This window comes from Oxyura jamaicensis, chromosome 1 (assembly GCF_011077185.1).
Source record: "Oxyura jamaicensis isolate SHBP4307 breed ruddy duck chromosome 1, BPBGC_Ojam_1.0, whole genome shotgun sequence".
NCBI lineage: Eukaryota > Metazoa > Chordata > Aves > Anseriformes > Anatidae > Oxyura > Oxyura jamaicensis.
The window spans coordinates 1,224,618-1,293,820 of NC_048893.1; the positions used below are offsets into that span (position 1 = coordinate 1,224,618).

General features: G+C 50.9%; 3 protein-coding genes across 5 annotated transcripts in view; 1 reads left to right on the forward strand and 2 right to left on the reverse strand.

Annotated features, from left to right (window-relative positions):
• Positions 1-1,048: 1,048 nt before the first annotated feature.
• NET1 (neuroepithelial cell transforming 1) lies at positions 1,049-48,418 on the reverse strand. 3 transcript variants are annotated; one of them, XM_035309989.1, is made up of 12 exons: positions 48,294-48,418; positions 22,735-22,801; positions 19,065-19,124; positions 7,320-7,427; positions 6,372-6,539; positions 5,525-5,587; positions 4,963-5,059; positions 4,764-4,840; positions 4,003-4,260; positions 3,578-3,748; positions 2,515-2,701; positions 1,049-2,149 (listed from the first exon to the last, which is right to left on the reverse strand). In XM_035309989.1, exons 1-12 carry the CDS (start codon positions 48,416-48,418, stop codon positions 1,749-1,751), a joined length of 1,782 nt encoding a protein of 593 aa, XP_035165880.1. In that variant the 3' UTR covers positions 1,049-1,748. The 3 variants fall into 3 exon arrangements, with proteins under 3 accessions (XP_035165880.1, XP_035165887.1, XP_035165898.1); XM_035309996.1 differs by lacking the exon at positions 48,294-48,418 and adding an exon at positions 27,237-27,322 and having other exon boundaries at positions 1,749-2,149; XM_035310007.1 differs by lacking the exons at positions 19,065-19,124; positions 22,735-22,801; positions 48,294-48,418 and adding an exon at positions 11,342-11,486 and having other exon boundaries at positions 1,749-2,149.
• Positions 48,419-58,545: 10,127 nt separating this feature from the next.
• On the forward strand, positions 58,546-64,918 carry LOC118156185 (tubulin alpha-3 chain-like). The gene is made up of 4 exons (XM_035310032.1): positions 58,546-58,649; positions 61,209-61,452; positions 62,572-62,720; positions 63,480-64,918. Exons 1-4 carry the CDS (start codon positions 58,647-58,649, stop codon positions 64,461-64,463), a joined length of 1,380 nt encoding a protein of 459 aa, XP_035165923.1. The 5' UTR covers positions 58,546-58,646; the 3' UTR covers positions 64,464-64,918.
• A 3,263-nt stretch (positions 64,919-68,181) lies between these two features.
• Positions 68,182-69,203, reverse strand: part of LOC118156199 (tubulin alpha-3 chain) — a 2,316-nt gene continuing 1,294 nt past the window's right edge. The window contains exon 3 of the mRNA XM_035310058.1: positions 68,182-69,150. Within this exon, the coding sequence (XP_035165949.1) occupies positions 68,182-69,150 (969 nt within the window). The remainder of the gene's footprint in view (positions 69,151-69,203) is intronic.

The following is a 69,203-nucleotide window of genomic DNA, read 5'->3' on the forward strand; positions in this document are numbered from 1 at the left end:
GGGTGACTCAGGGAGCTGTGCCCTTGCCCAGCGCCCGCCTGTCGCGCCGGGAGGGCAGCCGGTGCCTGCCATAAAACCCCTGGCTCGCGTCCTGCCCGGCCTCGGCGGCAAAAAGAGGAACTGTGAGCGAGAAGAGGATTTTGACAAAGCCACAAGCTTCCTCACGGGGGCTCCGGGGCACAGCCAGGTGCCCGGGCTTTATCCGCTTCCCCGTATCGCAGCCCGCCAACCCCGCCTGCGTTTAGGGTGCCCTGCCCAGGAAACAACTCACACAAGACAAGCAGAAGGCTGTCACAAATTTAATTGTACTTGGCAATCGAAACTGTACAAGACATTTACAGAGAACCACACGGCTTCGCGTCTATGTACACCTTCCTCCCACCTCCCGCGCCACTGCCCCGAGGGACAGGGACCCCGGGTGGCGCGGGATCGCTGTCCTCGCCCCGCCACCCTCGGCCGCGGTGCGGGAACGACCCTTTGGCTTCGCTCAGCGCCGGTACCGCTTCGTTTCCCACAACGCTTCGCAGCACAGGTTCCCAGCTGGCTTCTCACACGAATTCTTTGGCCTGCTAGAAGGCGGCAGTGTCGCCGTTACGAGTATATACAGTTCTCTCTCTTCCCTCCTCAACTCCTCCGCCACAGACGTTTCCTCTTCTCTACCTTTCTACCACATGCAATATCCTCTTGGCTGCTTCCAGCCCGGCCTCCCCCCCACGGAAGGCATTTCATTTTCAACAAACAGTAACTACAAAAGCTACTTTCACTCCCTTGCTATTCCCTTCTACAGCTGCTGCTCTTCTTCCCTCCCCAAACCCTTTGCAACGTGCCTACAAAACCTTCCTACACCCCGTACGACGCCGTTCTCTTTCAGGAGTCCAGAGCTCGGCGCCGCGCGCACGCGGGCGCCTCCGAACGAGAAGGATCGAGTACTCGAAAGGAAATGCCAAGTCTGAAAGACTGAAGGTGACGAAAATACAAAATGTAAAAAAAAAAAAAACGAACAACCAACCAACCAAACGAGAAAGAAAACCAAAAAAAAACCCCAAACAACCAAAAACGGCTAATAAAAAAAAAAAAAGAATTAAATATGCGGCAGGTTACTTGAGTGAAAATGAGGAATGTACAAGGAACACACCGGGATGAAAGATTCCAGCGGGTCAATTGAGGACCTGTTGAACCTGGGGTCTGATTTTTTCTCTTGTTTTTTTTTTTTAAAAAAAGGATGGGAAGTCACATGGGTGATGATAACCAGACACTGCAGGACATGGGCTATTTGAGACAAAAAGAAAATGGGACTTGAGCTTTCGAGCCCGTTTTAAAAGGGCTCCTGCAGCGCGGATCCGAACTGTTCGGCTGCCGCGGGACGCCACCAGGCTCGTGGTGACGGCACCACCGCCTGCTGTAGGGTTTACCATTTCCCAGCCTCAATCACCACGTGGCAATCTTTCAGAAACCGAGGTGTGCTCTTCAAAAAAAAAAACAAAACAAATCTGCCGGAAGCAGTCGAAACCACGAGGGCTTCTGAATCCCAGCCTACGAGCGTAAGGACAGGGTCAGAGTGGTTGCTTTAGGAAAAACAGACTCCAGTTCAACAGTGTTAACTGCATACCAGTAGCTGCCTTACAACATAAAAAAAAAAAGACACTTCTGTTCAGAAGAGCAAATCCAATCACGCTGACAGGACAAGAGAAATGTACACGTTATTTATAAATAAACAGTCTTCCGCCGTGGTGTCACCGGGCTCCTCTTTACACTAGCGTTTCTTTCCGCTTGCTGCTCAGCTGCTTCTCCCTCGTTTTCCTGTGCCCCGCGAGCGTTCGGTGCGTTTTCACGCCCTTGGCTTCCTCCGAGTCCAGGACGGAGCCGCACTCGGCCGCGCTCTCGTCCAGCTCCATCTCCGTTACGCCGGACACGGCGGACTGCCTCCTCTGGGCTTTGACGTTGGGCACGGAGGGGTTGTTCTCCTCCGACTCTTCGCTGAGCTCCGGCAGCTCCGGCAGCTCCGCGGCGGCTGCAGTCCGCTGGAAGGGGGCGATGGCGGTTCGGATGCAGTTGACCCACTGCTGCTTGTGGAAGATGTCGTTGGCCTGCAGCGTGTGGGACTGGCCCGGGGAAGGGTCTTGGAAACGAACTCGGAAGATATTTTTAGCTGAAGGTAAACATAGGAAAAAGCAGATCAGTTCCTAGCTCAGTATTTAGAGATTCCAGCACGAGGCAAGCGGCCCTGCCTGACCTGCTCTGCTTCGGGGAAAGCGTTCAAAATCCCACAAACATTCTGCCCCAAAAAGCCCAGCCCGGTCGCACTGAAATAGATGTTTTCTAATTTTAGCTCCGACTGCAAGGCGCCGTATGAAAGTTTATGGGCACCAGCTATAACACTGCAAGGCCCAGCAGCGAGCCTCAAGGTGGACGCAGACGTGTCACATGCCTGCTGCGCGCTGGGATCATCCCGATGGGGATCTCCTGCTCCCCTCACCAAGTGATCCCCAGGCAGGTGACGGGGTCGGGCCGTACCTTTATCCGAATTGCCAAAAGCTCCTCGGAAGGATCCTCCCATTTTCACGTCGCCGTCCTGCAGGTCTTCGAGGAGCAGCTCCTGGACGGGGATCGGCTGCCGGTACACTTGGTAGGACTGACGCTCGTTGCGAGTCACTGGCCGGGTTAAAACCAGGATGTCTTGGAAGAGGAAGACGTAGAGTTTCTGAAAGGGAAAAGATATCCGAGTATGAGCAAGGTGTTGTGCTCCATGCAAAGCAGTTCCACGCCCTCTGGAATTCAAGGCCATGTTGGCTCACGTCTCACGCCCACAACAATTGCTGGTTACGGTAACTTAGGACCCCGACGGCGGTGGCATATACAACACTTCCATCATCAGCTTTATTATTTTGTGACCCTTAAGAATTGATTTCTGATTTGCAGAAGGCAAGGAGAGGATAATTAGAAGCGGGTTGTTTTCTGACTACGCAAAATGCTCCGTGTGTCCTGCAGCGTAATGACTGAATTAAACAAAAAAAAACTCAAAACAACCAAAAAATAAAATAAAGAACACAAAGATCTGGTGTTTTTAAGCTGAGGTTACTACTGTAAGCCAGGACAAAAGGCAGCAAAGCCTGGAGTACGGCAGGGTCTTTCAGTGCTGCTGCAGCAGGAGATAAACTCCTGGCAGTTCACCTCGAAGCCAAACAGGCTCTTGCAGGAACTCTTTTGTTTGGAAGAGCTGCGCGCCAGCCCTCACAATGGGGAATGTCAGAGCACCTGAAAGTAAACAGGCAGCAGGAAATCCCTTTTGATGGAGTGCTAGGGCACAGAGCACACTTTCTAAGGTAATTTTGTGCTAATTATTTTTCAGCTCCTGGAGGCCAATTGTAAAACTGTCAGCAGGAAACTTTCCCTTACAGCCTGCAATCAGCCTGCCATCAGGTCCTTTTTCCTCTGCTTTTTGAAACGTAGGCAATTGTCTAGGCTGACCCTAAGGATGGAAGGGCTCCTGGTCCTGCTATGACAAGGAGTTTCAAACTGCCTTTAAGGGAAGGTTTTCAAACCTGAGAATTAATTACCATGACCACGAGGGACTTACATGCCCGTTTTTATTCTTCAGCTCCCCGTGGCACAGCAGAGCTTTGCTTCCTTCGATTCTCGGGTCCTTCTGCTTCTCATCCAGGTACTCCAGCTTGTCGATGTAGTACTGGCACTCCGACTCCCCCTTCTTCAAGTTGATGTCAGAGAGGACTCCTTGGATTATAGATATCTAAAAAAAATAAAGCATTTACAAACGATTAAATAGGGACCTCTGCTCGCACATCTCGTAGTTCTTTAAATCCTCCCCATGATGGAGTCCATGTGGACCGACTGCCATTTGCTTTCACGAGGGGTTACAGTCACAGATTTATGTCCTCTGCGAAAGCCACCCCACAAAACCACTGAGGGTTTAAGAAAGCTTTCTGGAGCTCCAGAATGACACGGTTCTGTCAGAACAGTGCTCGTGAAATCACTGTGACTTACGGCTTCTTCCAGGATCTGGATATCAGGATGGTCTTTGGGAGTGTGCCTCAGGATCTCTTTCAGGAGCAGCGGGTATTTGACCAGCCGACTTCGAGGAATGTCCAAAAAGCTCCAAAGGTCCAGCTTGCGGCTGAAAGGAGACTCGAGGCAGCGCTGAAGGAAGTCCTGCACTCTCCGGTCCTGCTTCTTCTGATCCAGAAGTGCTTTGGCTGCCAGCTGATTGCTACAGTAACCTTTGTAGGCATGGAGTCTTGGTAACTGCAGGAGGAGAAGAATAATGTTGAGGAGTCAAATTCCATGCAGGAAGACCAAATCACATTAACATGTCAAGCTCGGGGAGTTCTACTTCCCTCACTGAGATATCTGGGCCCAATAAAAAAGCTAAGAGATTATCCTCTATGTGTAGCTAGTGTTTTGTGAGGAGAACAAGGGCGTCCTACATTCAGTGCCTTTGAAGTTCGGATGTTTGAGATTAACAGCAACAGCACTACTGAGATCACATCAGTTGCTAACAGTCCGGACAATGTAGCCATTTCCAACATAAATCAGTAAGTAATTGCAGTCGCACTAGCGTAAGTCTCCCAGATGAAATTGTGGCCCATTACAGCTGACAGAGTCCCATTGTTTCAAGGGCAGTCAGGATTTCCGCTTCAATCTTTCACTCAGGGCCACAAAAGCCCGCAGCTTTTCAGCTTCTAGCTTTAAATGTTCTTGAAGCTCATAATCATTTTCAGCCTGCTGTCCGCGAGTTATGTACTCACCCATTTCACGAGAATGGGCCCAATCTGCTCCACTGTTCCATCTGGTTTTGTTGCTTCTCCTAAACTTGCCAACAAGTCTGGAATTGAAACGCAGAATTAGAAACTGCCACAACGCCCCAGTAAATTATTCTCACGTGAGAAAGCACCGAGTGCAACTTCTACTCAACGTATTATGCGAACGTGATCCGGTTGTTCTTACCTTCATGCAGAGGAATGTAAGAATCCAGGTCCCCAAATATGTGGGTGAGTTCCTCCTCGGACATGATGGAGAGTTTCAGCATAGGATCGTGATAAGCCTGTCAAAGAAAGTCAGTATTAAAATGCATTCGGATCTCCCACAGCTAAAAGCTGACAGTATAAACCTGGGGGATGTATCAAATGCAGGACAGATTTGAAGGGAAGCCGATAGAAACAGTAACATCGATTTGGGAGGATGGTACAACATCGCATCAACAACTCCATGAAGGCATCAAGGCCGAAAAAGGAGAAGGGCTTTCCTGTCTGAACTCTTCTCCTGTGGGAGAGGAATTCCCCAACTAGCTGCGCAGGACTGCAAAGCGGAATCGTTTTAGGGCAGAGTTTGTTGCACCCAAAGCAGCACCGGTAGCAGTGCAGCACTGCCCGCTTCATCTTTCCAGGAGAGTTTCCAAAAGGTGGATTCTGGGCCTGACAAAGCCGATGTGTAATGTTTGCAGGGGGTAAGTAAACTTAATTATCTGCAGTGCGATTACCGACTGCCGGAAAAAAAAAAAGCCACTCACCTTTCTGGCAAGCTTCAGGTCTTCAATGAGGTCCTGCTCTCCTCTGGACATTTCATAGATTGCCTGTGAGGAGGGAGATAAAAGCATTGAGTCGTTTTTAATCCCTGTTTTCCTCTGACAGAGCCTTTCAGCTCACATAATGTACATCCTGTCTCTTCGGCCTGAAAAAGAGCCTGGTTTTGCCATCTGACTCGCTTTCTGCCACCTGGGCACGACAACCCCGAGTAAATCTGCTGGCTTTCCCAGCTTGGAGAAAGCTCCGTTACTTACAACTGTGTGAAAGCTCTGACGCTCACTCACAAGCCAAATTAAATATTAGCACCTTTTAAATCACTGCTTTTACACAGGCAAGCACGAAAAAAACAAAACCCAGAGAACCGCAGAGGTCAAATCCCAGGCGTCTTTAGTCAGCTTCTGTGTTGTCATGAGAAGATTTGTCTAAGAAGTGCAGGGAAAAGGCAAGCCAAGGCCTCGCTGTTTGGCTTTCCACCAATTGTCGAGAGCTCGAAGAGAAAGACAGCTGGCTTTTACAAGGAACCCGACTTTGGGTCTGCTGCAAAGCAACCAGCGTGGCTGCGTCTCAAATTTCAGAAGTGCTGAGCACCCCCGTGGAAAGTTTGGCATCTCTGAAGGGTCGAACTGGGGAGACGAGCTCCCTAGTGACTCGAGAGAGAGCAGCCTACCTTTTCCCATGCCTGGCACCGAAATAAATCTCGTGGTTTCGAAATGAAGGTGCACAAGGAAGGCACAACCACCCACAGATGCTCACTACTCCTTTTTCCCACCGAGGAAATGGACCAAGAAACAGCTGCCTCTGCCAGTCCTGTTGTTTAACAGACTTTCTTACCTCCTGGCGCTTGATTTCTTTGGTGCTCAGGGATTCTTTCATGTTGACGTCTAGCATCTCAGACCAGAGGACGCTGTTTCTTCTTTTGGGAGGGGTGGGAGCAGCGGATCTGCTACATGACTTCTGGGCACAGCCAGGGGATTTGCTGTCGCTGCGAAGGGCGAAGGACTACAGGGATTAAAGAAAAAAAAAAAAGGAAAAAAAAGAGAGTTAAAAGAGCCTCCAGTTCAGAAGTGCAGAAGTATTACCCACACCCCTCCCAGCCCTTCATCCTCCTCTGCTGCACAGGGCAGGAAAACACACCCAGACACTTTTCCTCAGATAAAGGAACACTTGAATCAAGCTGCTGAGAAGGGCCCAAGGGCCCTGAGACTGGCGATCTTTTCCATGTGCCTCTCTGCACCGGGGCAGCAGCAACGCATGGGAGGGGAACAGGGAGATAAAGCTTGGGTCTATTTCCAAGGTATGAGGAAGTAAATAAACGAGGATCATTACTGCTTATAATGGGGTTAGTCAGACGCCAGTCGAACTTTGCTCTCGTGATCTGCGGTGGTATTGCAAGAGGCAGAGCAGCGATCGCACCTGGCCACACGCGGTTCCTTAGGCAACACGTCCCTGACATCATCGCTGATCAGCAAGGTCAGCTCGCTTCTAGCGAGACACGAGCTCCAACACACATATCTCAAGCGCTGCAACGGTTTACCAACACCATTCTCCTTATCTCAAGTTTATTTTTGCTTCCCTCCCTAAGCCCTCAACAACCTCGAGAGCCGCCTCTGAACTCCTGAACCCTTCTTCACCCCCAAGCAAGCTTTCTGGCCTTGCGTGAATCCTACAGCAGCTTTTCAAAAGCTGCCTGGAAATCCCAGTGCCTGTTCCCCCCCCCCCCCCCCTACAGCCAGTACCGTCCCACACGTCCCCAGAGGACTAAAAACCTCTGCTTTTTACCTGTATTGTCTGCCCAAAGCGCCGAACTGCACCATTTCTTACAGGAGAGATCAAGTTCGCCAAGGACGTGACCCGTGCTAAAGGCCGAACCCGTTTATTGCTTGGCTCCTGTAAATAAAGCAGAGAACAAATTGTACTGGCTGGGACTCCAACTTCGTTTCTCAAAAGCTGTCCAGGCAGGTTTAAAAAGCATGAACACCCTTCAGGAATGGGAAACACTGCAGAGAAAGCGTTTTGAAGTAGCCATTCATCTCGAATGGAAAGCAGGGGCTGTAAATATTTGCCTGAACTTTAGGGCTACAAATAAAACTGCTAAAACGCTGCCCAGCGTAGCAGAGGCAAGATAACCCCCACGTCAGAATTCAGAACTGGGCTCAAACAGAGACCGTTAGGGCTGGAACAGAAATAGACCGAAGCACTCTGCTGCTCTACAGGGCAGGCGACTCATCCAAAGGTGGAGCTGCGATCTGCTTCTCCCTTTTATCGTGTTTTCCTTTGTCGAAAGAACGCGTTTTTCCATTTTAATTTGATTTTGGAGAGAAAAGTAGCAGTCGGAGCCTCAGCAGCTCTTCTGACAAATGGCAAATGACCACATGCTGAACATTCCTGCGAGGGCTACGCACACTCGAAGCAGATGAAGTTTAAAACCTTCGGTTTTACCAAGCTTCCTCCCCCTCCTGCTCCGCTCCCCCCCCCCCGGCAACTCATCGTAATTTTTCTTCTGCGTGTTTAGATGTGAAAGGCAGAGCTTCTGCTTTTCTACGCCACTAATCCACGCCGGCAGCCCAGAGCATTTTCAAGGCTGCCTTGACCCAAAGGCTGCCAAAAACGAGGAGGTGTCCCAAGGAAACCTACCGCTGCTCGAGCCCTGGTCGGTTTTTAACATCATGCTGACAACCCTACGGGTTTTGGGTCAGGATATCGGGCCCAGGGCACCTTCCTGGTGCTCCTAAGCATCTGGTAGACAGCGGTGTGACTCATCAGCACAAGGAAGTTGCTTCGTTAGGATAAGTTGATGGAAGCTTTCATCTTTTTTGGTCTCTATCTCCCTAGAAACTTCCCCAAAATTTCATTACAGGCGTTTTTTGGTTAATTACAATTAAGTTTCTCCGCTGGTGTAGTATCAAAGGCTAAAAGGTGAAGGCTTGTTGAGGCCAAACTCTTCAGCATCTCCATTTCCAGCCTGCAGCACTGATGTGACAGAAGTTGAAAAGGGGAACAGGAACCCGCCGAGAGAGCCGGGTTCCAGTTAGGACTGAGGAAGCCGGAGAGCTGCGTACGCAGGATCTGTTCCAGCAACTCGACCCGAGGAGCCTGAGAGTGGCGTTAGGCAGCAGAGGACTGAGCTCACGCGGAATTAAGCCCTCAAAGTCACAGGGAGAAGCATGAAACGCGACGATTTATGGCTGGTGCAGAGCACAAAGACCTCTCGGCAGCGCACAAAGGGTGCTTGAGGCTGCGCTCGAAACGTTTGGGGAATCTCAGGACTATGGAGGCGCTGCGGGGAAGGGGAAAGTTCCGAGAGGGCACCCTTGAGCGTGGCCCCCCGGCCCTCGGTGGGTTTAGGCACAGCACGGAGGACGCTGCAGGCACTTGTCCCCTCTGCCAGCCTCGAGCCGTCGCTCGCGGGGGATGTTGGTTGGGAAAGGCTCATCCAGCGGGCTGGATACGCAGGCAGTGCTCAGGGAACGAGGAAACTTTAATTACTTGCAGACGTTTCTGGCCGGAGCGCAAGGATAGGTAACTCAGTTCTGTGAAGCCACGTATCCGTGTACCGGGAGGAAGGGACGCGAGCCAAGAGCTTAAGAAGCTACAGGAATGTGAGCAGAAAACATCCAGGCGTGAGCCACGCACAGCTCGGGCAAGGCCAGGGATATAAATAGCACGGAAAGGGAAAACACGACGCCGAGAATTAACAGTAAGGAACCTCGGTGCTTTAGGATGCTCGTCCGGCATTTCGCAGCCTGCCGTTGAAGGGTCAGCTCGGCAGCCTGGCCAGAAATGAGATACAGGGACACGGCGTCTACGGCAAGGGACACGTGTGGATGCCTTCCCTGCACGTCTGCGACACATGCACGAGGTCTCGTGGCAGGCATTCCTGCCTCTGCTCGGGCCGGGCGGCACAAAGGGGCTCCTTGTCCCTGCGGGATCGGAAATCGGCACCTTTTGGAAGAGCAGCTGGTAGGCACCAAGGCTGGGAGCAAAAAGCTCTGCTCTCGTGGAGCTCTGCAGAGGGAGGGATTTCGCAGATCGCCAAGACCCGAGCGTTTTCCGTCCATGCCCTGCGCCTCCTCGGGGTGTTTGGCCAACAGAAAGACCTCCTCCGCTTATGGTCAAACTCAGCCACGCTGTAAGCTGAGCCTCGGCGCAGTTCACGCTAGGGATAACTTTGGCTCAGTCTTTTTTTTTTAGTCCTGTACTCGCAGACAATGATGGGACTGTCTCCACGCTGTATTCCTTACAGGAGCCTGGATTAGAACGCAGTCTGCAACGTTTCCGTGACCAGTTAGCAGCGGTGTAAGCGTTCCAGCGCCCCCCAATTAAAACCCCGGGGAGTTCACTCTCCTTCTTCCCTTCACATATTTTTCTCCCCCCCGGGGGACTCTTTATTATAAATGAATATAAATATGTGGGGAACATCCACAAAAGAGGTAAATCTTTGTCTCAGTGCCTCGGCTAGAAGGAGAGGCTACCACGCTTCAGGGGCTTCTCCTTTAAGCACAGGTAATTCACGTTGCGGAGGCATTGCGTCTCGGAAGAAAACCACCCTACTTTTGAGCAAAGCAGTTTTTTCCCCTAGCAGCACGCACGCACGCAACCTTTCCCCCGCGCTGGGTAATAATTAGTGGGTTTTACAGGGCTCATTTAGCAGAGGACAATGCTCGCCGTGCCAGCCCCGTCCCAGCGCGTTACGAATTCGGTGACAAATCGACAAACCGCGCGCAGCCGAACTTGGGTTAATTAAAGCAGGTATGCAGGAGGAGGTTTTAAGTCCCCAACTCGAATATTCCTTGCCAGAGATCATCGCCGCCTGACTGTCTTTAAGATCCACGTGAAAGCTGGGCAAAGCTCGCCTCTGTCCTGGACACCTTTGCCTGCGATCGATGCGAATCCCCCAGCTCCAGCTTGGCACCTCGGGGCGAGATCCCCGCCCTCCGCCTTTCCCAAACTCAGGGGGCTGCTCGCCACGATGGGAGCATTCGGCCCCAAAATCTGGGGGCTCCTGACACCAAACGAGTACCCGGCACCGCCAGGAAGATTGCTCAGGGGGCATCGCTCGAGCCCTGACCCGCAGCTTCACACCCGATGCCCAGCACACCGGTTATACCGTACCAAACACATCGATTTTAAGAATTAGAGGCGGTTTATTCATATTTGTAAGACCTGCCTTAGTTTACTTCTCTCCCAGCACCTGTTTTCCCCTTTGCAGGAGAAGCTTGCCCAAAAGGGACCGTTCTAAAGGCGAGGCTTTAAGGTGGGGGTTATGTGTGCAGTGTGCTGGCCCCAGAGCTGCCTGGAGTTCCCTTCCCCTTGTCCCTGAGCGGGGCAATAACGCCCTGCCCAGTACCACTGATCCTTGCCTGACTGCTGAACTTTGCCTCCCGTCCCTGCAGGAGACGTGCGATAGCCTCCCCGAACTCAATTACCCTCTCTGCACAACAACATGGTATCAAACCAACTCTCTAGATATATAAAAAAAAAGCCACCAACACTTCAGCTTTGGCTCGAGGTCCTAATAAGGCAAAATCCTGGCAGCGGGAGGAGACGGCGCATGGAGAGAGCCCCCCGGAGCAGCCCCGCTTCGCCCCCCCCCCCCAATCCTCCTGCGGGAGCCTTTACCAAAAAGTTAAATTTCTTTTTTAATTTAAATCACAGCCTGCACCTCAAGGCGGGTCCGGACAGCACCTAACTCCTCGCCGTCCCCAAACCCACCTCTTTTACCCCCCAAATCCCCCCCCCCAGACCCCAAAACCCAGCTCCCCAGCCCCTCTTTTCCCCCTCGTTCCTCATCTGCGGCTCACCTCCTGCTCCCTGAAGGCCTGGTTCTGGGCGTCGATCACCCGGATCGTCCTCTTGACGGGCAGCAGCCCCCCGAGCTCGCCGGGCGCCACCATCGCCCCGCGCCCCCCGCCGCCCCCCGCCGCTCTGCGCCTGCCGCCGCGCCGCTCCCCGACCTCACCGCCGGGGGCGTGGCCACGGCCACGGCCACGCCCCCATTCCGTAGCCCCGCCCACTCCCCCTCAGGAGCTCGCCCCTCCCACCCCCCCTCAGGAGCTCGCCCCTCCCACCTCGATCCCTCTCCCTGCCTTTTTTCTCCTAAAATCCTTAAAAAACGCCCCAAAACGGGAGCTGGGGAGGCTTTGCTTTAAAGGGGGGCAGTCTGTGAGGGGCGAGGGGAGTGTTCCTCGCGTTTTGTGACAGAAAGTGGTTTGGAAAACACACATTTTTTTTCCCCCATTTTATTTTTTTTACTGTTTGGGTTAAAAAGAGGCAAATTAAAATGCGTGTTTTGGTTTGGGGCTATTTCCCCTCTTTTTCTCTGCTGGCACTTGTGATTCTGAGGCCCAGCCGCCCCACAGGCCTGGTGGTGGGACGCACTTCTCCTCACGGTCTCTCTGGTTGCCGCCACAGGCGCGCGAGGCGCTTGCCGCCACCAACTGTGGTATTTTTTTAACCAGCCTCGGCCCTCCCTGTTCAAAAACCCCAATTCTTGTCCAGACCTGCGCTTTTAAGTCTGTTCTCGGCTTCCAAAGCTGTGCTGGCAGGGGCAGAGCCGCTCCCCTTCTCCTCCCAGGGGTGCCTGCCCCAGCAAGCCCGGCCGTGGACGCAGCGGGGCTTGTAGGGTTTGTTTGTTTGTTCAGTCCTATTATTCCTGGCACCAACACAAACCTCTGAAGTAAAAAGGTCTCCTGTGCTGGTGGAAACACCCCCGAGTTTGTTTGGTGGCAGAAGGGTGGCTGCAGGGCTGCCTGGCCGTGCTCTCCCACCTTCTTCGTGGAAGAAGGCTTGCGCCCCGTCAGCCCCAGTCGTGCCGTCCTCTCCCCCGGCCCGTTTTGGTTTGATTTTGGCCCTGTTTGTGTCTTTTGGGTGGAAAGCTTGGAAATCCAGGTATTTGAACCTCGGTTGGGGGTCAGGGTTTACAACATTCTCAGAAACTTGAGGTCCTTCAGGTGGGGGGAGCCTGGTCAGCCAAGTCACCTTCCTTCCCGCTAGTCAACTGGTTTTAAGACAACAACTGACCAACGGGACCGTGGCTCTGGAAAACCCATCCCTGAGTTTGATCGGGGGGTTGTGGACATCTAAGTGCCTGTTTCTCCTCTAACGTAAGGAGAAAGGTTTGATAAATGTGCCCTAAAGGGCCATGAGTTGGAAAAGGGGAACAATTCTCGACCCTGACATCTCCCTGTCCTGAGATGGGGATGCGCAGAGCCAACTAAAAATAGGACGTGAACAATTGGGACCCGGGAGGGAAGGCGTGAAGAGCCACACGCACACACAAGGGAGGCTCTTGAACGAGCCTTGTTAGGACCAGAACGTGATGTCCTGTGTCTCGGAGCACTTCGTGCCATCCAAAGTGTTTTCTGTGACGTAGGAGTTAAATAATTGTCCCTCTCCTTGCAGAGCCCTCGGGGAAGGGACGATTCACCGCGGGGAGATCCCTGTTTGTGCCGTGACACCTGCTGAGGCTGCCTAATTCGCCGTGATGCAAGCCTGCTGAAGTCATGGAGAGGGAACTGAAGGTTCCAGCCTGACACACCGGGGCTCCCCGCCTGCTCCTCCAGCACGTGCGATGGGTACGTGTCCTGCGCAGCCGATGGGTAGATCAAGCACTGTTTCGAGGTAAAATCCACCTGCGCGGTGGAGATGCGCACGTGCGGGTAGTTGATGACCCACACGCAGCGCCGAGCACACGAAGGGAATAAATCTGGAGAAGCCTGAAGATGGCAAGGGTGGGAGGTGGGCAAACACCACGCTGGTGGGCAAACCATCCGGAAGGAGGTGTAGTACTTGGGAATCCTCTGATGAAAGCCAAAACGAATGGAAAAAGAAAGGAAACTTGTTCCTCATGCAGCAGAAGCCACCGTGCCCGACTTCTGGAGTTGTACCCTACACACTCCACGCCACAATCCCAGCTTCCCTCTACCTGCCAGCATCTCCCTCTGCGTTCCCAGTGCCCCCTCACCCCTCTGCCCTGGCCCTGGCTGCCTTTGTGCCATCCCCAACCCCTCTGGGCCGCTGGGCAGGGTCCGGCCCACACCAGGGCTCCGAAGCTCCGAGAATGCCGCCCGGCCGGTCTCTGCACGGAGAGATGGTAACAGACCAGTTCTTCCTGCTCTCCTGCCAGTGGTATTAATAGCATTCCTCCCCTACACTCAGACGTGGATTTTCACTTCTAGGAGTGAAATACCTCGGTGACTCCAATCCTCCTGGCGCGTTAGGGAGCCAGGAGGAGTTCGAGTGACAGTCACCCAGCACTCATTGTTCGATGCTTGCTTTTAGTTTGGGTTTTTATTTCCATGGAGAAGGGTGGACTGGTGTTACACCGAGCTGCTTGCCTGACGTCCTGGGCAGCTTCGTACCTGCGTCATTCTTTGCTCCTGTGTGTTATTCCGGGTAGGACTGCTGCTAAACAGAAGTGCTCTCAGGGGGACTGACATGTCATTTTGTTATTTCAGCCCCAAAGCATCATCAAATACATTCTAGATGAACAAACGAGGAATTCCTAAGAAAACATGCATCTGAATTCCGGTCTGCAATTCCAGACCGCGCTAAGTTTTCGCAGTTAAAAATACTCAGTTGCTTAAACAACACGTGGCATCTGGGAAGTGCCAGGGGTTGCCAAGCATGGCGTGCAGACCACTCGGGGCAGCAGGAATGTCACCCCCGCAGCCGAACGTGTCCTCTAGCACCCGTGTCCTGGGCAGCCAGCGTTCACAACCTGCTATCCTGTCTCTTCTCTTGGCAACACTCAAGCAAATCACATGTGAGAATAGCGGGCAGACACAGTTAATATAAAATCCTTGCAGGCCTGGAATGTGATTTTCAGCCTAGGTTCAGTGGAAGAGTCCTTCCAGCACCCTCCATGTCCTCACATTTTTAGGTTACGCAGCCCCAGCCGTCAGCCAGGGCACTTGGGGTTGCTTTAGTTTATATCTGACCCTGCAAGAAGGATGTTTGCTGCTGCAGAGAGGAGCCAGAGACAAAAGATCTCGCTTCTGCCACTGGCTGCGAAGGAAAAGACCCGAGCTGGTGCACCACGGCAGCCTGGAGGCAGGGGGGTATTCCTCAGCGGGCACTTTTCCCAGCTTTCACAGGTCCCGGATGCCTCCAACGTGACTGACATCTGGATTCAATTTCTTCAAAGAAAAAACCTGCGACATTTTAATCCCTTTGGCGGCTTGAAGTCTCGGGGAAAACGAAAAGCATCCATCACATCCATAGCGTATTCCTTTTCATTGTTGTGCTTGTGCGTTTTGAAACCCTGCTCACTAGGAACTGAAATCCGACAGAAAACCAACTTTCCAGCTATTCCTAATGCGTTCTATCTAGCGTAACATGCTCAAGGTCTGGAATGAGGAGGATCTCCCGTCCATTTTCATGCAGTCAGCCCCCCGCTGCTGTACACAACGTTGTTTACCGTCCGTGAGCTGTGTTTAACATTCCACTCCCAGATATTTATATTCGGAGCCAAATTCAGAGCAGTCTTCTGGAAAATGAACAAAAGTGGGCTATGACCCATCAAGAGACTATTGGGTCATCTGAAAAGTTTATGAGCCGGTCTGGAATCCAGCATTTATTTTGGATGGCGGGAGGTCGCTATAATTAGCTGCCATTCAACTCCATCATACGGTTACAAGTGGAAAAAACGACAACCCGCACTGCCGATGAACGTTGACTGAAACAGAACCTCCAACGTTTTGCAGAGCTCAGGAGGAAGAGTCACCGCAACCATCCCCGAGCTGAAAGCTTGGGCGCTCGGGCCAGGAAAGAGATTTCCGTCTTATGAATACGAACGCAGCACCAGAAAGCACGGACCGTCCGAGCTCGTGGTATTATTACACACAACGTCTGCCCTAAAAACAGAGAAACGGCACGAGGGGCTCCAGTTGACTTCAGCCCCCAACCTGCTCGCGTGCCAACTGTTGTTTTTCGGTTGCGCGGTGCAGCCAATGCCAGCGCTTCTCGTTTTGATCAAAGCCTGTTTCCAAAGACAAATTTGTAACTTATGCACGGGCACGTCCTCGCATGAATCAGAGCCGCCAATAAAACTGCCATAAAAGTCCTCTGGAGTGGTTATATCTTCGGGAGGGGGAAGGGAAGAGGGCGGGACTGTTTTGGTTGTTTCTTTAGAGCTGGTGGATATCTATTCTAAAAGCAGACGTTACGGCGGCAGTTTCTCGCATTATTTAGTCGTGTTCTTTACGCTGTGTTATCCCTGCCTCTCGCCAAGCTGCTTCTGTGGACTCTGACCACGGAAAGACATTTGCTGATGTTGGTTTTGAGTGATCTGGACCAGCAAGAATGCAGACACACGGGGATTCTCTCTCCCCCTTCCTCTTTTCTTCCAAGTCATTTTCTGCTGTAAAAATATTCGGGTTTTATCTGCTTTCCCTGGAAAGCTTGTCGCTCTCAGCGTTAGCGTCACAGTCTCTCTCTGCTGCCAACACGAGCACAACTCCAGGGCTTGTTTGGGCTGGACTCCCCTCGCAGCCAGGCTGAGTAATATTCACAGAGCTGGTCCCTGAAGGTGAGTAAGGCTTGGAGAGGACACAGCAGGGAGGTTCATAAAAGGGTCTTCACTAAGACTTCACTTCCTCTGTGGAATCCCTCTGCCTAAAGCCTTACACAGACAACCCATGACCAGCAGAAAACATCATCCAGACAAGACGTGATTCTCACATATTACTCAGCTTGGCTTCATTTTGCCTCTGGTAAAATACGCTATCGCATCCGTGTATTCCCTGTCATGTTCTGAGAAGTATTCATCCAGTTGCTAGCAAACAGCAAGATGCACACGCCTTCAAAACACACAGGGCTGCTTCCTCCCCTGAATCATTTCACACCTTACGTAACCGTGGGTAACGTGCAATCAGTCTGTACGCGATCAATTAACAAAAAGTCGCTCCTAAACCCACCTGAAATGCAAAAGTAACTCTCGGTATTGAAGCATCGAGATCTGCTTAGCAAATTCCTGTCTTCAAGTTCTTGTTTGTGTTCTTGCACAGCAATTCACTTTCCGTTCTTTCTCACCCGGCCAATTATCAGTAGCCCACGTTGTAGCGTGGCTCCAGAAATCATGTGGGGAGAAAATACCTCGTTTTCCCCCAAAAGGAGGGGGGCAATGTTTTGGCACATGAGAAGGGGCGGCTCCGTGCTGAAGGAAGTGGATGCTGTAACTGCGGTCTCAGGTTGTAACTTCCCACACGTATCTTGACAATGTTTGGAGGGTTTTTAGGCTGCATGTCAAGGAAGAAGCTTGACAGGCCTAAGAGATCTGGTTTGTTTTTGAGCAGGACTCTGGCGGGCAAGGAGGAGGTTAACAAACCAAAACAAACAAGCACGGCCTGGGCACTGCGGGCCGTCGGGGCTGGCGCGATCTCCCCTGCCATTTTGCATACCGTCCTCCCGGCATGCGGAACGATGAGCTAGGATATGCAAGGTTTAAACATCGGGAAAGGCCTGCTCGGCCTTTTCAGAAAGACAGGTACATGCCCAAATGAAATGGAACTCTCCCCTAGCTTTATTTTAAAAACATACATTGGGCAGGACACCGGGTTTGGATACCACGGTGCCTGCTCCCTACACAGGTCTTCACAGGATCACCGTCTACACGGTGGCTTTGTCAGCACAAGTATGTCTGATAGGAGCGTGAACGCGGCGTGCTGGCAAAACTCCCCTGTTACTACAAGCGTGGCGACAAAGCAGCAGCTCGGCAGCTCGGCTATATTTGCTGCGGGAGATAGCGGAGCTGAAATAAGAGCTACGTGGTGGAGTTTGACACTTAATACTGACAAACTCTGAAAACCAGTTCCCCTCTGTAAGACGGGGATAAACAATGTATGACCTAACCTACACATAACGGTCTTAAATTATCTCGGAATTCCCTTGAGACCTTGTTTTGCTGATGAAACAGATACATCCATGTCTAATGGGGCTAAATTTTAGCTCGTTGATTCACCCTCATCCAATCTAGACAGAGCAAAATATAATCTCTGCAGCCTAAGTGCGTGATGAGACTCTGAAGTGTTGGTGACATGTTATGAAAATGTGACTATAAATAGTTGATTGCATTGTTTTTATTTTTTATTTTTTAATAACCTTGAGGGTTGTTATCAAAAAGCCTGCAAATTACAACCCAATCAGTACTGTTGATGTCTTTCAACAAGGCTGCTAGGGCACGTTTGGTGGGTGTGCCTCACTCTCAAATATCCCAGAGAGCCTGACCCTTTCAAAAGAACAAGGTAAAAAGTCAGCTTAAACAAAAGCTGCAGTCTGAACTTTGACTGTATTGCCTAGGGATTTCCCTTTTTCCTTGGAAGATTCCAGTTAAAACTCTTGAAAAGCGGGTAAACACGTTACTGTCGATATTTCAGTTTTGCCTTAGAAGTGATTGCTTTGTGGGAGAAACCCTAATTCACGCAATTTTGTTCAACACCCAACTTAGCCCGATCAAAAAGAAGAGAAAAAGAAAAGAAAATCCTCTTCCCTGAGGGCAGCTTTCCTAGCTGTACCACTCCCATCTGCATCAGAAAAACCAGAAAGCCCTCAGAAACAAGCCCCACAACACAGTCAGCGCGGAGGCATCAGCACCGCTGTGTCACCCAGCCCTCGGCAGATAACCCTTTTTGCTCTTTTTCCCTCCCCTACTAGGAAATCACAGGGATGGCCTTATCTGGAGCAGGAGATCTAGTTTAGAGAGGTCGAAGCCCAGAGTCAGCCTGCTGGACAGGACAATCAGCGACGGCAAGCATCCAGCAGTAGCCAGGCTAAGCGAGGCTCGGAAATAATGCACAAACGCAGAGTGCGTGGTAACAAACAGAGGATGCGGTGGTCATTGGGTCAAACAGGAAATTCCCCACTAGCAAATTACTTTTAAACCCAGCCTAATAAACTGCAAAAGCCACTTGTTAGCTCTCAACTCAATAGCTACTTCCTAGGGGAAAAAAAAAACCAAACAATTTATCTCGTTCTCCTCTTCAGAGAAGTGTCTGACAGCGAGAACTTCGGGGCAGTTGGAGAGCGGGAGGCAGATTCCCGTTCAGAAAACCTCGCTCGTATCTTTTCCCAAGATACAGCTCTGCAACTCCCCACCCTCAGTTTCTAAGTCCCTTTAATCCACAGCCTTAAGAACAATTTACCACCCAGCCTGTCCAGCTTGTTTGCAAAACAATGAAGTGCATTTGCAGGGGGCTTTGCACGGTTTTGCTCCCCGTGGCTCGAAAATGCTTACATTTTCTGCTCAGTGCAGGTTACGCGCCTTCATTTCACACAGCACCACAACTGCGGCGCATTTAGGATTCCGATGATTAAACCAGGGGCTCACAAGCAGCGTTATGGATATCCCAAGCAGGACTCAGCCCACCCCAGAGGTGTATCCGAGAGCAAACACAGCTGCACGCGGGCGGCTCCGTGCTGCTGACGGGGAAATGCAAACACACAAAGTACGCCGTTCCCCTGGGTAAGCCACCGCAGCTCACCGAGGGGACGCTTGCACAATACCGTAGAGCAAAATGTTTTCATTACCTTGAAGTCAAGGCTGCAGAGACTGACCACATCATCGTCCTTCTCTCGGCGCTTCCTTTTCTGTAAGAAACGGAACCAAGTTATTGCCGTGCACTTGATTTGCAACCTGAAAGAAGGCTGTTTTTATATCAAGTGGTCCGGAGACATTTTTTTAACTGTATTCCAGCAAATAACTCAAAAAATCTCAAGGTTGGCAATAAATACAAACCCGAGTTTACGCTGTTTTGAGGTTTGTCATGTAATCATAGCTACATGCTACGTTTGTTTCTCTGCCCTCCCATAATTGTGACGAGTAACGTCTGAAGTAGGAAACCTCGGTAAGAAGGCAGAACGTGGCAGGTAACCACTGTGCGGCGATTCGAGGTTCGTTTAGCCCGTGATGGTTTCTCAGGTCAGCAATCCAGCACTACAGCTGGGCTTTTTGAGGGAGTTAGGTACCAAGGGGATCAATAGGACTTCGTGTCTCTAAGGGGCCACCAGCAGATACCATATTTAATTCTCATCATGTTTGATCCCAGCCTGGCTGGCATTCGTGAGTGAGGGCTCCACAGATTTCCCCCGGAGGCGGTGCCAGCAGAAAGCAGTTTTGCACTGGGTTGAACAGCCGTACGCACGCATGTGAGGGCACTTCGGTCACGTATTTAATCACCTGTGGAAGTGGTCAGCAGCGGCTGAGGCATCCCTGCTAGGAAGGCAAGAGGCTCAAAGAATACACGTGTTTGTGGAGGAAAGATGAGGCTTTTTGAGGCAGCTCTCAGCTATTTTCCTTTCCGAAGAAGAGCAAAAGTCAGTGGAACAATGATCTGCATGGAGCTTCCTGATACCTCCCACTGTCTCTGCGCTAGCTGGGCTTCTACGTTATTTTTGCATTACCCAGATAATGGAAAACTAAGCGCAGACTCATCCTGTTAGCCAGTACCAGCCTGGAAAAAACCACGGGTCACGAGCATAAATTGGTCACCCATGAAACAAGCACTCGATGTTCATCCTGTGCCTGACCCTTGTTGTTCAAAACTAGGGAACGAGCAGGGTCCATCTTCTGCCACTTCACTACGAACAGAGGACAAAGAAAACCAACTATTTTGTGTTTTATACTGGCCTACACGCTGTTCACTTGTTTAACAGACGAGACACTGAGCTGAAATGGGAAGAATCCACCTCTCTGCAGCTGCAGAGGGAACTTCTAACACAAGCCTATTCTGAAAACCGAAAAAAACATTTCTTTTTTTGGTGCTTTGCTAGCCCAGCAGCTGGACTTTCTGTCAGAAGCAATTCCTGGTTTCTTAGAATTTATTAATCTATTCATATAACTCGAAAGGTTCAGCTTTAATAGGGGTTTGTCATCATTGTAAGTGTATTTAAAATCTTTGAATACAAGCGTTCAAATTATTTTTAAGTGCTGACCAGCCGAGTTTACACAGTTCCTTTGAAAAATTGATGCTGTAGAGGGGATGTCCAGCCTTGCTGGAGGGCTTCAGAAACCTGTTCTCGTTTGCTCGTCCTTTCATACTGAGCGTTTTTTGGCTCCGAGGAGTCTTCTCACCTGCCCACGTTACGCTGACTCCACCGTTTAACTATTAAATACACGTAATGATGAGATACAGAAGCTCACTCACTAGTTTCTTATATTTTGGGTTTTTATGTTTTTTTTTTTTTTCTAAATTAATGGCCCAGCACACTCCATGCTTTTTGAACAGACCTTTGGCAGGCTCGAGAGCATATGCAAACGCAGACATTTGTTTTCTAGGCTTAGCAAAACACGCTGAGTTGGTTATTTACCAAACCCTACAATAAAAGGCGGCTATAACCACACCTTTTTGGTCTGCAGATTATTTTTCCCATATGTAAGGCGAGGATATTACCATCTATTTAACAGAAGGGAGCTTGCAATAAAGACAAAGACACCACGCCTTTCTGGTCGGAATATTATTCGTTCCTTATGCAGGCGAGCACATTAACATCTTTACCATAAAGCTCCAGACCAAAGCCCAGACACGCAAGGGGAGGCCAAAGTTTTGTTTTTAAACTGGCTAGACTTATGCAAGAAGTATTGCATTGGCTGGACCCCATTTCCTTTGCCCAATATAGTTTCATACAAAAACGGAGACGTTTGAGTACGGAGCCAGCTGTATCATTCCTGCGCGGTGCCAGAAGAGAAACAGATTCCAGGAAAACTGCCTCTTCAGGCTGCTGGGACCTGGGCGTTTAAAGCCGCACGATAGAAAAGAAAGCGCGACGGTACCGCTCGCTCGCATTTTTGAGACGGTCGCAATCAGCGATGCGGCACGTTAACCTCCTCACGAAACCCAAGCCGTGTGGAAAAAGTTACTTCTAGGAAAGTTATTAAGCTGTAAAAACCACGAGAGCTGATTTTAAGCTCTCAAAGAGGCATTGTAAAGGAGAAGCAGAAAAAAAATGCTAATCGGGAGGGGAAATCTAAATATTTTGTGACTTAACTTTAGGAGACCTAAACAACGCCACGAATGTGAACGTTAATTACATTTCAAGGGCTCCGATTAAAGCTCCAGGAGCTTGGTTTTCAGTTTGCAAGCAGTTCCCGTCAGTTGGTTTTCCTTACGCATATTAAGGGCTTTTGCATGAAAGCAGGAATTTTTTTTTGGTCAGGAGTCAGTCTGGTTTTTTTTGCTGCTTATTGCTCACCTGAAGTCATAAAACACCAAAACGGCATCAGGACTGTTAAATCAACAACGATCAAGTGCCTGTTTCTCATAAATGCATCCTCCTCGACGGAAAGGAAGAAAGGAAAGCGACCAGGAGTAACCTTGCTCCCAGTCAGAAGCCATCTGGAGGATGTTTGAACCCAAATCGTGCTCGTCTTTTCTGAGGACTGTGCAGAACAGGCACTGGTCCTGCTCTTTGAACCAACCCAAAAGGATATTTGCCCCGTTACCCGCTATCCCTGAGACTCAGGCCCGGTACATTTTACACGCTTTGGGTTTGAAAAGCCGCACAAACTACAGCACGAGGAGCTGCTGTTTGTGACCGGCACATGAGCGTTCGTGCAGCCTCAAATCTGCACATGGCCGCCCTTCAAGGCACAGGCAGCAAAGAGCCCGTCCCAGCGCACGCTCTCACAAGAAGCTCCAGCTGATCTGAGATGGGATCTCCTTCCTAAAAGGTTCTCCTGTCCTTTTCCCCGCCTCCAGACGTTCTCACGCCCTTCCTCGTGCCGGCGCTGGCACCCATACAGCTTGTGCAGTCAGCCGGCTCGGCTCATCCCAAACACTTTGTTTTCCTTTCGGTAAAGCAAGTTTTCCAGCCAGATCAGTTTTGCTGCCTGATGATGGGATCACCGCTTCCAAGGACAGCGGGGTCAGGTCAGCTTAGGCTGCTCACGAAAATGAGCTTTAAGACAGGCCAGCGTTTATACACCCGGCGCCTCCTTCAGCCGAGTAATCACCTCCAAATCCTCAGAAGACGGACTTCAGGAAGAAGCATTTAAGAACAGAAACCCACTGAAGGTTCAATACAGATTGTTGTATTTGAGAAAAAAAAAAAAAAAGAAATGAAAAAAGCACCTTCCAGCTACAGCCTCAGTGGCTCAGGAAGTATCTGCCTGGCCAGGTAGCAAGGGGAAGGGGGTGACTTTCCTTCCCCTCCGCGTTCCCATTCCTGCTTTTGTCGCAGGCGCCACCAGGGGTTTACTCACCAGGGTGAAGTCCCAGTGGGGGCCTGGAGTCAGAAAGGTGAAAGAGCTGCCTCGCCTCAGGGGATACCTGCGGGTAGAAAAAAGGAGTAAGGTAAGTGATGTACGGGGTGCTGTATTAATTGATAACCGACATCTGCTCTGCACAGCCTCGACGGTATCGTAGGCCTTCAGCTCCTAGCCCAGGAGTCTTGAAGACAATGAGGCGGCCGTGTTTGGGAAGGAGAGACCAAAGGGATGCCAGCGTTCCCTGGGCCAACTGCAGGTGTTGGCCCAAAAATCCCGATTTCTTACAGTCAGCAGCACCGTGAGACAGAGGCAGGCAGAACCCTCCCACCGGGCCCTACAGGCTGGTCAGGAAGAATCTCTCTCTCCGACCACAGATCTGCCAATTATTTTAAATCTGACCAAGAGGAAGGATAAAATAATAACAGTAATAATAAAAACGAATCGTATCGCGACCTCATTTGCCAAGGTTAATGAAGCTGAAATGAAAGGAAGCAACAAACGGCACCTCTGACAACGCGGCCTTGTAGTTTCCCACAAAATTACAAGCAGGAATTGAGTCGTGGTCTTTCATTAAGTCATTCTCCATCCAAGAAAAGCCAAACCACCAGAAAGTAATCCATACAATGGACCGTTTGTCTAATCCTTGCTCTTTGAACAACGGTAAACGAATTGCCTTATGCAAGGCATTTATTGTGCTAGCACGGAGTTAAGCAAACAAGTTACGTTCCAGCTTTCACTGTCTGGTGGACTTAAGGTATGTTTCCAGCAACAATTTTTTAAAGCTTATTCTGGCCCTAGTGCGGAGAAGCGTTTTTCTCAGTCACTGGGTTTCTGCATGTAGAATTTTAGTCCCAAATGGGCCATGTTTTTTTTTTCCAAAGGCAGCCAGCTGCAGCACCAAACGGGGAGAAGATTTCGCCTCTGCTGTCAAAAAATCAGAGGGAAAAGGCACCTCCCCGCCAGCTGCACCTTTCTTCTTTGTACTGAGATCCCCCAGGATTTTCAAAAACCTGGAAATAATGTAGGAATGCAAAGCCTTCCGAGTTTCAGAGGCCTTACACACCAGCATAGCTGAAAATTCATCTCACGGGGTATTAGGAGCGCTTCACGTCAGCAGCTTTCCGTAGCAGGAGAGAAAAAGCATTTGTCTGTAAAAGGTTTGTGCAGGGTGCGGTGTTCCGGGTTGGTATTTGGAAAAAATAAGTCAGCCGCCCAGAAAATACTTTTGCACTTCTAGCAGCCGATGCAGAGCACCGAGATAAATGTTTTGGGAGGTGCATCTGACTCCAAGGAGGATGTGAAGGAGTACAGGATGCTTTTGGTGACGAGGCAAATGTTTTATGCGGCAGCTGTAGGCCATGGACATCACACGGGTGAGATTTTTAGCACTCCCCCCCCCACCCCAGAAGCGAGTTTTTATGCTGGCCCTTTGCTTCGGATACTCCTGTTAATACGAGTGACACCGGATTTTACTTCCCGAGGTGACATCCAACCAAGGGGTGAACGCCCGAGCTGGTTCTGCGCTGCTGCCCCCGGGAAGGCAGCGGATTTAGTTGCTTGAGACGACGCAGGGAGATGACCCTAAACTGCTACCAGGCACCTGGAACCAAGATGATGGAGTGCAAGAAGGGCCTCTTGTCTTCCCTCCCTGTCTGGGGCGAGGGAATGGGGCTGCTGGTCCTAACAGGCTGCAGCAGACGTCAGCAGAAAATGCTGATCCGGACAGGGAGCTACCTGAGGTGGCGTGGGATAGAGCAACAAACACATCCCCGCGGCTTCTGGGGAGGCCAACGGCCCCTCGGGAGCTGCTGAGGGAGCGTTTTACCTGTGCCAAGGGTTTGTGCGAGGCAGTGGCAAGGTGAGAGGTGAGGGCAGCATCCACAGTGGAAAAATCAGGAAGCCGGAACACTCGGAGTGGTTAGAATACTAAATACGCCATAACCATCTAAATATATAGATAGATAAAATACCTGAAATATATATAAAAAAATAAGCTTTTTCAAAACGCCATACGCACAAACGACAACTTACATAAACCCAGAGGAAAATATTCCTCAGACCGCACGGCTTTCGGTACCTCTGGAGCAGCCAAGACATTTAAATGCAATTGCTTTGTCTGTGAGAGCGCTCCAGGAAGGAAAGTGGCATTTCCAAGAGCTGCATACTAGGACACGGGATGGAGAAGAATCCTCTAGAAGGGAACATTCTTTGGGATTTAGAAGAGTACATACCGCTCGGGGAGAGAAAAAAACAATCTGGGAAGGAGCATTGGATTTCTTTGAAATTTAAACTAGAGTTTAAAAGCGAGTTTTTCTCTCACGAGAAAGAAAAATCCTCGCTGTTTAATCCCAACCTGCTGAGCTGCCCAGACTCAAATTTACGAGCTTGATTAAACCTTCCTCGATTGCAGCTAGAAAAGCAGAGAGATAATTAATGGTCTGCAAACCGTGCCCTGCACAGCCAGACAGAGCCACCAGGCTCAGCCGAAGGCCGGCAGCTTTCTCGCTGGGAAGCAGGAGCATGATTTTATTCCACCCATCTCGATCTCTGGCAGCAGAGTTGGCAAATGGTGGCCTGGAAGGCACGTGAGGCTTGCAGAGCGTCATCCTAGTAGGGACAGGGGCTGCTGCTGCTGTCCTGCGGGTGCCAGAAGGGCCAAAGTGGGTGACAGAGGGGTCCAGTGTGGACCTGCCACGGGGGACAAGCGGGACAGTTTGGCCCGGCTGCGTCCCTGCGCTCAGTTTCCAACCAAACAGGGATTTTATAGGCTTTAGTCAAATACCTCTTTTCAAGAAAGCTCAGATTTAAAGGTATTCTGTACAATCACCGTGTCCTCTGGCGCTCACGGGTTTAACGATCACTGCAGCTTTCCAGTTACCGTCCAACACATCTCATTTCAATTAGAGAGCCAGTAAATGGGATTTTAATCCGAAGCAGCGTTTTGTTCTGGCCTGCACGTTATAAGGCAGCGGGCCTCACCGGGCTGCCTATCTACGCAGCATTTCATTTCCCCCTCTGCTCGAGCTGGGGTAGGAATTGCCAGGCTGATTGCGTGAGATGCGCCCTGGCCTCCCCTTGGAACAGGATTTTCTCAGGGTCTCTCGGGAATCCGCCTGACAGCACCTTCCAAAACCAGCCTGCAGGGACGATCAGCCAGGTGTTAACATCTCCAGTGGTCACTAAGAGGACTCAGTCAAGAGAAGGGGGCAAAGTGGAAATCAGGAGCTGCTTCTTCCCATGGGCTGCCAACACCTCTGGTGGTCTGGGAGCCGGAATTCCCTAATTTCTCGCTATCACAGCCATTTCCCAGCTATCTTCTGTTAACAGGAACCTCCTGTGGTGCAAAGAGCCCTTGCTGCACCTCCTTCCTTGGCAGGTCTTTGGCCAAGCAGGGAGCCACGATCCAGGAACTGCCCACAGTGGCACACGGACAGATGTCGAGGGTGGCAGATCTTCTACGAAGTGGGGAAGAGACATTTAGGAACAAAGCCCAACGGCCTCCAAAGCCTCATCACGCGTCATCGTGGCATCCCCTCTCCAGTCACCACTTGCTATCCAAGCCTCGAAGTACCACTCAAGCAGAGACCATCGTGATGACTGCAGGCAGAATCGCTCCATTTTGTCCTCCGGATCTGCCTGGAGCTTCTTGCTCCAGCCTCCAAAGCTCTCCAGGAGCACAGAGCCAACCGTAGCCCACGCGTACGATGTGCAAACGGATGACTCACGCCCGGGCATCCCTTGCAAGGTCACTCCAAGAACGTGAGGCCGATTCTGCTCAGAGAAAGGTCAGCGATGACCGCAGGAGAAGGCCTGGAAGTTTTACCTAGCGCATCGCGCAACGCAACGTGAAAAGAAGCAGGGCTGCGTGACGGAGCTCTGCGCTGTCGGGCACTGCTCAAAACAGCGCCTGATTAATTGGAAGAAGCGCAGAGTGGCCGGGATGTAATGTTTTAGCTCCTGAAGACAGCAGAATAAAGCGTCGCGCCGGTGCCAACGCTTGGATGTAGTTAATTGCTGTGTTTACAGCAAAGCTGTTGCAACAGCCCCGTTGCAGGGACGTCCACAGAAATTCCTGCTGTGTCACCCAAACGAAGCCTGAAGTCGGGCTCTGTCATTTCCTGGGTTTCTTAAAAAAAAACAACAGATTCTTCTTGACAGACCGTCCCCAGCGTCGTTTTCTTGTTTATGACAGGAAGAGCAGAGACAAGGAAAGAGGCTGGGTCCTTATCTCACCAGGGCTCAAGCAAGCAGAAAGAGTTAATTGTAGCTAGCCAACGCCTTCCAGCGATGCAGAACTTCGGGGCTATGAAGATTGCGCGAACAGCCGAAAATAATTTGCTAGATGTAAAACATTGCGGCAACACGTTGGCAAAGAAAACCTCTCCGGGCCAAAAGCAGGGGAGGGGCAAAAGCATTGAGACTGTACAGAAAGAACAAACAATTCTGTTTTGGTACCCTCTGTTTGCTTTGAGAAATGAATGTTCCAGGCTGCTTACCAGCAAGCGATGATACTGCCGCCGTGCCAAGCGTAAATCTTTCCACAGCCTGCTAAAATCAAGACTGCCATGTTGGTGGTCCATAAAGAGGTTAGGAAATATTTCTGAGCTGAAACAAAAAGAGCGCGTGTAATTTATAATATTCTCAAGCTGGCCTGCAAAGAGGTTTAATTTAGGAAAGCAGCTTCTTGCTGGAAACTCCTGAGCCCCAAACCTGTTCGGCGACATAGCAGGGAAGGAGATGAGGCCCCAATAATCTTAATAGAGGAAGTTTGGGTGATTTAGTAGATAACATTTTGATAAAGGCGAGCGGGCAGGCTCCATTGTTTCACAGCGAGGCCAGGCTCAGGAAACAGTCATTGTTTGCCGCCTTCCTTGAATAAACACCAGGAGCCTCTCGCTGGCACAGCCCCGCGCGGATGCAGCAAGGGCAGCAGGCAGGCAGCTGAATCCATCCGCAGAACTTCATTTCGCGGTTGCTGGTTCCCTTCCGAGCTTCATCCTGCTTCAAGTTTGGAAGGGAGAGGTCAACAGCGGCAAAAAAACCACCTCGTCTTAAATCACTCGATCAAAAAAAGCAAACGTTTCTGTCAAACGGTTTACACTGCGTGGCTTCTCGGAGGCCTTTTTATTGTTTGCCTCATGCAGGAGCAGATTTTTCTCGTTTGGACTTTGGCTTGAGTTTTTGAGGAAGAATAAATGAGGTCGGGGGGGGGGTAGACAAAAAGAGACAAAAGACGTCCACAAAGGGCGCGCTGGAGGAGATGCCCATTAGTCAGAGCAGAGGACAAAGCACAGAGGAGCCTCGCTCATCAGGTTAGGGCGACTTCCCTTTAATGCTATTTGAGACGTTTCTCTCTGCCTCCTTACTGTAAATCCGCACAGCCTAGTCAGCACCCTTCGACAGCCTGCGCTCTTTCTGGACTTGTTTTTGATGACTTCTCCAGGAAACTGCAGCAACGCTTTGATCTGGCAGTTCCCTTCACTTTCTGAAGTTCCAAAATACATTCTTCAGACTGGGCAGCAGTCGTGTGTTTCCTTCCCCTCTGACTTCCAACCACCCCCCCCCCCCCTTTTTTTTTTGCTGTGTTTTCGGTGCAAGCTGTTCTTAAATATAAACCACTTGTGCCAGTTAAGCACCGAGATGCTGAATGCACCAGGTTAAAAGCCTCCTGCCAGACAAGCCAGCCCCGCTGCCGGACCCCGTTTTGAACGACAAGAACAGAAAGCTCCACAAAGAGCCTTTTGAATGTTAACGTGAAGCTTTTCTGTAGGCAAAAAAAAAGCAAGCCTCTGGATTTCCAACTTCATATCGTTAATATTTCCACTTCAACGATATCCAGAGGCCTCGGCCAGCCCTAGAGGCCTCCCAAGCACTGTGCAAACAAACGCTGAGTAAGGGCGCTTCCAGCACTGCTTGTCACGGTTCCTTATCTTGAAAAGCTCCAGGGAAGAAAGCCTTACTTGGAGAAAAACCTATTGACAGACGTTTTAAATATCTAAAAGCCAGACAGGGGAGCTCCCTGCTTCAATGGCCACGAGGGAAATGGTGCCGACGAACTCCGAACTCTGGGTTTGGAGTTCAAGTTTGCTCCTCGGTCGTGAAAAGGGAAGGGGATGAGCACAGCCCTAATCACACGATGCCCTGAGCACGAGGGTGACGGGCTCGCTCTCTGGAATTAAGGTTTAGCAAGCTGCAGGAACTTGCTGGCAGCATTGCATTTTGCAACACCGGTGCAGTCAGTGACTCTAGCAGCTCTCAGCCATGCAGGGCCAGCAGCGAGCGCAGCAGCCATCGGAGCCCCTTCGAGCCATCTTGGACGGGACCGAGCCCCGCTGCTGCTCAGCTGAGAACTCCTTGTACTTTGTCAGACGCTCTGGAATTGCTATTATTTCGTTCTTTCGTGTTGGAACAGCCCCTAAAGGAAGCGCCTCCAGACACACTCCGGGCAGGTTCGAGCTATACAAAGAACATTTAATTCGTAAGCGGTTTTATGAAGTTGAGCGCAGACTGCAGGGGAAGCCTGGTTTTCCATTTTGGAAGCGTTCGCCCCTCACAGCTCGCGGCGGATTATTGCCGTTTGTCTGAAGAAGCAATCAACGGCAGCGCTGAACGCGAGCAGATAAGCGCCGAGGAGATGACCCGGGCGCTGATATCCTGAAATAATCACACGTCTGACCTCCTGAGCTGCGCGCTCTTGGCTCTCTGCAGCCAACACCGCGGAGCCTGGTTTCATCTGAGGATCGAAGTGCTATCTTTTCACCACAGACTTCCCTTATGAGCCAGGCATCTTCCTTCCAGCCTCCCTCCAGACTTCCCGCCCCAGCCGCGCGTCTGCTCCCCGTCAAAGCCCACGAACGCCAAGCTCCCGGCGCTGTCGCTACAACTTTTCTGCGGGAGAACGAAAAGGGCAGAACGCGGCCGGGTCTCCTCTCCCCCTAATCCCACCCCAAGCATTTTCCAGCTGCTGAGATCACTTCGACGCTCACGCTCAGCACGTGGGGGCGTTTTCAAAGACTTCTCTGGTGCAATGACGCACTGCAGCGCACCATCGGCGGGGCAGCGAAATGAAAATGCTTCACAATAGCCTCTTGTGATGATCAGTTGTCAGAGCGCTGTTGCAACCACCGAGTTTACCAGGTGACCGTGCAAACATTTGCGTTGGCCCAACGGAGATGGCAATCACGAGCCTGGCGAGGAAAACCTTTGGTCTGCTGGCGCGCCGAGACAACGCTCCGCGCCTGCTCGAGCCACCTGCAGCCGCGGCCTAAGGTCACCCCGGAAGGCTCGCGCAAAGGTGGCGAGGAGCTGATGGCAACCCCCTCCATGAGCCCGTGCTGCCACAAGCAAGCCGAGAGCACAGAGAGCAGCACGGCGTGGCTCTTACGGGGCGTGGGAAGGAGCTGGAAGCTCTGCAGCCCTCAGCACCAACACCTTCCTGGCCTCATAGCATGGCCAGTTCCTCAACCCCGCACTCATCTTTGCCTCCACCTGTGCCCTGCGCGCAGGTATTTTGCTTGCGAGCACGTCAGAGGGGGATTAAAGCAAGAAGCCGTCGTTAGAAAGAGAAAACTTGCATTCCTCTTCATAGAGGCCAAGGGAGAGCTCCCGACAGAGCAGCCGTCTCCCGCTGCATGATGAAACACACGCGGCGTGAAGTCCGTCTGCCCGCAGCACGGAGCTATTTGCGCTCCCCTTTCCAGAGCTATGATGTAAATGCTTAAATGGGGGGGGAGGACTTCAGGGCGAAGCAGTGCAGCTGCTGATAAAATATCCTGCTTGTCAGCAGCCATGCAAGCGCCCTGGCCGCTGCAGGAGCGTCTCTGGCAGAAGGGCGCAGCTCCCCGTGGCACAGCCGTCGCAGCCCCAGCTCGCAAGCCGCCGGGTTTCGCGCACGGGGCTCTTGTCAATCAGATAAATCCTCGCGATTAAAAAGCGGCAACAGAAATACAAGCGCCCCACTGCCACATGCCGAACCTTGGCTCCCCTCTGCCTGCGGCGGGCGTAGCCAGGTCTCATCTGTCAGCCCCTGATGCGAGGCGGCCGCCCAGGCTCCCCTGTCACTCCTGCGGGGGGCTGACACCTCCGGCCAGGCATTTTAAGCTGCCTCGGCCGTGCCCCGGAGGCGCCTCTCCTTCTGCGTGACTCCAGGGGAACCCTGGGCGAGGCTCAGGTTTGAGCAATTGGCTTTTAGGTGACCGGAGTTAGGGGATACGAAGCTCCCGGGTGGTGTTTCGGAGGTACTGGTTGGCAAAGTGTCTCGTTGGAGCCCAAATAAAAGGGATGTTGTTTATAACAGACTGGTCCTAAACCCTTTTTGGACTCAGTCGCGTCACCCCAGCTGTACGGGTGGTAGCACGTTCCTCTAAAGCCCACCTGAAGGTATCTCTAGGACTTTGATCTAAATAATTCAGAGCCCCTTCAGCAGTTTTGGTCCTAAGTTCAGGACGGAGCTGCGCTTCCCTGAGGACCCACCATCACGGCAAATCAATGTAGACTTCCCAGTAGAGAGTCGTTAACTTAACGTCACCAGGTGATACACCACGAGCACACAACCCAACGCCAATAAACGTTTAGATCATGTTCAAGGAGGAAAGGGAAAGGAAGGAAATGTAAACAGCAATGCTTACAGAAGAGCACCGTGTCAGAGGGACGAGACCTGACGATAAGGATGCTTTCGCGGTGTTTTTATGAAGCAAAGTCAAGGCCGCCAGCTCTGCACGCTTTAACGAAGCGCAGACCTTTTCACATTAGCTCACCTGACGTTTAATCCCACAAAAACCACGCTCCCGAGGGCTCCAAGTGAACTTTCAGCTTTTCGAACATTTCCAGGCAGGGAGCAAAAGGTTCCAAGTTCAGCTGAAACCGGCTGCACTTAAAATATAACTATTTCCACTTAACATCGCCCCCGGAGCCCCTTCCCCTCTGGTACCTATTTTGAATGCTCCCAGGGGACAGCCGGTCGGGACAGAGGACTTGCGGGTGCCCAGAAGCCATGGGAGCGAGCCTCGTCACCTCGCAGCCGTGCCAGCCCAGGAGGACCTCGTCGCTTCAAATCCAGACGGCTATTTCGAGTTCGTGTGGGAACCGAGCTCGACCCAATAAATATTTCAAGTCATCACGAGAGAACAGTCAAGGAAACATACATTTTAATGCTGACATGCACAAACTTTTCTCTTTTTTTAAAAAAAAAATATCCCTAAGCAGCTATACAAACAAACGTTTGCTGCAAACCGTGTCTTTGCAGCCCCTGGTGTGAGTTCTGCCCCTGGCAGGGCCCAAGGAACAGCAATTAACACGGCGCAACAAGTCACTGCACGGTGCCCACACATCACCGCGCCCTGCAGAAACACGAGCCGGTCCCACTGGTGATTCGGGTGGGCTTGTGTTTCACCGAGCACTATCGTCTGCTTAAGCTGCACACGCGTGTATAAAAAAGTTACTAAAACCCAGCTGAAATGGGGCTGCTTGCCTGTAGCAGCACGGCTCGAGGCTCTCACGAGAGCAGGGGACCCGTAAGAGCAGCGGTAGCGCCACGTGTGCGTTTGAAGGAAGCCTCCCAGCCTTTGCTACAGCGCCCGCACGGGGACTCAGCAGCACTGGCTGGATATGCTCGTCATTATTTATGATTCACGAGAAAAGCAAACCGCCTAAACCGCAGGACTTGGCCTGAGTTAATCGAAGCCAGCACTTTTTGTCCTGCTCGGGGCAGTTCTGCAGAAGCGCCGCAACACAGCTGGGGTGGGCGCAGAGCGACGCACACCCAGTTTTGGAGGAAGGGAGCTGGTGTAACAACTAACCCATGGCAATCCTTGCCCAAGAGCTACAAGGTGGAACTAGAAATAAAGTTCCCAAAGCCTTGGAAGAGATTTACGGGGGGCCGCTAAGCAGACAACCCCAAAACTGCTGGAGATCAGGGGTGGTATGGGAAAAAGGAGCATCATAAACACAGTCCTGACCCTGCTCTTCCCTCAGTGCCCAGAAACAGCGCATTAGGTCAGAGGGACGCTCGGGCTGAATCAGCTCCTATGTTCTTAAGAAAGTTCACCTCCTCCTCCTCATCTTTGGCAGGGCTATAAAAAGATGCCCCGCGTTGCTCTGGAGGCTGAAGGCGATTAGCGCTGATCCCACGGGGGAGAAAAAGACCCAGGGGAGGGAGAGATTGGGGCGGGCAGGGTAAAGCCAGCAGCAGTCTAGGAACTGCTAGCCTGGTTCCTAGACTCCAAATAAATAAATAAATAAATAAATTAGAGCTGTAGGAAAAACAGAAAAGGAGACAAGAGAGAAAATAATGGGAAAATAGCACGGAGCGAGGAGCTGGGCAGGAAATGGCTGCAGGGTGGAGCTGCGTAATGTAATGTCTATACAATTTAAGGGTAAGTCTGTAAGAGAAACAGACCTCAGCGAGTGGGTGGTAAGGCAGCCCTGAGTGACTTCACATTTTAAATATTTAAACATTACAAGGGCTTGAAGGTGTACTTTGCTATTACAAAAGGGATTGTTTAAGGCTTTTACTTTTTGCAGGGGCAGTCCCTTTCATTCTTTTCTTACCAAATGTAAGGATAAGTAAACACATTTAGCGCTGATAGCCCAGGCAGCTCTGCAAGCCAGTAACAAATCGAGCCGTGCCGAGTTGACACAGGCCAGGAACCACCCCGGGAGAATTTATTTTCACAAACAAGGCTTGCAGTGTTTCATTAAATTCATTTAAAGCACTTTACCTAGCGCACCCTCTGCGCTTCGGCAAGGCGCTCGTCTCCTTTCAGGGAGACCACCTCTCTTCAAACTATTTTAACCTTTAACAACCTTCCCCCCCGGGGGAATTTGGAGGCTGCAGCTTCGCTTCTCATGCAGCGTTTTGGGAGCTTCAGCAGTGGGGCACAGCTGAAATGGGTCCAAAAGGCTGGTGCCTGTGCCTGACCTAAGCCTGTAGCCCTCCAGCTCCCACCATAAAACCACAACGATGCTTCTCAGTCCTCCCTGGAGGTGCTGAGGAGCACATTTCATGATGTACCCTCACCCTCTGCTCTTTTCTGCCACTGGAAAAACATGAGGGGTGTATCAGCTCTGAAATGACTCGGTTCCAGTCCTGGAAGGCAATTTCCAGTTGGAGATCTTTTCTTTTCCCCTCACCTGGCCAATTTAGCTCGGTTTGCATGTGTACGGCAGCAGAGACGGGGTTAGACCTCAGTGCTCTTGGTGGAAACGACAGCCTCTGGTGCCGTACGTGGCCCTGGGAGTTGTAGAGGCAGCAGCAGATAAGGAACAGAGTAATGACAGGCCTGCGAGGAGAGGAAGAGAGCTTGAAACTCAGACAACATAATACAGCGAGGGATTAAGAAATCAGGGAAAATGCAGATGCTGCAGTAGACAAGGAACCGCTGCCTCCAGGGATGATTTTATGGATGCTGGCAGGGAAAGGCCGCTGCTCGGCGGCCAAGGCAGACACAGGAGCTAGCATGATGAGAAGGGGAGGAGAGCTCAGCCACGAGCCTCTAATCTCTTTCCACGGGAGAAGTACAAATACACCTGAAGCCTGCCTTCAAGCCTTCAGCAGAGCAGGAATGAGGTTTTTATAGAAGCACTGTAGCCGTTCCCAGTTATTACAACCAACAAACAAACCACCCACACACAAAATAAACCTCTGAGTGCAAGGCAAACAAACAGCACCTCCCTCGAAAGAACAGCCAGCCTGTAGAGGAGAGAAAGTCTGCTAGACACGACCACAGGAAACCCGTTATTAAAGCTCACTCGGCTCAACCCGTGGTTATTCATGTTCTGGAGCACATTCTTGGACAGTTAGTACAAAGATTACTGTGTCTCTCCTGAAGATTATCCTAAAGCAACTGTTTGCACAAAGGGAGTTGAGATCGGTTCCAGTGCAATCCCGAATCCGCCCCCTTCTGCGTACGAATCGGTATTGCAACGGCCCCGCCGCACGCGCTCGACGCAAAGAGATGATCACGAGCAAATTAAATGTCAAAAACCACCCGGGAGGTGCTTTAGTCAGCTGAAATTGAAGGCAGCAACACCCCACGTTATGTTTTTAAACTGGGCTCAGTAAGGAGGGCCTGATGCACCGATAAGGACCGTTGCACCGCCAGCACCGCGCATCTCAGCACTTCCCTGCTACAGGGAGCACTTCTTCTCCACCTGTTGATATGGCACAAGTTAAAACACCGACCCATCTGAGCGATGTAAAGCACCTCGGGGAAGGGGACGTGACAGTGCCGGCAGCTGGCAGGCTTCTAGGCGGGCGAGCCAGAGGCCGGGCTGTGTTGTGGTTAGCAGACATGTCGCTGAAAGTCAGCACTTGTGCAGCAGCCTCCGTCTGTCGTGAACTGCTCCGAGTTTCGGGGCCAAGCCCTCTGTAAAACAGTTACAACATCAGCTGCTCAGACCCGCTGCGGAGCTTTCGAAAGATCGCCGTGTAAAGTGCAAAGTCCCACGAAACCAACGCAAACGAGAGCCGTGGAGGACGTTGAGGATGGGCCACTAATTAGTGAACGCTTCATAGCACTCTGGGTGATGTTTTTGATGTTTTCCAGCCAGTTTCAGGGACTCCTGAACACAAATGCCATTAAAAAACACAACCATGGAAATTCAATCACTTCAGCTCGCTTGGAAACCTTGCAGCTAGAGGTTTAAACTGATATGGAAGCAGTTGCAGAGTCTTAAGACCTTTCTTTACATGTGTGTGGGTGGGAAATGAGCTTAAGTCTATGCAACAGACTTCTGTGGTCTCTCTGATGCTGAGACTAACACATCCCGGGCTGTCAGCAACAAACCTGGAACCACCCAGGCAACTTCACAGAAGAGCTTTTAAGTGAAGAGACAGGTGATGAACGCTCCCGGCCCTGCTGTGTTCCTGCTCCAGACCACCCACGTGCCCAAATGTGTTCATGTGCTTCGCTTCCCCGCTTGCTTTCCTCCCCCCCCCCCCCCGAGTCATTTTAGAGCTCACTGAGCCCAAATGGTTTAGGAAAAGGACACTGTCAGCAGACAGCGTGTCAGGAACGATTATTAATTGTGTGGGGAATGGAAAAAGGACACTCAGCAGCAGCAGTCAACAAATTACTTCCCTTTTTCCTGGGTGGGGAAGCACTGGACCATTGGACTCGCTGAAGTTAAATTAATTCCAAACGCAGGTCGATTTATTGTAAATATTAAGCTCAAATTTAAACACTCCGGTTGTGCCTCGGGGTGAGAGTGAAGGGAGATCTGTTTCCCAATGCAGAGGTGACACCTAGAGGAAGAGGGTTTCATTGCGCGCTTGGCAGTTCTTGAAGAGACCGAAAAAAAGAAATCAGAAAGCTCGGCCTGAAGCAGCGTTTGCAGCGGTTCTGGTGTGTCCCTACTTCCACGCTAGGACCTTTCCCGTGTGTGCTCCAACACAGGAGGACAACAGAGCAAGAAGAAAGCTCCTGGTGGAGAGGAGATCGTACGTTGCACAGCATCAGTGGGATGCAAATAGTGCTAAGCTGTGTCTAGGATGGCAGCCCAGGAGGGCCCAGACCCCCCAGCAGCAGATAAGCTGGTTTATGCCTTTCCTAATCGACCTTGCCTCTGTTCCCCAGACTCAAACCCCACACATTTATCTTTTTAAACCTCTCCCTCTCCACTTTACACATCCTGAACTATCTCAGCCACGCAGGTGGGGATAAAAAGACAGCCAAGCACGGGCCAGCTCCAAAGGAAGCCAGGCGACTTCACTGCCAGTCCCTGGAACAACTTGCTAAAACACGCAGGGAAACTTCAGCCACGGTTGTTGTTCCTCCTCCACATTAGGCAGGGCCGCCCCAGATTTGCAATTCTAATCACGTTCCTAGCTTCAAGCCTTTTTTGGTGTCTGTTTGCCACGGCTTCACCAAAACAAACAAGGAGAATAAAGGTGAGCAGCAAAGCATCCAAATAGGGCAGGGATGAGGGTTGCAACACGAAGCCTGCAAGACCGTGGCTGCACAGATGTGCTTTACACCCCCGCTCGCGGGTGTGAATTACTCTTTTGGAGAAGTTGTCGACAAGCACGGGGTCCTGCGCAAGGAACAAAAACTGTCACGTCCACCTGGGACCCCTCCAAGCATCTGGGAGGTCTGAGATAACCCGTGCCTTTTCCCTCCTGGGTGTCCGTCCCAGCTTTAATTTCTGGGAAGACTTCAAAGTAACCCTAAATGAAATTGCCCGAGGAGGACAAGGCACCAGGAAGCCAAGGCCTGTGATCAAGCCTGCCTTCCTGACCATTTGCAGGTAAAGCTGAAGCTTTGGTCAGACAATTGCTTGCAATTACGTTAAACATTTAATCAGGTACTTCCCCCTCTCACCAGGATGTGGTAACTGGGGGACCACCAACCCCACGGCACTGCGGCGTTGAAGAGATTTGCTGACAAGCTGTAATTCCTGGTGCGGAGGAACTGCAGAGTGCTTTACGCTTCTCACAGCAAAGGCAGGAGGTACGACTGAATCAACAAAGCTGCAAAACTTAAATGGTTAAAAGCACAAGGTAAGTGTTCCGGCAAGTCAATACTGTGTGAATACCGTGTGAAATTGTGGCTGCTTTCCAGGAAGTTTGCTGAGTACAAAAGCTGGGAAGCAAAGAAGATGCACAGCCAGGAGGACAAAGTTAGTGACCATTTAAAATACTGTTTGGAAGCAAGTCCCAAACCATCACCTGCTGTTTTCTCCAGCTCGTTGAGTATGCTAATGGTGTGTCAGGGTTTAGTTTGGAAGAGCAATCTCATTCCTAAGCTCACGCCTGCAGCCTTTGCGTTCAGGGCTTGTCAGGAGGTGACAAAGTCACGCTGCCCGCACGTGGCTGCGAGGACCAGCACGAAGCGTCAGTTTTCTTCTACCGCATTTACCAAAGGCTCACTTCTCCATGGCTCCCCACTGCATGAAGGATTACTTCCTAATCCGGAGTATTTTACAGCTCTGCTTTAGCATGGAGCTGTCTGTAGCTTCATCTAGCACATAAACTAATTCCAGCATTCGCTTTCACGTCAGGTTCTTAGAAGACCCTTCGATTACAGCAGTAAAGGCACCAGCTTCGCCTTCTGGACGCTAAACAGGGACCCACACCGTGTAAAACACACCATCTTCAGGAACAGCTCCAATGCAAACACGAATACCTGTTACTTGAGTGCAGAGTTTTGAAATTCAAATGAGGACTCGGCGTATTCCGAATGCTTATTTCAGCTCTCCAAAAGCAGACAAGCATTACCAGTATAAAAGGAACACAAGTAATGAAATTTCATCAGGATCCCCAGGAACTGTCCATATGATTTTTTTTTAAGTGCTGTCTAATCTTCATTCCACTGATTTATAATGGGGGTGGAAAAGGCTCTTGGATCCTCATTAACTGCTTTACCTCAGCAGCAGCATCGCCAGGTGCTTCTTCCTCACGGATTATTTTGTAGGGAAAATTTCAGAAAATGATTTTCTTTCTCTCACCCCGCTAACTTCCCACTTGGTTCATCTCTTGCTAATCGCATTCCTTTCGGGGAAGAGTTCTTCCTTCCACAAATTATTCACAGGGCTGCCTTATCACTGCTTTCCTCTCTCAGGCATTTGGAAATTTTCCTTTAAGTTCCATCGCTGCGGGGGTTTGACACTCAGCAGAAACCCCGTGTTTCCTGCTGTTTCTTCAGAGCAAGCACGCAGATGATAGCGGATTCAAAGCTGATGCAGAAACCAAAGCATAAAATAAACTGGCAGACCTGACAGGAAGGGAAGAGAAGGGAGGAAGGGGAGAAAAAACAAAGACAAGGAGCATCTTCAGCCAACTGATAACAGAGCTGGAAAACAAGCATTGATGGTAAGGGTGAAGATTTTCCAGTATCCAGAGAGGAAATCCTTGCGAGTCAGCCAAGATGTGAAGTAACTGCGACTTGCAAGTGGCCTGGCACTTGAAATGAATCCGTTGGATGAAGCACTCTAGGGTAAAATCCTGTAACAGGGTAAAATCCTGGGATTTCCCAGGAATTTTGCCATCAGTTTCAGCGAGGTCATATATTTATCTGCACATTGCTTTAAAAAAAGTGCTAAGATTTAAAGAGAAAAGCATTGGAAATATTTAGTGGGCTTTTCAGCACAGTAGAGAAATCAGACAATGAAGACAGCTTCTCAGTACAGTAAAGTCCAGAAGAAATTGGGTGAAATTCTAGGTCCACCCCAGCTTTACAGCCTAAGCTGCCTTTCACCAGCTGGCCTAGTTCAGGTGCTTTCAGAGGCTCCCCGAGCTGTTTGCTTACTGCCACAAACTGCAACATCCTCTACCACCACCACCAGATACCACTCCCATGGTTACCACCTAATATTACGTATATAAAACAATACATTTTTATATAAAATATCTACGTTGATTATTATATAAATATATTTACACACACACTTTAAAGCCAGACAGCCCCAGCTGACTCCTCCAAGCCTCCGGCAAAGACGAGCCCCTGTTTGGGAATCCTGCATTTATAAAATTAAGTTAATTGGCAAGCACTAATTCAAACAATGATCGTCTTCCTACCGAAAGATTCACAGGCTGCAACCACTAAGCATGCACACTAAAGTGTGCTGTGATGTCAGTAATTATTTTATATTCCTCTTGTATTATTGCATTAAAAGAAACTGCTCCCGTGAAGGGGAACAGCTTGGCAGATTTATTACTTCTGAAAAGCCAAAGGGGACTTCAAGTGCTGGACTTCAGCGTTGGCACTTCTCAAAAATGGTCTAAGATGTTTGCTCACATCCTTCCACGTGTCAGTGGTTCTCAAAATTCAGCGCTGAGGAAGAAGAAACCTTTTAATACTAATGGGCTGGGTTTTACCGCCCGGAAAATTGAAACCAAAAGGAATTAAGCAAAAGCTTTGTGTTACAACAGAAACTGGAAGCCTTGACATCCGTTGTGATGCCAAAGCAAAGAGCAGCACTCGCTCAGTAGGGAAGGGAATGATGCAAACCCTTAAAGGTGTGCACAGATCTGGTATATGCAAGCTGGACCTCACAGTGGAAGCTGATGTCCCATAAATTCTGTTAATGGAAAAGCAGCACTGTCTCCTTCTCCCAAACACATGAACGCCTCCTCTTCAGCCCATACAAGCTCTCCTATCCGCATGACAGGCAATTTCGTAGGTTAACAACAATCCTGCCCCTACTTGACATGCCCAGCACTGCATTAAACTCCCTCACATCCCATTTCTGCGGAGGAGCAGAAGGGCTTTGAGGCTGTCAGTTCTCCTCGCCCCCTTCAGCGATTTGCTAAATACCCGAGGAGGGAGCACCACCTGTGGCAAACATCGATCCCCGCTGGTCCTACAGCAGGCTCTGAGATGCTGGCAGGCACACCAACAAGAACATGAGCTTTGCTGGCTACCACCTGGAAATTTGCATTCCAGCATGTGAAAATGAATGCCAGGGGACTTGATAATCAGAAGCTTTAGGGGTCCACCAGAGCAGGAAAGGATTTTGCAGGCAGTTTTTGCATATTCCATTGCTACTTCAATTTAGAAAATGCTTTATCAAGCCAAACTTCCCAGTTCTTTTCAGTCTGAGCTCTTGAACTCTAGAAGAGAAGCTGGAAGTTTAAACTCTTTCCAAGAGGGAAGGGCAAGCAGTGGGAGCTGGTGGAATATTTCAAGCTCAATGGTTTCAAGGCTCGTGTGTGAAGCTAGAGTAGTCAGGGAAGGAGCTACACCCTGAGTCTATGTTGATTTTAGATCCACTTGGCACCACAGAAAGCACCAAAGCACCAGCATGTTGGTCTGAAGTGCTGGCTCCACGTTCTGGTTAGAGCTCAAGTCCGTACAATCCCTCCTCACCCAGCAGAGATGCGAGCGCAAGGTCTGCTACTTTCTGGAGGTGAGGAGATTACAGGTCAGGAGGCAAGACGACTTCGGCATGACTTGGCCCTCACGCTTAAGCATGTGTCAAAAACTTGTTCTTGCAACAAAGTCTTTAGGGAAACAAACAGAGCCTTTCCCAACAGCTCAACTCTGCTCACTGTTCGGATACACCAGGCCTTTATCTGCTTTATGACTGATTTAACACTTTCCCTGACTTCATGTAAAATAAAGACGATCTTTATGTTGTCTCTGGTGCACCAGAGAGCCCACAGGATGCAGTCAAGACATGCAGAGTCTCCTCAACAAAGATAACTGCAGAGGATGCCTGCATTGCATCTCATTTGTAAGAGTTCACTAAAATGATTCTCCTCATTTGTAGTCCACCCTCCCCGGCCAGATCAGCAGGACTGTAAGAATTAGTTTATTTTTCTCAGCCTTTCCCTGCAGAAGCAGGGCTACTTGTTTCATAAAGCTCTTTACATTTCACTCTGAGACCACCTATGCTATTGATTTTTCACCTCTTCCTTCCCAAGCAGATTTCAGATCAACGATCGCAACCGGTTAAACGCGGGGTTTGTAGCAAGAAGGCACGAAGCAGACATTTTGTAGGCTCTACTGCACTGTTGCGTGCAGCTGCAGAGAACCATGCCCCTGCTGCATTCCTATCCACACACACAATTGGTGCGAAAGATTGTTAAAGTGCTCCTTCCAAAACGACAAACTCTTTGATGCCAGGAAAGGGATACTTATCTCTGCTGCAAGTGCATTTGATAAAGTGTTTTTTTTTTTTTTTTCCCCTTCAGAAAAACTGCACCTGCTTTTAAGTAAGGGCCAAAAGAGTGAGGTTTTCTGCCCATCACACCAAACCACGCCGCTACCGTGGGCTCACACCAACCTTTGCCTACACCAAGATCAGAAGAGATACCTAGAGTTTGGAACATCCCTTACTGGGGAAAGAGTATTTCACTGGGTGCCAAGGCACTGGAGGGATCATTATCATCAAGGGGCCACGCTGACAGGAGAGATGCTAGCCTTATCTTTTGACTCACAGGCCTGAAGCTGGCCGGGCTCGGCAAAAACGTTTCATCTTCCTCCACCGCGAGCTTCTTATCTGATGGGTGCCTTCTGCAAGGCATCCGCGATGAGCTTGCCCTGAAAATATTAATTGCAGCGCTAATAGCTAGGATTAAGCAAATGGATGCTGAGGATAATCATTTGTGAGTAAAGATAATTATTTGGTAAGTGTAGCATGACTTCTGTTTTACAAGACAATAACAAGCCAGGCTATCATCAGCGCGTAGTAATTAAGAGAATTAAGAGACTGGTGTTGCTCCCAATCAACGTTCACATAAAGGGAAGCTGAGGGCTGAAAGCTACCCTCGGTTTTAACAACTGCCTGGTGGCGTTTGCCATGGAGTTTGGGAAAGCAGCAGTGCTGTGTTTTAGAAAAAGCAAGATTTGAGAAACCTCCTTCATTTCCAGCACCTCCAAGCACCAGAGCCTTTGTTCCTTGCAGGAAAACACCAGCTACAAGACCGTTCCCTCGCACCAGCCGGGCTTAGTAGGTGTCCAGCAGGGTCAGGATTACATTCCAGTTTGCTACAAGAACACTGTACTGGATTTTAATAAGCTTTCAGAAACTCTGAGCACAGGGAAAGATAAAAATGACTACAAAAAGCTACTAGATATTTCACTAAAGGAAATCTGAAACCAGTCTATACAGGAAGGAAACAGTAACTAAATTACCACTATAAATGTAAAGCCCCTCAGTTTTGGGGAGCTTTCTTCTTAGCTCTCTGCCAGCTGTTGAAATGTTGCAGAGTTCTTGCACAAAGAAGAGCTGAAAATAAACACAAAGTACACACAAGCGAGACCTTAAGCCTTAAAAAACCCATCCTGGTTGGATTTTTGTGTACTGCTGTCCCACTATCAGCATTCTCTTAAAACTTCAGGCTGAGGCCCGGACACGGTTCAGGTGTGTGTTCCTGCAGCATCGCCCATCTCCTGGGAACTCTGATCTAGGGCCCGTGGCAGCACAAGCGACTGAAGTGGGTGCGTTTTTGCATACCGTGCCTTGAACGCACTCGAACCCAGACACGGCCTGCTTTTGGAAGAAAACAGTGGTAACATGAGAGCCTCTAGACATTTTGTGAAAGCTGCGCTGTAGCTTCCAATTATGCTCAAGTGATGCATTTTAATAACTACCTTCTTCAGTGGAGCAAAAGTTTCCATTTGTGCTAACTTTGAAGTGATAATAGTAAGGAACAGTGTAGGTTTGCGCTCCTCATTATTATTTTACCAGTCCAAGAAAGTCTGATGGAATACAGGCTTTAATCACAACTGAGATCAAGAGCAAGCAAACACTCACTGCAGAAAAGCCATAATTAGGGAGAAGAAAGGCAAGAGGTATCGCCATCAAAACCACGTCGCCTTCCACGGAGCGTTAGGTCACAGGCCAGCAAACGACTGCCTTGAAACAGGCTCCGTGTGCGCACTGAATAAACACAAGCCGAGTGAAGAGCTCGCAGTAAACCACGTAGAACAAGTGGGTGATCACAGAAGACTTAAAGAGCTTTTTTAAATATGTAAACATCATTTGGGAAGGGCTCTCTTCAGCTGTTTCTAAACCCCATCTTTCTGTGTGGACAGGCAGATTCTTTGCTGCCCGGGAAGCCTCCTCCTGACAAACATCCCATGGGGGCTGCAGTGAGGGCTCCTGCTCTGCACAGCACCTCTCCAGCGAGAGGCCACCAAGAAAATCTGTCCGTTTCCTTGCAAGCTGAATGCAGCAACCCCACAGCCGTAGGGAAAGTGGTTTAGCCACTGACTGAACGCAAAGCTTTGCTTTCTCGGGTGCTGCTTCAATAGAAGACTCAGCCAGGCAGCTCACCCTGCAGCCACAGCATGAGCGGGACCACTGCAAGGAAAGCAGCAGGAAGGGAGTTGGTTGGGGGAATGCAGGCCCTCTCCACCCATCTGGCAGGAGTGGAGCTGTGGCATCAATGGGAAGGCACAGATTGATGCTGTCAGTCTCCTCCGGCACCTGCTGCTGCTCTGCCAAGCTCCGTTGTCAGCCTCCTCTGCTCATCTCGCCAGGCAGCAGCTGCTTGTCCTGCCTTTCTCTACCCAACACCATCCAGCCTGCCTCAGACCTCAAGGGCTTCATGTGACGCCACCCTCGTTCACACAACCGAGCATCTTTTCCATCTTCCACGCTAACGTGAGCCACATAAAAACACGTTTCTTTCATCCTTCCATCCCAAGGCAGCCATTTAATTGAGGTTAATCCCATTTGAATAACTCCTGAGAACTGATGGGTGCGATGACAATGTTTACAAGTGCACGAACATCCAACTCCTCCCTCCCCGCTGCAGATAGCTCGTCTCAAAGCGGCACAGCACTGGCACTTGGTTCCAACTGCACTGTCTTTGTAGGTCTGGGACCCTGGGACAGGCACAACACCGCGTGAGAATCACAGGATCAAAGAGCACCAGAGCACAAGACGCAGCCTCTAGAGAAGGGGAGCTGAAGCTAGAGGACATGACAATCCAGCTGCCCTGAAATTCTGCTCAGCACAGCAGAATTTCAGCCCTGCGCAACCACCCCTGGCTGCTTTTGCAGTATGAAAGCTGCAGAACGTTTCTGAACGGTTAGACTGCGGACAAGGGACAAGAAAATTTCACAGGTTGGAGGTACCCGTCTCGTCCTGCGGGCTGCTGGGCCACCCCTGCTGCAGGCTGCTCCTTCCCAGTGCCAGCCTCCTGCAGCTTGGCAGGAGATCCATGCGAGATGCAAGTTGGGGTTAGATAGCACGTCTGGGGCAGGAGAGAGGACTCAGTTTTGTGTTACCTCAGCAGAGATAACACTGACATGTCCCTGAGCTGTCAGCCTCACCTGGATTCACCCCAGCACTAGATATATGAAGATGGGAACAAGATTACAAAGCAAACAAAACCCCCAACAAGGTTTCTTTTGCCCATCCCAGGAGCCTACCTGCAGTTTCTTTGCCACTTTCTAGCTACCGAAGCCAGGGCCACGAGGTTCAGAGCAATATTGCCCCTAATTCTGGGTCAGAAATTAGCTGCCAGCTGAGCAAAAAGTCTTCCTGGTAAATCCATCGTCCCCTCCCACCTCAGGACTGCTCTGGGCACACTCCTCATTTCTCTGTTCGGAGAAATTACCTCCTCTGATGGCATTTTAAACGTGATTAACATCGTCATGCAACAGCTACAGTGGTACTGCTGAGAGGGGAAGATACAAAGGGAAAAGACGACTTTAAAGCAGACCCCAAATCACAGCTCCTAGAAGGAATATTCCCAGTTGCATGAAGTCACTGTCTAGCATGCTACCAACCGTCTCCTCCCTTTTTAGGCACAGCTCTGAGGTTACACAGACAAGCGGCCGGCTCCAAATGCTGCCCAAGCCGCCCCCCTTCGCACCTCCCTGGCCGTACACCCCTCTTTCGGGAGGGTGAGCAATTCTTCGGCACCACAGAAGCAAAACTCGCTTGCTAAAAAAGGTAAACTAATAAATAAAAAAACAAACTGAGCCAGTCTGAGACTGCTCAGGAATGTCATAGTCGTGAGGGTCTAAGGGTACAAAAGCAAGGCAGCGCGTGTGAGGGGACACGTCTAATAAAGGATATTACCTCGCCCTCAAACACTGCTGAATGTATTTCGTGCATTCACAGGCTTTCAACCAGAGGCCCCAGGCCTGCAACTGGAGCTGTTTGCGCCTGGAGAGATACTTGACTAAAATCAGCCTGGTGGGCATGGGACTCCTCCTCCGCGGTCAGGTTACAGGGCTGGAGACAAAGGGCTTTTTCATGCCTGGGTGTGCTCGCGCTCGCGAGTGCTGCAAATCAACAGGGGGAGAGGTAATCCATCGCGCGTATGTTGAAATCGATTTAAATTCGAGCGTAGAAGCACTTGCCTGGGGAGCAGGGGGCTTTGCTGAAGTGCTCAGTGGGGTTTTCCCAGGGACCCAGCAGCGTTCAGCACCCCGGCTCGTGGCTCTTCCATCCAGAGGAGCCCTGAGTCCGAGGCGTCCACGCTGGCTGCAGCAGGTGGATAGGTGCTGTCACAGCCAAGAGGGGGGAAATGGCTCACTAACCTCACAAGGTCTGCCTGGTTTCAAGCTCAGGGATCCAGCCCTGCAGCGGGACCGCTCAAAAATAAGCCACATTTTTGTGCATCGGGTTAAAAACCTGTTCCCGGATGGTTATTCTCTCCCTCTGTTTGCCAGCTCTCCGGATTGGAAGGGATTAAACAACTTAAATTAAACGTTACAAGTGGTTTACTCTCGACTATTCAGATGGGAAAACCACAGCAAGCAGGCTAAGGGCTCACAGTCAGTACTTGCGAGGCTCCGTCGGGATACTGGGTCCAGCTTTTGGCCTCCCAGCACAGGAGCCACCACCAACTGGAATACCCAGCCAAGGGCACCGAGCTGGTGGTGGGGCTGGAACACAGGAAGAACGGGGAGAGACAAGGATTTGCTCAGCCTGAGGAAGAGAAGGCAAAGGGGGATGCAACCGCTGCCTACAGCCATCAAAAAGGGGGCAGCGAGAAGGCAGAAACGCACAGCAGAATGGGAAGAGGCAACGGGCACAAGCAGCAGCGAGAAAAAAATCCATTAGATGTAAGGAGAAGTGGTTTTGCACTATGAATGGGTGGTCAAATTGTGGAACACAGATCCCCAGAGGTGAAGACATCTTCTGGCCTGGGAGGTTTCTGAAACTCAGCTGAGTAACCTGACCTCAATGTGAAGATGGCCATCTTTTAAGGAAGGGCTGGACTAGAGACCTCCTGAAGTCCCTGCTGGCTAAGCCTCCCTGTCATTCTCAGGCCAGCAACTTCTTGAATTGCTCTACTCACATCTCAGGACCGCGTTCTAGTTGCTGAGCTGGCATCGTCTTGCTTGTGAGAGATTCTCAGGATGAAGGGTTTAATCCTGAAATGTCTTATCTGCATGAAATCCTTCCCTAGCTTCACTGCAATCTCTCCGGGCCTCTCCACGAGCCTCACAGAGGAATGCACGACTGACCATCCCAGAAACCGAGCCGGTGTGTTTCATCACCTCACCGTGACACCGCAGCCTTCAATTACTCGACGTTTCTCAAGTGCAGAAATTACAGAGCTACAATTCGATCATCACGATGATAACGTGGCCTATTTCTACAAGAAGCATTTATGTTTAAAGTTCACTGAAGCATTCTGCCATCCCGAACACACAACGGTTACAAAAACCAGCCAATATAAAAGCCGAGCTCACCAACGTTCACCTTGCTTTCATTTAAGTCACTTAACAGAGAATATCCATTCCGGTCTGTGAGGAATTTCAACAGGTTTCAAACACGGGGCTGCCCGGGTTGCTTTCCTTGTTATCCCCAGGGCACAGATGGGGCAAAAAGCAGCTGCCAGGCTTGGGCTGGAGCCCCACAACAGGCACAGATAAGCACAGCAGTGAGGGAAGGACCCTGATCACAGCCTCTAGAGCTGGGACTGTCCTGATAGCAGTGTGCTTTCTACATCACCTGCACACCTGGTGAAGTCGTTTCCTAACCTCGAGGGTAATAAAAAGCAGAAATCTCTGCTGATCACCCTGGGTTTTATCTAGATACGAGTCAGCAGGAGTTGGGTCACCCGGGTCAACTGCTGATAGGGGAGGAGCTGCCCACGAACACATCCAGGTCTCGTTATCAGGGTCAACACAGATAAGGTGACCTTGGGTTAGTTTATGACATAATGGTTTCTTCCATGGGGTGGTCTTGAGAAAGGTCTCCCAAGTCCAACACATTAAAATAACAGTAATAGATGACACACAGAGGGATTTAAAAGTCAGAGTAAAAGCCTGAGGCTTGGCTGAGTCCTCCAAGGGGGGCCTGCCCCACTCCAGCCCTTCCCAGAGAGCCCAAACCCCAAGCAGCAGCCCCAAGCTCTGTCCTTAACAACTCCCCCTGCCCCCAGCCAGAGCCCTTCAGGAATCAGCACCTGAAATAGGTGACAGAGGTGCGGGGGGGGGGGGGGGGGGGGGGGGGGGGGGGGGGGGGGGCTGAATCCCCTGACACGGGGCTGTGCGACAAGAGAAATGGGAGAGGGAAAAGAAACCCCACCTCCAAACCGCACCAAAGCCCACCCCGAAGAGAAGCAAGGACCCTCTCTTCCTGCTCCCAGAGGCATGTGAAGGTGCTGCAAATAGCCTGCCAGACACCCCACTAAAATAGGGAGAGGAGAACAACTTTTTCACAGAAGCCTAGGGCCAGTTTGGGACACAAGGAGGGAAACAGGACCAGCTATCCCTCTGGTGGGACAGGAAGAGGCAAGGAAACCAGTTATGACCTGAGGAAAGCCTCATCCCTCCACACACTTTACAGTATAAGATGGGCACTGGGATACCCCATGCCCAATTACAGGACACTCAGGGACCCCCTAAACCCAGATCGCTTTATAAGACAGGACAAAAAGCCAGCAGGAGGAGTGGAGAAAGCGTCCTTGCATCCCTATTTTATAAGGTGGAAGAGCAGTGGATCCTCTAGATCCAGCAGAACTCCCCTCACGAGGTAGGAGGGCAGGGGTCCCATATGAGCGGGTGGGATTCACCCATAAAACAGAAGGGTGCCCTGAAGGATAGAGCCCTCAGCAGGCTGAGGAGATGCCCCCCTCACGGTACCCACGGGCGGGCTTCAGCCCCTGAGGGGGGACGGGGAGGGATCGCGGCTCCTACCGGCTGCACGACGCGGCCCCACCGGGGGTGCTGGCCGCCGGGGGCGAGCGGCTGGCGCGAGGCCCTGCACTGGCCCTGCCCCGTCTCCGCCGAGGGGGTTTCATGCCCGTGGGCTCGGCCTCCATGGTGCCACCGGGGAAAAAGGGAACGGGACCCGACGGGGCTCAGCCGCGCCGCTTCAGCCCGACACAAAATGGCGGCGGCGGCGACGGTACCGGCGGCGCCTCGGCGGTTTGAAAATGGCGGCGGTGCCGGCGGCAGCCAATCAGCGCGGCGGGAGGGGGCTGTTGCTAGGAGACGAGGGGGCGGGACTAAGAGAGGGGCGGGGGGGAGGCTGAGCGCAGCGCCCCCTGGTGTCCGCGCTGAGGGAGGAGGGCGGGGAGGGGAAACTGAGGCACGGAGCCGGCCCCTGGTCCCCAAATCAAGTGCTGTGTCCCCTCTCCTCCCGTCCTCATCCTTCTTTTCTCCTCAGTGAAGTAAAAAGCAGTGCCTCACGCCCCCCCCCGGGAGGGTACCAACGTCCCTTCCACTGGAGGGAGGCAGAAATCGCCTGGATGATGGAGGAGAAACAACTCTCTCCCCCCCTTTTAAACACCCCCCCCCCCCCAAATCTGAAAAAATAAACTTCGAAAATAAACTCTGATCTAAAAAACGTGCCTCAGACACCCCCTCAAAATACACACACAAGTGGTTTAAATGTGGTGCGAGCTGGGATGTGACCCAGGGCGAGGGCATGGGGCCAGGGCAGCGGTTCCCCTCACAGAGCTGCCTCCCTGAGCCCTTTCTCCTCTGGCTTTTGCAGGCTTTTCCTGTTTTCTCTCTCCCCTGACCAAACAAGAGTGAACTGAGTGGGTCCTACGTGGCATCATGAAACCAGGCACGGGAGGAAGGTGGGATTTTCATCTCCTGCTTGCTGGGGTGAGGAGAGTGGGGAATCTCACAGGCCACAGTCCCGTGCTGAGGTTTGCAGTGTCCCGGTGTGAAACCACCATGTGAACTGTTTACAACACGGTCTTAAATTCTGATAGTGCTGGGGAAAAGCAGATGCCTTGGCCTGACAGGCATTGGCTCGCAAACACCACGAATTCTGCCTTGAAAAGCTATCAGGTGCCCGCCTGGTTTGTCCCACCCCACTCCAGGTTAAGTGGGGCTTTGAGCAAAACACGGGGTGAAAGTTTAGACATGCTTAGATGAGGAGACATGTCCCACTTGGGTGACACCTCAGTTACCTTCATTTCAGCCCTTCTCCGTGAAAAGTGGCTGTTATGTTGGGACAGGGTCTCTCTCGTGGAGTGGCAGCCCTAACTGGTCCCTGAAGAGAGAGAAGGTGATGGTTTATCATTGCTTAGAAGTTGGATTTATCTCCTCTGGGGTGCAAGTCTACCTTTAGACCAGACAGTTTTGGCAAAAAATAATCTCCCTTTAACAATGCTGGCACCCCAGACTGCTATGCTGGAATGGCCTTTTACAGTTTATCACGTTGATTTCAGTCGCAGGTTGATCTCAACTTCTGTGCACCAGTTGAGTGAAATGCTTTGAAACGCATTAAAAATCCCACATATGCACAAGGCATTTCACTGCCTTGGCTGTATTTTAGTACTGAATCAGAAATGGATTCTTCAGATGTCCTAAAAAACAAGCCTGACTTTGAAGTGGAACCTGCAACTTGATTCAGAAGAGTAGATACCCCTTCTTTAAGCTGAACAGAGCAGCCTGCCAAAGGGTTAAACGTAACCATATGCGAGGCAAAGATTGGAAGGTTTTAGAAAGAAGTTGTGCTTCTATTTTGAAATGTGCCATTGGGATAGGAGGAAGAATAAGCATACCCAATACGCCAGGCTTACTCGCAGTGGAGTATGCCAGAGTAGTCAGGCTCAGCACTGATATTATGCCAGAGTGAGAGGAATTAATTTTGTTTATTCTGTTCCAGTGTAGACTTAACATGACAAAACTGTGAAGTTTCTATTTTTGTCCAAACCTAAACAGTTTAGCAAATTGTATTGTCCCACTCAGTATTTCATTTATATTGGCTAATAGTTACTGATAGACGTTCACATACTTCATCTCCACCAGTCATATCCTTTAATTTCTTTCCAGTCCCTCTCTGCAGCTCTGTCTCCTGCCCTAGAGACCTCGCCGGCTCAGATGAGCTCTGGTTTCTGCAGCAGCTATCCACAAACCTGTGTGTTCTCCTCGGTTTGAAAAACTCCCAGTCTTTCAGGACTTTTTTAAAAAATTAATTGATTATTTTTTAAAAAAAATTATTATTATTTTATTCTGTAGTGGACACAGCCACATCCTGGAGCACTGCCTCCCCCCAGTACAGCAGGCTGCGAGCCGTGGACTTATCAAATGTTTCTTCCATCTGGTTGGAGAACTCAGAACACAGATGTTAGTGATCTGAAAGGTGCTTTTGGCACACGCTGTCTGCTGAAACTATAGGTGTGTAGGTCATGAGGATAAAGCATATCCAAGGAGTGGGTCACCAGGGGAAGTCAACACTCTCTTGGTGAAATCAATACTGAAGGCCCTGTTAAACCAAGGACACTATGGGAGAGGACACCACGTGTCCCATCAGCAGGTACCAGTGTGATGCTGGTTATCCAGGTTGCTGTTGGTGATGTCTTTGTAGATCTATGACATGGTCTTGATGTCTTCCTAGCCTTGATGTCTTGGCTACATGGCCTTGATGTCTTCCGTGGAGCCTGAGTGCGCCTTGGTGGGGTGGAAGGTCCCTGTCTCTGTCTTCAAGGAGATTTGTAGGATCTGAATGACCAGGAACACTTGCAGGATCCACACTGATAAGCAGGCACTAAAAGAGGATTTTGTGAGACTCCTACAGATGAGTATCCAATGCAAATATAGGTTTTTGAAGGCCACTCTTCCTTATGAGTCTGTCACAACTGGATTGAGCTGTGGCCACAATGGGGAGGGAAACACACCCTGAACTCTGAACTCAAGCTCTGCTAACTGTGGAGGACAAAGGGGAACCTCAAAACATGGGACACAGCTTAGAAGAGGTGAAGAACCTCTCGTGGGCCACAGGACTCCTAGTGCAAAAATTTAGGGAAGCTAAGAAGCCGGTCCAGCTGGAAGATCCTTTTCATGCCTCTTGAAATCCTTGTTATTAATTTTCCACTCTTTTTTTGTATCTCTCCAGTGTCTTTGGGCCCTGGGGCTAGTCAGCTGCTCCTCCTGTCCTCTGTCACCGATGAAGGACTCAGGAGTTTGTTCATTTGCTTCATTATGGGGATGGAGAAGAAGAAAACCCTTCCTAATGCTGAGATCTACCTCTCACACGTTCCTCCCTTGCTCTGCTGTATGCCTACCACTCTGGAGACATCATGCCCAAGGGAATCCCCAGCTTCTCATCTCCGGCAGCTCTGAGGGCAAGCATGAGGCAGGACGGGTTTGTTAATCTGCTAATAATCAGCACGTGAGTCTTCAGCTAGACACACCGGCCTCACCCAATGCCTTCATCCCCTGCCTTATGTATGAGACTTACCAGCTGCATAGCCCTGATAACCGCTGCTTGTGCATTTATGCACTCATCAGAGCTTGGAATTTTAATAAGCGTAAGTGGATTTAGTGTGCTATATAACAATATTATCTCAAAGTCAGGCATGAAGCCCAACACTGGTTGGTACAACCAGTCTCTCTCCTGGCTGTCAGGAGGTCAGGACACCAGCTCCGCCTTGCTTCAGGCCGCATCCTGACTTTATGGCCTCAGTAGTGTCTGAGGCACTTTACTCCACTGAAGATTGAATCAGGCAGCCCAGTGGTTGCCAAAGACAAATTAGGGTTGAAGACTGTGCCCACACGATACCTGTGGGATCTCAGGAGTGCCGAGAGTCCCACTGATGCTACAGCATCCACCTGCTAGCAAGTGCTGCCAGGGGCTGCAAAAGGGTTTCACTGCGTTTCCAGAAGCTGGGGATGCTCCAGGAGAAATCTGAAATTTGAGCTTTGCTCCGTGCTTCTCGTCTTCGGGGCCAGAAAAGATTTTGCTCAAAGGAGGGCTTTTGCCTGCAAGGTTTTCTCTTCCCCGCTCTCAGCAAGGAGGAGTGGAGACTACGCTGACCTAAAGGGAGAGTCTGTCTTGTTAGGACTGTGCCCTTTCGGAAAGCTTTTTTTTTTTTGATTAGACAGGGAATTAGTAACACATGCATTAAGGACTTGTGGTTCTCAAACAAGCCGACTTAATTAGGCGAAGATTAAAGCGTGCTTCATTGACACCGATCTCTTTCAGGATTCAAAGCGTCGAGTTATTTTGTAGAATTTTATACACTTGGCAACGTTGCTCGTTTAAGCACTTACGCTACTTTGAAAGTAGTCATCTGGAGGATTCGAGGCAGTTTAGACATTTATGATGCCATAAAACCTTCGGCCGTAAATTGCACATGATTAGGGTGTGTGTCACCATCAGTATTCAGAGCCGTTAAAAAAAATATTAAAAAAATCGGGTATTTTCATCTTGAAAAACCTAGAAAATGAGTGCCGTAAAACGACATGAAAATTGCCCTTGCATTCCAGGTAGTCAGCGAGCATTAAGCTAGGTAATACTCGTGGTTCACGGTCACAACAGGAACTCCGCCAAGTGACACAGGCAACTTGTGAAAGGTTTCAGAGCTCTTCAGTGCGGCTTATGAGATATCCTAGCTGGCCAAGCTGCTGCCGTAAGCCTTGAGTGATGCATTTCCCAACTGCTGTGCACCGTGCAGAATTCATTCCTTTTAGGAGAAAATTAAGCAAATTAGTTTGGGTAATCCACGACACTCTGCCCTTCCGTTCTCCCTCCTTGCACCTTCTACCGACGTTCTGGTTGGGCCTCATTTGTGTTTTGTCTCAGCCAACGAGCTGACCAACGTAAAAAGGCCACTTTTAATAACAGCGCAGCCCTCGCGTGTATTTTTACAATGCACTCGTTCAGAAGATGAAGGAAAAAGCGTTTTGCTCTTACATCTTCAAACCCGTTGTTTACATAGGCTCAATGACGGCATTTATCGTTGTCAGAGGCTTAGGGCCATTAGAAAAACCCCACGAGCTGCAAGTACTCCGAAACGTCAATCGTGGGTGAGCTTTGTCTGTGGCATGGGAAGGGCTCTTGCTCAAAACTTCTTTGCACAGCTGAGCACAGCAGGGGAACAGGTCTCCAACTGCAGCTTCACGATGTCCTTTTGATGCTGCTGTGCGTTTGTTTTCAGCAGCTCCCAACCTATCTTTTTCCACAGGGATACGTGCAGAAATGAGAACATCCCACGCTGCCAAGAACATCCCGGATTGTCAAATGAGTCTGCCCATCTTTTCCAGCACGTAACAGATCCCTGCACACGGAATCTTCAAATTAATCCCAATAATACAAATTAAACGTCTGCACTGAAATGTAATTCTTCCAAAACACTTGATGCAAAGCTTCAGCTTTCAGCTCCACTGATGGCTGTGTTCGTACCTCCGAAGCTGAACAGGAAGGGAAGCACTAAGGCTGAGTTTTTAGACCGTTTGTGAAATTGGCAAGAATTTTTCCACCCGAGCTTTGCTCTTGATGCTTCCCGTATGCAGACAGGTGGGAAATAAAGGTGTCTCGCACAGAACGGTCCTTCAGGCTGGGTCAATAAAGAATTGAATCCATGCTGGAATGCAGCACCGGGCAGTTTTATGGGGAATAGTGAACGATGGAGAGAGCCTCTTTTGTTTTAAAACAAAAAACTTGCAAGGCTGGCAGTAGGGTCAGCTGCTAAGGGAGCAGAGAGGTGCCGGGATCCTTCGCTGAACTAGGTAAAGTCACCTCGCTGGCAGAGGAAAAGACACAACTCAGCCACTTGCCTTCCTGCAAGGAATGTGCACACACACACACACACCCTCGAGGGCTGGGATGGCTTCAGCTGTACGGACAGGGGAATGCAGGAGGCTGGTCACTTGGAGAACAAATTGAAACTAAAAGTGCCCGGGAGCTGACACTAAGGTTGGACAACGTTCAAGGGCACGAGACAAACTCATGGCAGGGAAACGCATCGAGTGTTACTGAGTATGTGGAAACCACATGCAGTTCAGAAAGTCCCCGAGCTGAATAGAAATCGGGGGAGAGGCTTCAGGGGCTGTTATATCCATTTTCCCTGCTCTTTTCACTTCTTTAAGCAGCTGCTCACGGCCATGGCTGGGAGCAGGGCACCAGGAGGCAGACCTTTGCCTGACGCATCACAGCCACTCCAAAACCCATTAAAGAATATAAATCCACCTTTCTCCACGTTGCTTTAGAAGAAAGCTTTTCCTTAAAGCATTTACCTTGTTACTTCGAAGGTAATTGAAGGGAAAAGAGTAGAAATAACCCTTTGCAACTCGAGAATAAATAAAAAATACATCCCTGTGGACTCTTGCTACAGCCGAACCCCACCACAACGAAGCCCCTGCCCCGCAGCTGGTTGCTATCTGCTATCGGGGAAGGCAGAGTAGAAGCACAGCTGTGCAGACACAAATCCAGAGAAGGTGCTTTCTCCACCCTGGGTTACGGGAATAGCTTCGAGGCAGAGCTGGTTGGGGGAATTCTGCTGGAACGGCGCTCCGCTGAAATATGCAGTTCCACTCCAATTGAGCTGTCTCGCAGAGTGGGGACGGGTCTGCCAGGGTTTTATTTGGAAAGGAGAACGAGCGGAGAAGGGGGGGGGGGGGGGAGAAGCTGGAATGTCAAAACATCCCAACCTGATAGCCTTGAAACGGAGGGTTTCGCTTTTAACCACTTTTTGCTGGAAACTTTTTGCAGCGCGGTGGAGAATGCTGGAAGTTCCTACGGGTGCCGAATGGTGTATTGGTAATTTATTTTTGTGGTAAGATTAACTGTTGTTTTTTTTTTTTTTTTTTTGTGAATGTATCTGATCCCCCCGCATCCAAAATTGCTGCACTTGCCTTGCATTGCAAGGAGGTGTTGGCAGGAGCCAAGTCTGTGCGTTGGAAGGAGGGGTAGGAAACCACGTAAGCGGATTTGCCCAAACCAAGTGGCGTTGTCCCTCCTCGTATCCTTCGTGCACACGAAGTGGGGAAGCAGCAGGATAAAAGCAAACTGTGCGTGGACAGAAGCACACGCAGTCGTACGCTGGAGATAGCCGGGCTAACGCCTGGATAAATCATCTCTGGTTATCAGGAACAGATGCCTGAGCTGAGGCCGGGGCCTCACTGCGGGATGATAAAGGACAACCAACGTCAGGAGCAGCAGCCCCGGCAAACCTAAAATAGGGGAACAGGAGCCTGAGGCCTTCCAACAATCTGGGGGAAGGAGAAGTGGGGTGTCCAGAGGGCAAGGTGGCCCATCAGTAAGGGGGTTCCCCTTGGGAGGATCCTTGTTTGCTCACCAGACACGTATTAAAAACTGCATGGCCACCGTGAGCTCCGAAGGGTCTCAAAGGTCTTACGGGATGTGCTCACCACTGGCTGAGCTTCGGGAACGGTTGGCATAGGGCAGGCTCCTTCCCTTTTGGAGGCTCTTTAGTGGATACTGGCGTTAGGTGGGACGAGCCCGGGTTTGTCCAGGTCACCGGGGTGTTCCCATTAATGGTGGTCAAGGTTTTATGATCCTGGAGGACAACGGGGGCAGACGGAGACCTGCTGGGGAAGGGGATCTGGTGGCTCAGGCTAACGCAGAGGACGGAGATCTCTAGGACTGCTGTTCTGCGTATTGGGCCAGCACGAAATGCACTTGAAAAGACAACAACTGCCTTCAGGGGGATGAGGGTGTGGAAAGTTGGCAGCCTTCGCTCCCCAGAAAAAGGCATAATGAGAGCCAGTGGCTGAAGGCTGCTGCTGGGGAAATTCACATGTGAGAGAGGGAGCAAATTTAACTGGGTGAACCATTAAAGACGGGAGCGAATGACTCCTAAAATGGTGGATTTGGGAGCTACGTAAATCACTTTTATTTATTTATTTATTTATTTATTTATTTATGTATTTATTTATTTTATTTTTTTATTTTTTTCAGTTCAGCCCATTAACCAAAAACACCCCGAAAAACCCCCATTTGGCTCAGCCCGAAGCAAAATGATGTTTTCCCCCCCACACTTTTTCCTGTTAGAGCAACACCAAAAATTAACATTGGCTGAAACAAAATATTTTCTCTTCCCGGGGCCAAAACTTTTTGATACCAGGGTTTTCTCTTCCTCAGCAGCCCGACGATACAAGTGCTCGCCCAGAGCGTGGCCGCAGATCAGCTCTCCCCTCCGCCCGAGGACACTCATTCAGCGAGTTTTGGGTACGGATTTGCTCCGTGGAGGCTAAGAGCAGCTGGCGCATGGTGGAGACGGCAACAGGAGGACCAGGCAGAGCCAGGAGGCAATATTTAGGATGCTGGAGTGGGAAAAAGGAGGCAGCAGCTGTGAGGTCTGGCTATAAAAAGGCCGGGAGCTGCCGCCGTGGGTCCTCTGGGGGGTTGCTCTCTGTCCATCTCCTTGATGCTGTTCTAAATATGTCCCGGAGCTGAGATCGCAGGCAGGTTGTCTCTGTCACCATGTCACCACCTACAGCACTCCTCCCCTTTGCTTTCCGTTTCCCAAGAAAGAAGAAATCAGCCGCCCCAAACTTTGACACGGAGTCACGCGTAGCTCGGGGTTGACCAAACATCAGCCAGCGAACGAATAATTCATACTCAAAACTGCCAGAGTTCCCCATTTTCACTGTTCTCCTTGGGAAACAGATGTCTCCTGGAAAGAGAAGATCTTGTCTGACCGGCAGGCTCGGCGTGCACGTTTGGGGAGGTTCTTGGTTCGGGCCAGGAATGAATAACTTCCCTGTCCTCGGAGGCCACCTTTATTCCCAGCAGAGGTTTGGAGGCCACGACGCCGACAAATGTGTTTACACGAGGCTGTATCTAACAAAAGAAGCCTGCCTGACCCAATTAGCTCTGAATTCCCCCACTTCCAAAACAGGTGCGTCCAACCTGCTTGGCTTCCCTAAACCCGTGGCATAGCCCGGAGCAGGAACAGGGTGATGCTCCCATCTGCCCGCAGAGGCTGGGCTCAGCACATTGGTGGGGGAAAGCTGGTCCCTTGATGCCTCCTCGGGCAGGTCAGCTCATCCCTCTGCCCACCAGCAGCCTTGTGCCCATTTTTTGGCAGAGCTGGGGGGTGAGTTCTCCCACGCTTCAGGCTCGGCTGAGCCCATACGTGGTGTTGAGGGTACACTTAGGGAATAAAGACTCGCTGAAGAAAGTCACCCCGTAGCTGGTGATGCTCCTGAGGTTGGGCTGGAGCGTGCAGGTCCATGGAGAGAGGTTTAATTTTGCTTCCTGAGAATATCTTGGAGTCAGCTTAGATCAGGATGTGTGCAGGTGGCTTCTGAATACATTCAAGGTTGAAGGTTCCCCCATCTTCAGGTTCCTGTTCCAACGTCTGACCACCTTCGTGGTGAGTTGAAAGGTTCTCGAGGATGAACAAGCCCCACACTTACCCTTTCCTTCCACGTCCTGTCCCCCAAACCTGACCACCCTGGCAGACCACACTGGATTTCCTCCAGTATACCACTGCCTGTCTGGTACTGGGGACCCCAAACCGGACCCAGCAAGCAGAGGGGGTGTCACAAACACTGAACAGAGGGAAAATTCCCTGCCTGGGTGACCTCATGAGGACACAGGGCACACCGAGCCACCAAGGCAGACCTAAAGCCCTAAAGACGTGCCTACCCTAGTAGGGTACCTGCCCCTGGATGGGGCCAGAGCTGGCTCAGCGTCGCTATGTCAGCTGTCAGCAGGGCAAATGAAAAATGAACCCTAAATGTCCAGCAGGTAAGGAAAATGGGGGGTCTGAGCCTACGTCCTAATGCCACGGGGGTGCAAAAATCAGCGGATTCCCGTGGAGGTCATTGAGATACGGAACGCAGGAATAGAAAAGAAATTAGACAAGGTAGCACGTCATCAATGGCAGTGCTCTGAATAACAAGACGTGGAAGATTATTTCTTCTGGATAAAGTGGATGATCATATGGGGGTACTCAAATTTCCCCAGTTTCCTTCTTTTTAGCCCAACTTTGGCATCTACTTTTTAAATTATGATGATGATGTTTTTTTTTTTTCCTTTTTTCTTTTTTTTCCTCTCCCAGTTGAGGCCGTTTGGAAAACAAAAGAAAGAAAAGAAAAAAGCTGCACTGTGCCCCAGGCTGTCTAATCACAGAATTTGCACCAGCCGGACGCCGAGGGACCATCTTCTCCCTCGCTTCTTTCTGGGGATGCACAGGAAAAAGGAGCTCTGCTCCTTTAAGCTAGCAGAAAGCTTCTTTATATTCAGGTGGAGTCAAGCCTTCCTGGGCTATAAAGTTGCGGGGAGAGGCAGGGGCAGCAGCTGTTTTGCTTAGATCTTAGCGAGGCTCCAGTCTCACCATGGTAAGAGCATGCCTTCTATTCGTCTTAGCCTAAACTTAAAGGATAGGCTGTGGGTTTTCCAGGCGCACGGAGCCGGACGGCTTGCTTGCTCTCTTTCCTCTCTCTGTCTCTTGGGGATGTTAATTCCAACCAGCTTTATTTAATTGCTGATTAGCTTATTGATTCAAAGTTTGCTCCTTATAAGGGAAAAGCGAGGGGCTTGCTTGCAGAACAGCTATCGAAGTGGCCTCTTGCTGCTTTTTCCCCTCTGAATTCGCAGCTCCTGTGATGGGGTCTGGAGAGCTGCAAAGTGCCTGCCTCTTTAATGCAAGTTGTTTTTTTTTTCTCTTTTTTCTTTTTTTCTTTCCTTTTTTTTTTTTTTCTGGGGGGTGGGTGGAAACCAGCATATCTTGAAAGGCAACTGTGGGGTAAAGCCTGAAGTTTGGCGCTGCTGGCCCTTTTTCCCGAGTTTAACACTTCAACTCTCACGCTGCCCCAGGGACCTAGTGCAACTTGCAGAGACCTTTAGGGTTTTTCCTTTTCCTTAGGAGTGAGCTGCCATGTTGCCTTTGTCTGCTACAAACCCTTGGAATTAGATATTAAATGAATAAAGTTCCCCCTTCCTTCTAGGTTTATTGTTATTTTTTAATTGAATCTTTGCTCTAAAGAGTCTGCAGCTGTGAAACTGGAGGGGATTGATTGGGTTACTAAAAAAAATTCGCAGACCTGCCTGCTCTAGCTGAAACTTTCTGTGAAGAGCAACACAACTGTCACCCTCCTGTGAATGCAAAAGAGCGACTTGTTGGAAAATCTGATGGTGTCCTTTTGCACGCGGCAAAGTGGAAGAAAACTTCAAAGTAACTCCTCAGCGAGCCAGCTTTTGAACTTTTCCTTTTATCCCGTGACTTCTAGAGTCTGTCCCGGTTATAAAACGGTTAAACATTTACATGGTATTTCCAATGGGAAAATCAGCTGGACAACAATAGGCTGCCTATGGCCAGAGCCGGTGGAATGGGGTTTGTCTTGATGCAGAGGGCAAAAGTTGGAGGTCTGGAATCTCAGGGAAAAAGGAAAAAAAAAAGCCCTTCCAGGATATATGGGGAGGGTTTAAAAAAAACAACCAAACAAAACAAGTTGTAGAATGTGATCTATGCTTTCTTCCTTCTAGCAGGCCCCTCTTTTCTTTCTCTTTTCTTCTATTTCCCCCCCTTCTCTGGGCTGAAAATGGCAGTGCCCCCCTGCAGCAGGTGCTGGGCCCGGCGAACTGGGAGAGGATGGGGAGTGGAGCAGCTGTCCTGGCCCGTGCCCCCGACGGGGTTGTGCCGCTGACCCCTGCAAACCCTGGCGAGGAGCTATTGCAACCATCTTGCTGGGAGGGATGGGCGAATGGCAGGCAGCATTTCCCAAATAGTGCAAATATCAGCTCGGAGAGGGAGGACTTGCACGCGGCCTCCCCGCCCAGCAGCGCTGGCGGGCGCGGAGCGGGGTTCAGCTGTGCTCCACCAGCTGTGGGTGGAGGGCTCGGTGTCCCTCTGCGGTGGCGAAGGGATGCTTGGACAGTTGGTGTCCAGCTTTGTGGCGGGTGGCCTGGACACGTGGTGGCTGCTGGGCTCAGCTTGAGTATTGAGAAACCTCTTGGCACGTCCGTGTGTGGAGGCAAAGAGGGGAGAAGTTGCACTGAGTCCTGATGGCTTCTTATGGCCAAGAGCAGTTGGTGCTCAGGACCCTCTAGCGTGGTTTAGAGGGTTGTGCCTTCAAGGGACAAGGTCCTTCTGTCCGGGCAGTCACGTCTAGGGGTGTACGCACTCAAAGTGTCCTCTCCATCACCACCAGGAGCAATGGTACTGCTCACCCTGCCCGGGTGGGATCACCAGCACCCTTTAATGGGATCCCCTGGGGAGCTGGGACGTGAGCTGGCGCTGCAGCACTTTGATCTCGGGGAGGTGGAAACAGCAGAGGTGCCAATTAACGAGGGAAGCGTGCAACCATCAGAAGTCCCCAGAGAGTCTTCAGGAGATGCTGATACCTCTGACACCTCCCTGGAGGTTGTTGGGAGGCTCCTGAAGGGTGACCCGTGTAAATGGGGACTCTGAGCCTCTCCCTGGTGTTGGCCTGCCCTTGTTCTGGCCCTGTGCAACTGCTGCTGTCCTCCAGCTTTGTTTCCTGGTGTAACTCCCAGCTTTTGGCTTATCCCTGCTTGGTGTAGAGGTGTTTTGGAGCCCGGAGTTGTTGTCCCCAGGTCCTGACCCCCATAGGACCCAGGGGATCGGCAGCCACCTGGCTCCATGGTGGGGCCAGGTGAGCGCGGAGCCAGAAGGAGCCAGCGGTGCTCAGCTGCATCCTGCCTCAGCACGAAGCTCATCACTTCCTTCCTTCCTTCCCCCTGCCTCAGGCTGGGTAAACCCTTCCTAGGGATGCTACGTCTGGGGGTCATGGTTTGATCCTCGCTCCAGCTCCCAGCGGTGGGCGGAAGCCGCCTGCTTCCCTAATCAGCGAACGGCCCCAACGAGAGCCACGGGGGCTTAAAGTTAATTCGCAGGATGTCTAAAAATCGCCTTAACGTGCCGTTTCCCCTTGCAGAGGGAGTGCATTTCCATCCACATCGGGCAGGCGGGCGTGCAGATGGGCAACGCCTGCTGGGAGCTGTACTGCCTCGAGCACGGCATCCAGGCCGATGGGACCATCCCCGGCCCCAAGGTGGCAAAACCCGTGGAGCCGGAGGCCGAACAAGTAGATTCTTCCTTTGAGACCTTCTTCTGTGAGACGGCGTCTGGGAAGCACGTGCCCCGGGCGGTGTTCATAGACCTGGAGCCCACCGTTATTGGTAATAGCGGGAGAGGAGGGAGTTGTGGTATTACCAGAGGGTCTCCTTGCCTTTCTTACTGGGGTCTGGGTCATTGTCCAGTAGCTCCCACTCTCCTCTGCTCTGATAAAATGTCTCCAGCCAGCAGAACCAGGCTGGGGGCTGCCTTTCCAAATGGACCTGGGAGGGACAGACCCGTTATCCCTAATACCTGTCCTCAGCTCATCCCTCTTCTTAAGAGGCCTGCTGTCTCAAGCAGGATCCTCACAGGTGTGAAGAGGCGTGGGTTTATCAACCTCAGTAATATACCATAGGGTCAATTACCACATCCTAGGACTTGTTCCACATCTGGCCGAGGCTTCCTCTGAAGCTTCTGTGGGCAGATGGGTGCTACAAGTCTTGTGGTTCTGTGGGAGCTGTCTGTCTTGCTGCTGCAAGTTTGCTACTTCCCCCAGCTCCGTTAGTGATCTCGGGGGGGTTGACTCGATTTGATGTTTTAATTTGATTTCGAATACCGTCCTATTAAAGTTGTTTTCCTCAAGAAACTAGTGGAAATTACTCCCAGTCACCTGCATCCACTTCTAACCTGCTTCTGCCTCCTAGGCCTCTCCTTGGGGGTGAATGTGTTCCCATCTCACCATCTCAGATGTGTGACTCATTATTCCAACTAATGGAAGGAATGTAGACTTCAGTCTGGTTCAATTTAATTCTTAGGTACCTAGTCTAGGCACTAAACCGGGATCTGAGTGAGCAAGCCAACAGAATATGAAATGAATGAAAATGAAATATCCGACATTGAGTTTGAGTGGGTCTAAACCCCTGGAGGTGTCTCAAATTCATTGACTGTGTGGAGCCTAGAGAATTTGCTCCTAATCCTGTCTTTGTTAACTGGTTGGGATGGATCTAGCGGAAAAGTCAGCACTGAAGGCACCTTGTCTCCTCTTCGGTGTGCTGTAGGGCAGGCAGTAGAGGCCGTGCTTCGAGCCACCTGCAACAAGCAGGAGCACAAGCTGCATGTGGTAACTACAGTAACTCATCTCACGTGGGCTCCTAGGGGATTTGTTACCGGTTTTACTCTGCCACATGAATATCCACAACCTGTAACTGTGTGCTGCTCTCCATGACTGCCCCTGCCTGTAGATGAGATCAGGACTGGGACCTACCATGGGCTCTTCCACCCGGAGCAGCTCATCAGCGGCAAGGAGGATGCTGCCAACAACTATGCCCGCGGTCACTACACCATTGGGAAGGAGATTATAGACACTGTACTCAGCAGGATTCGCAAAATGGTAAGGGAGAAGGTGGTCTTTCTCTTAAAATAGCACATGGTGGACCATGTGATTAAGCTTTGGGTTTTGGGGTAATAGTCTTTGAAGAAAAAAAACATTATCTGAACTCAAAAGTGGCTGCTGCTGTGAGTGGGCCATCTGATTCTGTATATCTTCACGTAAAGCAAGTGTTGCTACATACCATACGTGTATGGGGGGTTGGAATGGGAATGAGGCAACGCTAGATGTAAGAGGTGGAAGAGAAGGACTTTTGACCTCAAGGAGGCCACGTTCTTGTTGTGCAATTGTAGAGACTAATTCTAAACAGGCAAACTGCAATGGGGTGGCAAGACCAAACTCCATCCTTGATAAGAGCAAGGCAAGTGTGTAATGCTGCACTTGGTTGCCTGTTGCTGAAGTGCTTTTGAGATGTCTCCTAAGGGTCCAGGACCCATGTGCTACTTGTTGTCTACTATCAGGTATTGAGATGTGCATTTGGCTGATAACTCTGGATAGGTTCCTCAGTTTCCATCTGTTGATGAGGAACTACCTATGGTAGTTCCATGGAGATCCTGAAGATGATTTGACACATGTTCACTTAACTATCTTTAGTAGGGTTATAGGAATGGATCTACTCTAGGGGTTGGATGCACTCAGGGTGGAGTTTGGTTTTGTTTAGCTACTTCTCTTCTGGTCAGTAAGTGCTTCAAGCAGAATTTATTACTATGCCCTTTGGGATAGTCCTTACCAGAGAGGTAAAAATACATTATTCCACTGCAGGCTGACCAGTGCAGCGGCCTCCAAGGGTTCCTGGTCTTCCACAGCTTTGGGGGAGGCACGGGCTCAGGGTTCACCTCCCTCCTCATGGAGCGGCTCTCTGTGGAGTACAGCAAGAAGTCCAAGCTGGAGTTCTCCGTGTACCCAGCCCCACAGGTCTCCACAGCAGTGGTGGAGCCCTACAACTCCATCCTCACCACCCACACCACGCTGGAGCACTCGGACTGCTCCTTCATGGTGGACAACGAGGCCATCTATGACATCTGCAACCGCAACCTGGACATCGAGCGTCCCACCTACACCAACCTCAACAGGCTCATCGGGCAGATCGTCTCCTCCGTTACAGCTTCCTTGAGATTTAATGGTGCCTTGAACGTTGACCTGATTGAATTCCAGACCAACCTGGTGCCTTACCCGCGGATACACTTCCCGCTCACAACCTACGCGCCCATCATCTCAGCAGAGAAAGCCTACCACGAGCAGCTGTCGGTGCCGGAGATCACCAACGCTTGCTTTGAGTTCTCCAACCAGATGGTGAAGTGCGACCCACGCCGTGGCAAGTACATGGCGTGCTGCCTGCTGTACCGGGGTGACGTGGTGCCCAAGGACGTGAACGCGGCCATCGCAGCCATTAAAACCCGCCGGTCAATCCAGTTTGTGGACTGGTGCCCCACGGGCTTCAAGGTGGGTATCAACTACCAGCCTCCCACGGTGGTGCCCGGAGGGGACCTGGCCAAGGTGCAGCGTGCCGTCTGCATGCTGAGCAACACCACGGCCATCGCCGAGGCGTGGGCCCGCCTGGACCACAAGTTTGACCTGATGTACGCCAAGCGTGCCTTCGTGCACTGGTACGTGGGGGAGGGCATGGAGGAGGGGGAGTTCTCGGAGGCCAGGGAGGACCTGGCTGCCCTGGAGAAGGATTATGAGGAGGTTGGAAGGGACTCAGCAGATGGAGAAGAGGATGAGGCTGATGAGGATGAGTACTAACAAACTCCTGTCTGTTCCTTATGAAGCCAAACCTCTGAAATACAAACTATCTGTCATCAGGCTAAACTGGTCTTGAGTGCCTGGAGGTGCCAAAGGATTGTCCTGAACCTCACCGCTACTGTTTGAAGTATTATGCCTTTTCTGCTTGCCTAGTCTACGTGCTCCTAGTGCACTTCTGTAGCATGGGTGTCCCGAGCTTTATCACACGGCTGTTTATCAATGAGTGAAGCTGAATAGGTGCCTGGCTCAGTGCTGGGGACACATCCTGCCTGGGCAGGGGATCCTGGTTTTTAGTCCAGGGGAATGTCGCAAGCTGCCTGCTTTGGTTGAAATGGCAAACTCTTGCTCTGGCTTTTACTGCAAAAGCACCTTTTTAACGAGAAATGTACCAGTACACTTCTATGCAACTGTCTTTTGTATTTGAATAAAGACTCTTTTTTTTTTTTTGGCTCTGAGCTCTCTGGATTTAATTGGGTTGTTTGAACGTGGAGGTCCCTACTGTGTGGATGGTGCCTTTGGGGAAATGAATGCTGGTAAGGGGGTGCTCTGGGTAGGTTAACTCTGAGTATTATTGACTGTAATTGCTGCTGTGTAGGAAATGTCCTATATCCTGCCAGAACTTGCCTGTCAGGAGCTGGATGCTGCTCATCTTACCTCCAAGAGCAGCCTGGAGGAGCTCGGGCTGGGAGCAGGCACACAACCCCCAGTTTGACCAGTCCCACAGTGGGGAGAGCACCATTTGGGTGGGTTTTTGCCACTTCCCCAGCTCTGCCAAAGCTTCCTGGGGGCCTGAAGGAGTCCTGCTCCTTGGGGCTAGGTTCCCACTTTCTGGAGTGTGAAATCAGCCCCACGTGCCTGGGCTTGGAGTCTGCCCTGAGGAGCCAGGGGCAGGTGCTGGGGTGACTCAGGAGGAAAAGCACTGAGGTGCCCCCGATAAGATATGAAGAGGGAGTGTTTATAATCCTGTTGCTCTATGCTGAATTGAGCCTGTTCATGGTTGTTGCGTACCGCAGCCCCACATCCACCCCTCATTTCAAAGCTGGGAGCTAAAAGACTGAAAATGAATTCTGAAAAAAACTGAAGATGACTTCTGGCTCCGTGCCCTCAGGTAAGCACACCAGGAAGTTTCCAGGCATGGTCTCGAGGGGTGGCCACCTTTTCCTGGTGCCTCCACTCCCTGCAGGCAGCCAGGGCTGAAAGCTGCTGGTTAAATTTCCCCCCAAAGTTCATCTGGGTGAGCATTGCTCCTGCCTGGAGCCATGAGCCAGCCCAGAGGAGCACAGCTGCACTCCTGCAGCTTGGAAAGCAATTAGCACAACACCAGGGCTGAGGTAATTGAAGCAGTTATTTATTGCTGCAATTAATTACTTGGGCACAGCCGTCAGCACAGCCTTCCCATAAATACAGAGGGGGAGGGCCAGGAAGGATTTTCCTTATGGGGGGAGTGAAACCATGACTTCTGGGGAAGGAACATCATTGTCTTGATGGTCATAGGTGATGCTTTGTCTTCTCAACAAGCCTTCAGACCTTCCAAGAGTGATACACCCTTCATTGTGTGGCTTCATTTTCCCTACTTGTGCACTGAGAGGGGAAAGGTGGCCACAAAAAGAGCATCCTCTGGCCAGCAACAGCTCTCAGGACTGGGATGCCCAGTGCATTGCTCCGTTCATCACCTAATTAGCCAAGGAAGCAGGGGTAGATCAAGGTGGTGGGGTGAGGTTTGTTCATCAGCATCCTGCAGGGAGGAGGCTGAGCAGTGCCTGCAGAGCTCCAAACACTGAATTCTCACAAGGTTTTGGGCATGGTCTCTCCCTTTGTGCCATGCAGCCCTGCTTCCAGCAGCACCAGCTGCCCCTTGCTTCCACCCCATGGCCCCAGGTGAGCCAAGAGCTGTGTCTGGGGCTGCTGTGGACCCCCAGGGGTAGTAGGGCTGGTCTTCTGCATGTGTTCATATGGGAGAGAAACTGTCTCATCTCATCATCACCGCTGTGCCTGGCCACCCCCAGCCCCATTCAGCCTGGCCTTGGGCATCCCCAGGGATGGGGCATCCACAGCTCCGCTGGGCAGCCTGGGGCTCACCACCCTCTGAGTGAAGAATTTCTTCCTAACATCTAATCTAAATCTCCCCTCTTTTAGCTTAAAGCCATCACTCCTTCTCCCATGAAAAGGGTTCAACGCATCCTTTCAGGTTAAGCTCCTCCCCAGTCATAAAAATGATGGTCTCAGGCCACCAGGCTTGGTCCAGCTGCTGTTTCTCCTTCCTGCAGCTGCTTGCTGACCACAAACCCCAAAACAGGACCCCTCCACCAGGCTGCCTGAGCCGAGCAGAAGACAAGACTCCAAAAATAAGCAAGCTACCATCACTCCCAGCTAAATACCGACGCAGGGAAGACAGAGCTGGCATCGCACCTGCTGCTTGTCTGTACACCTTTCTGCTTTCTCCCCTTTTCATGCTGCGGTGGGTTTGAGCATCACTTTGGGGTCTGCACATGCCCTTTGCAGCAGCGTAGCATTAACCAGCCCATGAAGCTGCATCTGGAGGCCTGGGAGCTCCAGGAGAGCTCCTTCCCAACCCTGCCAGCCCAAACAGCCTCGCTCCCCCAGGCAGAGGGCAGCTGGAGGTGAGACTACCCCCGGGAGCTCCCCCCGTGTTGTCCTTGGGAGATTGCCACCCCTCGGAGCCCAGCTGAGTAATGGCAAGTGGAGACAGCTTCTAATAACAACTCTTCCCCCCACCTCAGGTTGTTTAAACTTTCCTCCAGTGCAACCCAGAGCCAACACTGTCAGCCCTTCAATTACAGCCTGAGTGCAGATCCAGCTTCCCCGCTGCATCCCAGCCAGCTCCTTTTCTTGGATCACTTGCTGGGAGGAGACTCCCCAGAGGAGTAATAACCTGCCTCAGTCTGGGGATCTGCAGAGCTCAAGTTAAAACCCATTTTTCCAACTCATTACCTGTTCACAGGGATGGTGCTGTTGTGCCTGGGGGGCAACCCTCACCCAGCGCAAGAGGAAAGAAGTCTAACTGGGGAGCCAGCTCCGTGCTTTGGTGCCAAGCATGAGCTAGGACGTGGGTCAGATGCATTTGGAGGGGCCGACAGACAGCTGGAGCATTTGAATTCTCATCTCCAGACTCAAAATTAGACTTGCAGGCAAGCCCAGCCCTGGCAGCCAGACATGGATTGCTTTAGCAGGGCTCCGCGTGGTGGTGGGGGACTGGAGAAAGCTGATCCCATGCCTTGGAGGGGGCTGCAGGCTGGAAAGCCCAGAGCCAGCAGTGTTTTGGGACAGGGAAAAGCCACAGGCAGACAGTGCCTGAGTGGAATCGCCATCCCAGTGTTCATCTTAGCCCAGCAGTTCCCCTGCAGGGGAGGTGGCTCACATCCTGCTGTCACCTGCCCCAGGCTGCAGGACACAGCCAAGCATCACCAGGTGTGAAAGCCCCCCAGTAGGGCTGCAGTGGCCAAGGCAGAAAAACCTCCTCCCATCCCATCAGGAGCAACTTGGTTGGCACAACAAAACAGATATTTCTGCTGGTCACACCATTTATTCAGCCAAATTTGTGCACACACAAACCTTGACCAAAGGGTTGCTTTTAGCCAAGCTATAGGTTCCAAGTCACACTTTCTCAGACCCAGTCCACAACTCCCTTTTCTGGAAGGAATTGCAGGACAAAAAATACAAAAACCTACTCACAATCCAAGCTACCTCCCCACAGAAGTTATTCGTCAAACTCTTCTCCATCTGCTGAGTCCCTTCCAACCTCCTCATAATCCTTCTCCAGGGCAGCCAGGTCCTCCCTGGCCTCCGAGAACTCCCCCTCCTCCATGCCCTCCCCCACATACCAGTGCACAAAGGCACGCTTGGCGTACATCAGGTCAAACTTGTGGTCCAGGCAGGCCCAGGCCTCGGCGATGGCCGTGGTGTTGCTCAGCATGCAGACAGCACGCTGCACCTTGGCCAGGTCCCCTCCGGGCACCACTGTGGGAGGCTGGTAGTTGATACCCACCTTGAAGCCCGTGGGGCACCAGTCCACAAACTGGATTGACCGGCGGGTTTTAATGGCTGCGATGGCCGCGTTCACGTCCTTGGGCACCACGTCACCCCGGTACAGCAGGCAGCACGCCATGTACTTGCCACGGCGCGGGTCGCACTTCACCATCTGGTTGGAGAACTCAAAGCAAGCGTTGGTGATCTCCGGCACCGACAGCTGCTCGTGGTAGGCTTTCTCTGCTGAGATGATGGGTGCGTAGGTTGTGAGCGGGAAGTGTATCCGCGGGTAAGGCACCAGGTTGGTCTGGAATTCAATCAGGTCAACGTTCAAGGCACCATTAAATCTCAAGGAAGCTGTAACGGAGGAGACGATCTGCCCGATGAGCCTGTTGAGGTTGGTGTAGGTGGGACGCTCGATGTCCAGGTTGCGGTTGCAGATGTCATAGATGGCCTCGTTGTCCACCATGAAGGAGCAGTCCGAGTGCTCCAGCGTGGTGTGGGTGGTGAGGATGGAGTTGTAGGGCTCCACCACTGCTGTGGAGACCTGTGGGGCCGGGTACACAGAGAACTCCAGCTTGGACTTCTTGCTGTACTCCACAGAGAGCCGCTCCATGAGGAGGGAGGTGAACCCTGAGTCCGTGCCTCCCCCAAAGCTGTGGAAGACCAGGAACCCTTGGAGGCCGCTGCACTGATCAGCCTGTAGCACTAGGGAAAGAGCCAGGACACCAAGTTATTGGAGTTATTGTGGCC

Excerpts from the sequence above, each read along its gene's own strand:
- NET1 (XM_035309989.1), bottom strand. The coding sequence starts at position 48,418 with ATGGAGGCCGAGCCCACGGGCATGAAACCCCCTCGGCGGAGACGGGGC. Across the intron at positions 7,428-19,064 it reads TCTGCAGCCTTGACTTCAAG|GAGCCAAGCAATAAACGGGT; the intron begins GTAATGAAAACA and ends CTTTATTTACAG. Across the intron at positions 2,150-2,514 it reads TTTTGGCAATTCGGATAAAG|CTAAAAATATCTTCCGAGTT; the intron begins GTACGGCCCGAC and ends GTTTACCTTCAG.
- LOC118156185 (XM_035310032.1), top strand. Across the intron at positions 61,453-62,571 it reads CCTGGAGCCCACCGTTATTG|ATGAGATCAGGACTGGGACC; the intron begins GTAATAGCGGGA and ends CCCTGCCTGTAG. Across the intron at positions 62,721-63,479 it reads TCAGCAGGATTCGCAAAATG|GCTGACCAGTGCAGCGGCCT; the intron begins GTAAGGGAGAAG and ends ATTCCACTGCAG.